The sequence below is a fragment of the Motacilla alba genome, chromosome 5, assembly GCF_015832195.1.
Source record: "Motacilla alba alba isolate MOTALB_02 chromosome 5, Motacilla_alba_V1.0_pri, whole genome shotgun sequence".
Classification (NCBI taxonomy): domain Eukaryota; kingdom Metazoa; phylum Chordata; class Aves; order Passeriformes; family Motacillidae; genus Motacilla; species Motacilla alba.
Window position 1 is genome coordinate 18472702 of NC_052020.1, and position 56349 is coordinate 18529050.

The 56349-nt window shown below is 40.9% G+C and overlaps 1 long non-coding RNA gene across 4 annotated transcripts; it reads right to left on the reverse strand.

The window, feature by feature from the left end:
- Positions 1 to 8324: 8324 nt before the first annotated feature.
- LOC119702063 lies at positions 8325 to 46011 on the reverse strand. Of its 4 annotated transcripts, none has more exons than XR_005257237.1 (7): positions 45953 to 46011; positions 44367 to 44481; positions 40442 to 40557; positions 39866 to 39973; positions 39376 to 39490; positions 27753 to 27877; positions 8325 to 9622 (listed from the first exon to the last, which is right to left on the reverse strand). It is a non-coding gene; the product is annotated as an uncharacterized LOC119702063 (long non-coding RNA). The 4 variants fall into 4 exon arrangements; XR_005257239.1 differs by having other exon boundaries at positions 40442 to 40768; XR_005257238.1 differs by lacking the exon at positions 44367 to 44481 and having other exon boundaries at positions 45953 to 45997.
- Positions 46012 to 56349: the final 10338 nt, after the last annotated feature.

Consider the following 56349-nt stretch of genomic DNA (forward strand, 5'->3'; position numbering starts at 1 on the left):
TAGGTGAGCGATGTCCTTACAAGGCAGCGCAAGGGCAGAGCCCCGGTGAGCGTCAGCAAGAGCTTCCAGTCCTGGCCCCTTCTGTGTGGGAGCCCCAGCACGGAGCCAAGATAGCCCCCCATGGGAAGGACCAGCCAGCCCCCTCTGCTCCAGCAAATAGTGGGATTTGAGGGAAATAAGTACACTCAATACATCTCAGTAAAAGTGACTACATTCTTTTAAAGATGCAAAATCATGAAAGTAATTAAAATGTTAAGTATCAGTCCTAGGGCAGAATGGCAGTCAGTTTGAAAGTGACTAGTTTTCGAATTTGTAATGAACTTGCCACTTTCAAGAGCTTGGATATCAGATGCTTTGTTTGATTTTAGTATGATAGCAGCTGGAAGACTGCTCTGTCCCAAAAGGAGGTCTTGGACTGTTTGACTACAGTGGTGTCAGTATGGAGTCTCTCCTTCAAACTGCCGAGAGCTGGGATTCCTACATTTGTCCCATGTGGGCACAGCCACCCAGCCATGCAATCCTTCCTGCTGCAATTTCCAAGATGTGTGGCTCAAAGCTTACAAATACACAAATGGGATCAAATCCAGAAGCATGGACACTACAGGCTAAATCTTTCCCTTACAAAAAAGATCATGCAGTGTCAACAAAAAAGAAACCCCCACTTCTGGTCAGAATTTTCCCTTCTAGAATTGTAGGCCTAATTATGCAATTTTAAGGTATTTTATGTTTCCTTTCAGAAGGAAACATAAAGCCTAGAAAAAAAGCAAGGTGAGGAGAAGAAAAAGCAGAGGCATTTAGATCTATTAATATCAGCAGGGAGAGAAAGAAAACAAAAGAATAAATCATCAGCTATACCCATCAAGAGCACTCATACCTACATATGTCTGGCTAGGATAGGAACAGTGGATAGGAATGTAAGGTGGACAGTTACAAGAAGGTAATTGGGTGGGAAAAATCATGTGTGTTTTTCATTAGGCACAAAGGCAACCTAAAATGTCTTGTTAGGCATTTGTTTATTTATTTATTTATTTATTTATTGGATCTTGCAGATGCCTTTTACTGTCAAGATATTTGTATAAAAAGAAAAGAACAAAAAAAAACCCCAAATCTTTGTTCATTCTACCAGTACCTGTATACGTATCTTAGTCTCCAGTCCTTGTTTTCATCTACACATGGAATCAGGAGAGTATCAGTCAGCTGAGAACCTGTGTTGACGTTAATTATTTTTTTTCTCCAAATAATTGTGTGAGCTGTCATGTATTAGGAAGCATCAAGACAGAGTGCTCACTTTAACATGATTAAGCCCCCTGCAGATAACCTTAGTAAAGACATGAAAACTATTGCCTTACGTAAAGCTGTGATGATTGCAACTTCGCTAAACCTGACTTGGCTCTGTTTAGCTGGCAAGTGTAAACATCACAGATAATCCTGCGGGTAATTCCCACTGGTCCTGACACTGGCATCTAGGTCAGGCTGTATTCACCCATTAACCCACAGAAGCCAGGTTGGTACTTCTATAAGAAGAACCTAATCAGAACATTTTGTGCCTTTTATTGTGGCAGTAGGCACTGCTGAAATGCTCTATCTTCTCTGCTGTGTTTCTTCAGCTAAGAAGGTGATAAGATACAAGGTGATTCTGACACCCATGACTGCAACTGCAATTTTCTGCATGCCTGCAGCATGGCTTGTATTTCTGTAGCAACTTTGCACTGCTCAGCAAAGTTAACTCAGTTTTTTCCCTTTAATCAGCCTATTTTTAATTTCTAAAAAATTATGAATATCATCAGCACAGACCACGTGCATTGTGCTGTAAGACTCATTGTAATTAATTCTGATCCTTGTAATCCAAAGAAATCAATGTAATCAATGACAGATCATGATAATCAGCATTTTGTCAGACTGAAATAATATCAGTTTACCATGAAGGTTATGCAGTTCTTGACCTAAATAAATTTGGTTATCTTACCCCAGGCCTTCAAGACTTTCTGGTTTCTGTACATGCAGCATGACTTCTTTGAAGCAGCTTTTCCTACTCAGTGTACTTACCTTTCATTATTTTTACTTTTGTCTATTTTTAAGATGTGGCAAAGTATTATACCCTAAACCTGGATCTGGTCTGGAAGTGTGGCTGTCTCCAGTGCAATTTTGTGTTTCTCTGTTTTGGTGTATTTTTTAAAAAAATAGTTTCTCAAGTTGCTTATGTCAAGCAGTTTAATATTGGTAACAGAATTAATCTGCTCATTGGAACTGAATTATTCAAGATCCTCAGAGCACAAATTTATTGGGTACAGTCTCAGTTTCTTGAGCAGATATTTTTCCAATTTGCTTGCTAGTGAAAACACCACTGCAGTTTCATTTTAAACAGGGCCAAGACTACTTGGGTGTTTTTTTTTTTTTTTTCTTCCTTTCATGTTATTCCCATGGCATTTAAAAGTGACAATGTCCATAGTTAGAATGTGAGCACAGGCAAGTCAATGTTCCACAGTCACTGATATCCTGAGTGGCAACACAAGGTGGTAGAAAATGAAATGAAGAACAGCTCAAAAATGTAACTTTGTGCATAAAAAGATAGGTGTATGCATGTTTGTATGGCAGGAGCCAAGGGTGAGGGCAAAGCAGGCCGGACAGGACCCTCCCTGACAAGGGCATCTTCTCATGGCATCTGAGCAAGATGAGCAGGACAGTTCCTCTGACAGCAAACTGGGCTGGCTGTCATTAGATGAGTCTTCAGCAATGGGGCAAGTCCAAGGCTGTCAAGGTGGAAAACAGCCAGATGTAAGTCAGCTGCAGGAAGGCATTGAGAATGAGACTGGGGGCTTAAAAGCCACTCCCACGCTAAGCAGGGAGCCCCACTGGGACCCTGCAGAGCAGATTCTCCCAACAGCTCCTTTAAAAACCAGACACTGCATCCTTTTCTAAGGAGGCCCAGAGGTCTGGCAGCCAAAAGCCTGGGAGAGGGAGAGGGAGAATATCCTCAAGGCCCTGACAATGCACACACATGCATGAGTGTGGTCTCACTAAATGGCCACATTTACCTTGCATGAGATTATACAGGAAAAGTATTAATGTATTTGTTCTCCAAATAATTGTGCAAATTGGAAGAACTGTCAACTCCCTGGAGGGCAGAGAGGCCCTGCTGAGACCTTGACAAATTAGAGGTCAGTCAGTCTCCAACTATGTGAAGTCTAACAAGGGCAAGTGCTGGATTCTGCACCTGGGACAGGGCAATCCTGGTGGTGTATGGATTAGGAAATGAGAGGCTGTAGAGCAGTGCCACAGGAAAGGGACCTGCGGGTCTTGTTTATGGGAATTAAATCTGAGTCAGCAGGGCCCTGGCAGCCAGGAGAGCCAACCCTGTCCTGGGGGACATCAGGGACAGCCGGCCAAGGGAGGGGACTGTCCCCTCTGTTCTGCACTGGGGCGGCCTCACCTCGAGTGCTGGGGGCAGTTTTGGGTGCCACAGTATAAAAATGACATGAAACTATTAAAGAGTGTCCAAAGGAGGGCGATTAGGATGGTGAAGGACTTGAGATGAAGCCGTGTGAGGAGCGGCTGAGGTCACTTGGTCTGTTCAGCCTGGAGGAGACTGAGGGGAGACCTCACTGCAGTTACAACTTCCTCCTGAGGAGAAGAGGAGGGGCAGACACTGATCTCTTCACTCTCATGACCAGTGACAGGACTTGAGGAAACAGCATGAAGCTGAGTTGTGGGAAGTTTAGGTTAGATATTTGGAAAAGGTTTTTCACCCAGAGGGTGGCTGGGCACTGGAACAGACTCCCCAGTGAAGGGGTCACAGCACCAAACCTGACAGAATTCAAGATGTGTTTGCACAATGCTTTCAGGTACCTGGTGGGATTCTTGGGATGGCCTGCACAGGGCCAGGAGTTGAACTCAACGATCCTGATGAGTCTCTTTCAACTCTGTGCTTCTATGAAAGAGGCTTCTATGAAAGTCTTTACAAAATCCAGTATCCAGAAGGGATAAAAAATATTGCAAAATCTTGCAAAACTGTGTAGTGCACATTACTGGCCAGTGAAAATCATTTAGTGATTTCATATACCACAAATACTGCCCATGCCTTGCCACATCCTCCTTCTCTTACATGTTCCAGACCAATCATGCCTCCCATGCCCTCACTGGTATGAATCAACCATCTCATCCACTGTTGTTACACTGAGTAACACCAAGCTCTGCCAGCACACTAATGTCTCAGACTTTGAGCTGGCTTTCTCTTTTTCCATTCTAAAATACTTTCTCATGAAGATGCAGTGACAATTCAAGAGATATTTAAGCAGATCAGAGTGTCTTGCCCTGCTTTTTTTATCCAGAACTAACCTCACTTGACTGAGTGGTCAACAGGGTTATCAGACTACCCTGAGATAGATCTGGCACAGAATATGTGGTGTGCATCTGTGATTGCAACAACAGAAAGATGTTTTGGGAAAATAAATACACTCCTCCTAACCAAGATCCTTTTTAGAACACTTTTAGTTTATTCATTTTCTTGAGTGAGATAGACACTTTGTTTTTAAGGAATGGCAAAATGATCACTCAAAATGTTTCACAACTTTTGATGGGAGTTTAAATCCAAGTAAAACAATGCACAGTGCTCGGTCAAACTAAACAGGCTTTACAGTTTGTCTGCAAAGTGCAGGTGCCATTTAACCACTAAGCAACACATTATTGCTTTAAAAATTAAATCCTCTCTAGTAACTCTCCATGGCCACGGTTACGTCCCCAGTCTCTGCTATTACTGTGTGGAACAGCTGAGATAGTCTCACCTATTGTAACAATACCTCCAAAGAGATGACCAGGGAACCAAGTGGACACAAGCACTAATCAATGTCCATTGGGAAGTGGGCAAGTATAGGTCTAATACACTATTGACCAAAATACTGAGCAGGTTTTAAGTTTTTTTAGGAAAGTTTAAATTTTTAATTAACCGTGAGTAGACCCCATTGGGATTTCCTAAAAGTGCCTGAGAATCTTTGGCAGAAGAGTGCAAAAGAAGTTAAGTGACATCTGCGTATTCAGTGTTCCAAGCAATCCACTGTCTCTCCGTGTTATTTTTAATACATATTGACCAGTAAGACCAGAATGAAAGCACCAGGAAGAAGAGAGAGCCTCGCTGGGCAAGTTCATAGGGGATCCTCCACGCAGAAAAATGGGCCAAGAGGCCATTTGGTGGGAACACCTGCAGCAAGTGACAGAACTGCACTGCATGCAGATTTTTAGATCTCACAGTTTTCTTTTCTCCCCTTCTGATGTTTCACTTCTTATCTGTTGCTTTGCGTATTTATGGCTGCTGACTTTGTCCTTCACAGTGACATTAGGGGAGGAATACAGATGAGCTGACACCACCCTGGATGTGAGAAGATGGATGACATCCAGGGTCCAAAGGGTACTACATACAAGCCTCACAGCATGTGCCTAAGGTTATGTTAACAGTAGCAAAATGGAGCCTAACCAAGCTTTGAAAAGAAAGTATGTAGGTGGAAGTTTTCTAAGGTAAGGGAACAAGTCAAAAATGCAATACTAAAGGTTACTGTATTAGAAAGGTTACTGTATTAAAGCTTACTATATTAGAAAAAGCCACAGTGACTGTTGCAACCTGATGGTGGTTGTGTTTGAGATACTCCCTGAACTCTGCAAAACTTTGAGAAAGAAAACTCTGTGGCCTGAAAATACACATCATCATTTCTAGCAAAGACTAGAGGTGTATTTAGAGATTATTTTAAAAGTTATTTAGAGGTTTGGTTTTCAGATTGGTGGATCTAGCAGATACTTTTGGAAAGATACTGTTATGTCCACTCCTAAAATATTTAAAATAATCTACTGTCAGTAGAAAATCTTTAATGCAGACTAACAGTCACTCTGATAGCATAGTTTTCCTTAACAGTTTCAAATTCCAGCCAAACTGAAGGGGTTTGCATTGCAGAATTTTTTTTGCTCATTGGGCCACAGATACTGTATGTGCTATTTTCTGCTGCAGTCTCCTGAATGGAAGCAGAACTTTTTGTTACTCACCTAGGTCTGCAAGGACAATAATATTAATTATTTCTGACTATTCGCTTGATTTCTAGTGTACCAATTACGTGCCTTACAGTAGTTCTCAGACTGGTTTCAGAAGCAGATTGAACTGCTGTTTAGAGACAAAACTTTAAATGAAGGAAGTGAGTTCAATTCCTTGCTACTCTAATTTACAGTCAAAGAGTATCAGCTGACTTCCTCCTGTAGTTCAAGTTAAGCAGAGGACATGGGAAGGCTGCACAAAACCTCATCTGTGCAGGTGGGGAGTAAGGAGGAGAAAAGTCCTTTTGTTTCACCTGGATTTGCCATTGTCTCTCAGACAATGACAAATGCACAGGATAATACTACGTGCTGAGTGGATTAAAAGATTTGAAGTGAACTAAAAGATCGTTCCTCTTTCGTCATAGTTTTTAATGAAATGAAGCCTCCAAGCCTTGCAGCACTAGGACTGCTGTTGGTTACATAGTGTTGCTGTGTCACTGTAGCCCAGTGTTTCCCTTCAAACCTCAGAATTCATCTCTGTCTGCCTGACTGAAGCACATCCACTCATCTTCCTTACTAAATTTCTTTAGTGTGGAGTACAGCAGTGTGGAGGACACACTCTTCCATCCTGCCTGGAGCTTTCTATTTTTTTTTTTTTTTGCTCTACATTTCAGGATACCTCCCAGAAAATACAGGAAATTTGAATTACACCAACTCTGTCCCCATCCAGCTTCTCTTGGCATCTAGCCTCTGTGCCAGAGCTATTTCCAAACTAAGCCAGATAAAAAATCTGGTATCGAACACCATGGTCACAGCAATCAAAATAAGATCCACAGTGCTACTGTTTATGAAGACTGTTCCTCAAACACTCTTTCAGGAAAGGTAAAAATATTCTAACTTTAGTCCTGAAAGAGGGCTCATTTTCATTATAATGCTCATCCTAAAGTAAAAACTCTGTGCTGTGTTTCTCTCAGATCACACCAGTAATTTCTATAAATAATAATAAGCTGCAATATGAACTCAATTCCTTAGACTTTGTTTCAGATGTATAATGCATAACCAACAGATCTTAAGGCCCTGTAGATTTGCAGTGTATGCAAGTCTCATCTTCAGTCAAAGCTGAGTGTACACATATGATTAAAATCCACCTTTGTACCTTTTCTGTTGAATTTCCTTATCTTTTTATATTTGTAGCCACAATAAAGCATAATTTATTCGTGATGTGTTTCCTTTAGCTTCTATAGTACTTTCAACTCAAGCAAAGCAGAGTGCTGAAGGGGTAAGAAGAGGGAAAAATCCTTCAGAAATTGGGGCAGGGCATTAGAAAGCCTTCCTCCCCTTCTATTGTGTTCTGTTGCCTTTGATGTCCTTGATGACATGTTGAAACCTCTTACATCCTTACCAGGAAGAAATGTGTGGTTTCCAAACCAAGATCTTGGTTTCCGCTCGTGAATATTTAAATTAAAAGCCGAAATCTTCCTTATATCTGCCATGAAATATCTGACATCAAGCAAGATGGTTTTTTTTTTTCTCATTTTTCCCCTCATCAGAAACTGACAGTAACACCAGCAAAGTCAATGGCTAGTTTTACCACCAAGGCCTCATTAGAGAGCAAAATTGTTTAAAGGCGAAGAATTGGTTCGAGAGTTACTTTGGGTGTTGAGATTTTTTGCTCTACAGTTGTCTCTTTTGCTGTTTTTTGTTTATTAGCCCTGCTTGAGCAATTCCCAGAGTAAACAATTTGCCATATTGGTCTTCCTTCCTCACTTAATAGGCAAAATGTATTGCCTTTATATTTTTGTAATTTGATATTTCTGGAGAACATTGATGTATCTACATATATGAAAAGCAAAGCAAGTCTGGAAGAAGGTGTTTTGTACTGGGTGCAGAAGCAGTGAATTTTGTGGTACACTTCACCTAAATACGTGTAGGTGAAAGATTGGCTCTGTGAATGAACAGCTAAGAAGTGCACCTTAACATTTTTCAGTTTCTGGAGAAATTTAATTATTTAGTCACATTTAATGACCGCATGTTTATCAAACCATCCCAAGGAGTAAAAAAAATTGTTACAGAAAGCAAAATGTTTGACTAACCTATTTACCTAAATTAAGTTCAGGTCGCAGTAAGCTGGGCAGCAGAAAGTAAACCAAGTGCACAAGTCCTTTCCTTTTGGGTGGTCTGTGGAGTGACCCGAAGCATCCAGTGGACTTTGTTCATGTTTGTGACTGAACAGCTCTAGTCCGTGTAATTCTGCTCAGTTTCGTGGTCATACACAAAGCACAAATTCTTCCTGCATACATCCAAAACACATATTGTAACCACAGAAAGAGCTGAGAACAGATAAGTAAAAGTGACTGGAAGCACAGACCATGAACTTGTTTCACAAACAAATTTTTCAGGACCTAAACAGTTTCAATGTGCCCGACTCTGTGGGCTGTTTAGGAACCTGAGGGCAGATCAGCTTCCCAGGTAATCCATGTCTGCCAGGCTACTGGTCAAAATACTATCAGCCAGGGAGTGACTATTGCAAGTGCACTGTTCTCCCTGCTGGAGTTTCACACTCTCTTTGTGTGTGAGAACAAGCCTGGTTTGCATTTGTGCCTGGTAAGCCAATGAATTTAGCAATCACACAGATGAGCTGCTGGATGACTAGAATAACAACTGCAGTTTAGGGTCAGGGGAGAATGGCTAAGATTGAAAAAGGCATGGGTATGTGGAATTAATAGAAGTAAAGGCTGAGAAGTTTGTTGTCTTCTGTATAGAAGATAATATAAAAGAAAATCAACTGGTCAGAGCAGGGACGGCAGTTGCATCTCTCCTTCAAACACTGTACTTTTTTACTGATTTAAAATGAAGAATATTGGAGAAAATCAATATTGTGAAACATCACTGGCTGCAAGGAAAGAGTGCTTTCTACCAAAGCTTATGAAAATAGTGGAGGGCTATTCCTCAGGATATCTTATGCAGGCCTAGTATTTGTCACAAAGAGAGAATGATTCTGCCAGTGACTGATTTTATGTGGTTTCTAGGAAGAAAATATGATTTGAATAATGAATTTCATGCAGACAGATTTTTCTTTTAGAAATAATTGCATGAAAATTACTTTGGAAATGATGCATGGGGGAAAGATACGTGCTCTAAAAGAAAGGTATTTTAAAAAGGCCATAATATCATGTCCCTAAATGTACTTATCTTCATGAGTCCTGAATTTAATTCAGGATTTCAAAGCGATCCTCACTTTGAAAACTTGGTGAGGTACTGCACTGTGTCATATTAGGTCTTTAGAGTGCAAGTACCAATGAATATGTTATTGAACAAGCACTCTGTGCATCATGTTCAGTAGAAAATAGGTCATAGTGCCGTCATGTGGCTGCTGCTAAAAGAAATGATAAACAAAGGCCTTGGAAAATGTATGCTTCAGGGTTTAATGCAACATAACTACCAAGAAGAGGCACTCATAAAACATAGACTGCGTATTTTTCTCATTGTGAAACTTTTCTTCTTGCCTTTCCAGCAGCTGCTTTCAAGCCAGATGACCCATTGACCTTACATTGTCTGACCTTTACCTTTTCCTGGACTCTTCTATATTTGAGGAGGTATTTCAGCTCATCTGTTGGGAGAGAAGAAGGAAATGATGGATTCATTTTTTCATCCTATCACTTTTGTGACTGATCTTTTGTTATTTCATCATTTTCTCGGTAGCCTAGGACTGGAGGTCAATAGTCTTCTTAAATCCCAGCATGAGATGTGTTTAAAAAGTTTTGGATTACTGCACTTAAGAAATTAGCTAAACTTAGAGTTACTCTGCTTTCATACTTTTTCAGAGTGTACTTCTACAAAGCCCCTTGAAAGCGAAAGGTGTTTGCTTGTTGGTTCATTTTTATCTTGGTAAAAAGTCCTGCACAATGCTGGCTTCTCACAGATATCTACAATTCTCAGCCCTCTCCTGGGATTTGAGTTGGATATGACTTCCAGAGATAGAAGTGTGCAGTTTTGCTGGATGTCTTGTGATAGTGTACAAACAGCATGAATATTGATGCAAATATGATTGGGCTTTTGGAGATATCAGCTAACTTCCCTCACCCCCTTTCATCACTAGCCTTCTGAGGAGGGGATTCTGGCTATCTGCATCACTACTTTTCAGAAGCAACATTAATGATCACAATAACAATGACAGTAACAATAACAATGCTGCAACAGAGATGAGGTTGCAAAATCTCAATTTTTTTCACAGGGTGCACACCTTCATAATCATTCTCTGATAACTGGTGATGACATTGATAACACTGTCAGCCCTGTGAGCCCACGACTGACCTCTCACATTGTACCTGCAGTCCTCCAGTGAAGATGTCACCTGCCACTGTCATGGGATTCCAGCACTGCGTGAAGGGTCATTACCCACCAAAGATGCCCTGGCCTGGAGTCTCATGTGTAGGATTGGCCTTACTCCTTACCAGGCATGTTAAGTAATGGATATTACAGCATGTGGGGCTGCACATGGGCTATGCATATGTCACTGTGCCTGTAGGGTAAATATCAGATGTAAGACCTGACTTTACTGGGAAAATTTAGACATGTTCTCCATTCCTGCCCCTCCCTCACACAGATTCTTGCAGCAGTCAAGAGACAGTAGAGACCTTTGAATCATCCCTTAAAAACAAGTGGTGAGGACAAATAGAGGGAGTCTTTCTCAAACAGCTTGTCCTTTCAAAAGAAGGCCACAGGCACGAAAACACTTGGCACCCTTGCCCAAAATGGACTCTTGAACTGGACAAGATACATGCTTTGAAGTTTAGCAACTTATTTATTTCTCTCTCTGTAAATACTGGTGCTAGGACACTATCACCTATGCTGGTGTTTACATTTCAGCCTGCTGACAGAAAAGGTGGACAAGTGTGGCTCAATCACATCTTGTTCAGCAAAATCTCACCAAACACAAGTCAGTCATGGTGGAAGCGGCTTAACAACAGAGCAAGTTGTTCACACAAATTAAAAGAAAAAGACAATGAAGCTACATGCTTGGCTGGGAAAATCCCTAGAGAAAGCATCACAGTGGTGCCACAGCTCTCAGGGGCAGTCCCAGGGTGGCACAGGTTTTCCTCATGGCCCCAGACCCTGGGCTGCAGTGGTTAATGAGGCCACTGGTGTTTTCATGTACATGGGGAGTTTATGATTTATGCCTCAGAAGGAGGAAGCACAGTTTATTCAGGGGGCTAAAGGGGGAAACCTCCCACTTTAGAAAGGGAGAGTACATAATGCCAAGGTGTTGTTTTTTAGGCCAAGGAACTGAGTTTAGTGAAAATTTACCAACATCCAGGCACTTGCCCCAGTCTGCCATCATGGCAGAGGTTTTCTTACCTCATGGTGGCTCTCTGATACTTAATCTACTAAATCTGATCCCAGGTCCTTCTGTGGGCAGTGGCAACACATCCTTTTGCAGGCAGCTGGAACACGCCCCACAGGCATTGCAATGACTCAGTGGGGCTAAGAGAGGAGCCCACAACACTTATCTTACACTTAAAAATTAATTCTTTGACACCTAAAATGAAGTGAGATGGATTCCTTCTCAACTAAGTTGGTCCAGTAATATTTATTTATGGCCAGATACTGCCTCCCTGCCTGCTCTCCCTGATGACTGCAGTGCAGTTAACTCCATTTCTTCCAATGTGAATGAAGTGTTTTGCTGTGGGGGTTAGAGCTACAGATTTGGTCTTCTGACATTGTGTCTATATAGCAACTGAAATAATGAAACATTTAATTAGAAAAGGAAGTGATTCATAACATCAGCTTTACAGCAAAGTATTTTACCATAATGAAGCAAGAAAGTTACAGTGACTCATTTTATCTTCAGTTAAATGACAGGGCATCTCAAGAAATATCTGCAATTTGAGGGAGTCTCCTTTGAAATCCAGCCCAGTACACTTAATTCTCTTAGCTAGAGACACAGTATGGGAATGCCTGGGAGCCTAGGGTGAACTTCCCACATGACACTCCATGAAAGATACTGACTTGCTGGGTGAAGAAACTCCACTGTAGAAAGATTTCCACCCACGCTGCAAGATTGCTAATTCAGCCTGCTGAGAGCCTGTTTCCAACAGCTGATTATGTTGGCCATGCCAAGTAGCACATTCAAGCACATCTATGCTCCTCTAGGCTGCAGGCCATAGTGCACACACAGCCTAAAGAATCACAGCACTTCATCAAAATCGTTAATTGTGCTCACTGCACCTGCATCCTCGTGACATTTAAATAATAATAGTCCTGTCCCTAGTCTTGTCTGACTCTTGGGGCAGGCCCTTTCCACTTGTAGTGATGGGCTCTTGTCAAGGACAGAACCAAAATCAGTTGCAGATCTTCCATCTTCCCAAGAGAAGTCCATTCTGTGAGGTGCTGAGTCCCTGGCTGCAGTCCAGGAAAGCATTCAAATAATTTACATCTGCGTTTTGTGTCAGTGTTCCTGTGCTTGGAGATGAACCTGTAGTTTGATGGCTGCTGCAGAGGAGAACAAGTCCTTAACATGCTGGGTGATGTGTAACGAGAGCTGCATTAAACCAAAACATGGTATTTGAACGTCTCACTTTTAAGATTTTCAGGCCTTCCATCTGAGTGACATCCATGCTCAAACAACTGCTTTCAGCAGTGATTTTTATACTGAAGCCTCCGTTTAGGCTCTGCAACATTAGAGAGTGGAACCTGGCCTTCAACTTACAAGACCACTGGGCCCTAACAGGACCACAGGTCCCTAACTGGTCACTAACAGGAGTGACAAATAAGACAGAATTCAAAGAATGTGCAATTTTGGTGCATGTCTGGTATTTTAAATACCTTTCTCTCTGCTGGGTGCCACCACCAGTTAATTTTCAGAAGTAATTTTCACCAATATACCGGGATAAGAAGCAAAACAGGGTGAAGTACAGAAAAAGTTGCTGTGAGACATGCAGACTCAGCTCCAAAGGCAAAAAATTGTGCAAGAATTCCCTGTAACTGATGACTTATTAAACTAAGGTGTGTTTATGAACTACAGGAACTGGGTAGTTATCTACTTCCTGGAAGTTCTTAAGTGTTGCCTGGAACATTTAATTCACTTTAACTGAACAAAGTCAACTATAACACAGAAAAATCCCACAGGTTACAAACAAAGCTTGGCAAGCTTTAAAAGAGGGAAGAGCAAGACTGGCATGCACCATAAAACCACTAGAGCCAGTCTCAAGCTGTTGTAATTTACTTGCTGCGTGTCTGGGATGTCTTCCCAAGCAGCCCCATCTCCTGGTGCTTTCTATTCAGCAACGTTGTTCTAGGAAATGCTGAGTGTTGCTCACCTTCTCTTTAGCCTTGCAGCCTGTTAACTACACCGCTGCCACTGTGGCTAAGCACTCTCCTTCCAAAGGAAATAAACCATCACAGTATTTTACACTCCACAGAACCCATCTCCAAAATTAAAAACTTTCAAGCACAGCTTCCATACAAAAAGTGCCAGGACAGAAAGCTGCTGCTGGCTTCTACCTTGCCCCTGTTGCTCATCCACAAACCCACTAGATGGGGATAAGCAGCTGCCTAGCAAACTAAGTGCCCCATGGCACAATATAGCCTACCACAATTGCAGCTCCAAAACTGAGTGTGACTGTTCACACACAAAAGGTATCTGGAAAGAAAGCAGCTGCAGGCCTTCAATTTTGCATTGCAGCCCACAAACTACACAGCCTGTGCTTTCTTTTCCACCTCAATATACCATGCTATTATTTACTTTCAGCAGATTACAACACAAAACCTGAAAACATCAGGGGTTTTTTTCTACCAAAAAAACCCCAGCAAATGCCAGGAGAGAAAGTTGTTGCTAGCCTTCCTCTCTCTGTAGAGCCTATAAACTGCACTTCAGTCTCTGGGGCTGTATGTCCTTTCCATGCCTTGTACAGCTGCCTGTGATGTTCTTGCTGAACATAATAGCTGCTCGTGTATGAATGGAAATCCTGGGTTTGGCAGGTGTTTGCAGGATCACTAGTGGCTCTGTTGTGATGGTGTGGGAGCAGGAAGCAGGGTTCTGCAGCTTTTGATGATGGCATTGGTGGCTGAGTAGATGGCAGGGGAGAAGCAGGGCACTGGTGTGAACTGGAGGAGTTATGCTGATGCCATGTATTGAGGAGAAGGAGTAAAACCAGCAAGGTGTGTTGTGGTGTGTTGCAGAGGGGATGAGCCAGAAGATGAGAAAATGTCAGTTCCCTCCTTTTCACCCTGTATAACATTGGGGCAGGGATAGATAAAGAGGATATGATTTATTATGCAAGTGAAATGCTCACATAGCTGGGAAATCCTACACAGTTGCAGATCCCACAGGAAAAGCTCGATCCTGTCAATGAATGAACCAGACCTCGGAGGAACCTGAGAATGACATCCCGGATGTGATACTGAATGCTGCTTAGAGTGTCAATCTGAACATAATATATTCCCAGTAAAGAAGGCAAGGCCCCTTCTGAAGAGCATAGGCTGGTGCAGGATTTCAGAGCAATAATCCAAATAAATAATGGGCAAGTACTTACTTGACTTTGGATTTAGAAGATGTTTTCTTTTGCATTCTGGTGGATGAGCAGAAATCCAGCAATGGGAAGAGAGATGCAGCTAGGCTGGACAGTAGTACCACAGAGATCAAGAAACAGCTCTACTCTGTTTGGTAATGTATTTGCAAAAGCACTGGAACAATGGTTAGGTAGCAATAACAACATAACTCCATGCCAATATGTGAATGAAAGAAATTTGACTGGCAGAAATAGTGAGACATTCAAAAAAGAAAAATAATTTCTGCAGTTTGGTGGATAACTCTGTGTTGGGAGGAATGGGTTAAAGGTGAGGAATATTGTCAATAGCTCAAGAGACTGTGCAGCTGGGAATAATCCTTGATAAAGGAGAGTGAACAGCAGGCCAGTGAGGCTGTAGCATGGACAAGTTCAACAGAGCTTGTATGTGCCTGTGCCTGGCTGTTGCTTTGGGGATACCCCAGTTAGCAGGATGACAGAAACATATTTACTCTTTTTAAGTGTTTGAACCGTGGGTTTGTGGGATTATTGTTGGCTGCTGTGAACTCTAAATCATGAACTATAAATTGGCAAATTCTCACAATCCCTAGAAAATCAATCTGCCATGCAAATAATCCTAAAACCCCTGTTGGAGTGCTAAAAGGGGGAATAGCTCCAGGGGAATACTGGCAAATAGATTTCTCTGAGTTACCTAAATGTAGATGTTCCTGGGATCTGCCAGTTCTGGTTGATATTTTCTCAGGATGTGCAGAAGCCTTCCATTGCTGCACCAGCTGAGCCAAGGAGGTTTTTAAAAATTTTAATAAAAGAAATAATTCTTAGATTTGGAATTCCAGAAAGTTTATCTTCAGACAGTGGACCACACTTCATTGAAGAGGTAGTTCAGGGATTGTCTAATTTCCTTTGGTTTAAGGGGCATTTGCACACCCCTTGGAAAAAACTAATGATAAAGTAGAAAGGTTGAATCAGACTATCAAGACAAATGGTCAAATTTTAGGTGGATGTATTATCTGTTGCTTTACTGAGAATCCAGATTACTCCATGTGCTAGAGAGGGAGTAAACCCCTTTGAAATTCTGTATGGCAGATTCCACCCAATTAATACTGTGGTGACAAAAGGTGATCAAATCCATGTGAAAGACCATGATATGTCGAGAAATTATCTATTATCTCTCTCTCTCTCTCATGGGTTATGTCCTTTTTGCACGATACCTCAACCAGCAGACTCTTCCTTCCTTTGGATGTGGCTGTCCACAGCTTTCAATCAGGAGACACTCTATATCCAGACCTGGAAGGATGAACTGCTGGTGGGAAAGAAAATCTTTATCTTCAATGTTGATGCTGCAGCTTATGAGCTGCAATGGGAAACTGAAGACCACCAACATCTTTCTATCCTGGCTCCTTTTGTGTGGGAACATTTGTCCGACTTTTTCATTTTTGGAGCTGCGTTTGTGCTCAGTGAAGTAGCGTCAGGGTACACTTAGATTGTTAGGCAGATGCATACCACCATCTAGTGGTGTTTGGAACGGCATCGGGGGAAGGTAAAAAGCCAGCTCTTGCTCATCTGCACTTTTCCATTTCACCCTCTAAACTGTACCACCAAGTCTGAGGCTATGCACTCTCCTTCCCAAAAAATCTCATACTTCCACTCCAGGAAAAGCCCAGCTCACAATGGAAGAAGTCCAGCAACTGCTCTCACACAAAAAGTGCCAGGACAGAAAGCTGATTTTTGCCTTTTTTCCACACGGAGTCTATAAGCTGCACTAGCAACTCTGAGGATATGTGCTTTCCTTCCCACCTAAATCACATTATTTACTCTCAGCAGACTCCAGCTCAAAAACTGAAAACATCCAGAGACTGCTCGCATACAGAAGTTTCCAGGACAGAAAGATGTTGCTGGCACCTTTTCCTTGTAGACTGTCAACTGCACCACCAATACTGGGGCCATGCACTTTCCTTGCCAACAAAATCATCACCCATGATCACTCTGGAGAGAGACCATCTCCAAACCAGAAAATGTTCAGCAATGGCTCCCACACAAAAGGCTGAAGGACAGAAGGCTGTTGCTGGACTTCACTCTGCCCTGCAGCCCATAAATTGCACCACAAACAGTGTGATTATGTGCTCTCCTTCCCACCTAAATCTACTGCTAGGAAACTTCCCTGTCTGACCACCCAGCAGCCACTCTGGCAGTCACACTCCCAGCTCCAGATACTTTAATTTCTGGGACTGAGGCCCTTCAAAAATGGTGGCTCCAGTGATCCCTGGGTGCCCCTCCTGACTCCCCACACTCACACAGTCTGACCAGGTTTCCTTACTGGATCAACCCCCAGTTTCCATAGCAGAGCCCCAGATATCTGGGTCAAGCATTTGCTCTGGGCAGGGTGGAGCACACCGAGTGTGGCCTGATGTGGGGGGGAAGGGCTGTGGGGGTATTACAAGTGAAAGTGGAAGGTCAGCAACAGCTCTGTCCTGTCACCTTTACTGTGGGAGCAGCCACTGAACATTTACAGTTTTAGAGTTGGGCTCCAGAATGAGACTGTATGAGGGTGGGAAGGGGGGCATATAGTCCCAGTGTTGGTGGGACACTTCAGATAAATAACTCCAAAAATAGTAGAAATTTAGTTGCCCAGCCAACAAACGTAGCTCTAGGCTTGAAAACTTCCAGTGACTGATCCTACACAAAATTTGCCTGGACTGAAAACTGTTACTTTGCCTTCACCTTCCCTTGCAGCTTATAAACTGCATGACCAGCTCTGGGACTCTATGCTTTCCTTCCCACCTAAATGTACTGTCAAACTATTTACTCTTGTCAGAGCCCAGCTCCAAAATGGATAGCTCCCAGGCACTGCTACCACACAAAATTTGTCAGGAGAGACTGATTTTGCTGGTCTTTACATTCCTGCTGTCCCTGTTCCACAGCACCACTAGATGGGGCGATGAACTTGCCTAGGAAACGAAATATACCCTGGCACCAAATCAAACCAAACACAGCTCCAAAATGGAAAATGTCCAGCCACTGCTCCCCACAAAAAAAAAGTTCCAGGACAGAGAGCCTTTGCTGGCTCTAGGTCTGTGCAGATCTGAGGGATGAAGAGTGAACAGAAGTGTACATGGGGTCCCTGGGTCGCAAGGAAGGGCACTCAGAGCACCATGGGGTACACAGGATGGCATTTGGTTATCAAATCCACACAGAAAGGGACACAAAAGGGAAGAGATTGACACATTACAGTGTCATTCCCTCCCGCCCCCCCATTCCCCTTACTTCTCTGAGTTTTGTAACGTTTGGTTGGTAGAGATGAAGCCAGGACGTGGTGCAGATATGCAGTCAGTGAGAGCCACGCTGGCCATTGCACACTGACCCTGTGTAATATGGTACCAACCTAAAATGCTATCACAGCAGCACCTGATTTGATAGTTCCAGTTCTTAAAGCAAATGCTTTCTGTAAAACACAACTGCTATTGCAGGCATGGCCACAGTCTTCTGATTTTCAAGAATGAGACTTCCAGGGCTAAACAACAAAGGAACTCAACAATGAACTGAGGTCATGTGGAATAAAATGCTTCAAAGAAGTCCACTGGAAAGCAAGATCAGAGCCCTGAAAGCCACCTGTGGTTAGCCTAGAATTGTTGATGGATTTACAGTTGTTGCTTTAGTTTGTAGTGTATAAAAACCAGGGCCATAAAAACTACCAAACAGCTCTCATGCTTTCAAAAAACACAATTGAATTTTCATATATCATGTTTCATTCTAACCAATTTATTTATTGTGAAGTTTAGGTAGGGAGCAGCTGAGAGCACTTAGTGCACATGAATTGTTTCTGCTGTATGTAAAACTGCATGTCATAGACTGCTTTGAAGATTTAAAACTATGGTTGCATAGATGTGGGCAAAAGTTCTAGAGAAACTTTGCCACAAATAATAATTTGCATTTCAAAATTATTCTACTTCAGCAAATTCTTATATCTTCTCCAGAACTGCTTCTTCCAAATGCAAAGGTTACTTGAATCCACCTTCAAAAGGGTTAGAAGAAGAAAATTCAAACTTATATGCATGAGAAGTTGTAGAAAGTGAACTTGGATTTCAGTGAATATTTTCCCTGAAAATTCTTTGTAATAAACATTATAATCATTCTGTCATGTAACAAAATTGATATGTGAGCAATTGCAACTCCCCAATACAGCACAAAGAAGAGTGATAAATAATTGCAGTGAATGCTTTTTTTGGCTCAAAAACTAAATATGCCAAATATATATGGATTGATACATTTGCATAGATGAGATTAATAGGCAAAGAAGGTAGCTCCTTGATAAAAAATTCAGAATAGAGTCTTTTTTGTTTGTTAGTTAGGTTTACTGGACAGATTGAATCCAGACAAATAGAGAGGATGGAATTGTTCATTTTGGATGACATACTGAATCCTAGCATATCTGAAAAATGCAATTTAGGGTACAATGGATCAAAACAGCTTTTTCTTATGAAATTAAAGATAATTTTCTGTGTTATTTCAAAGTATAGGAACATAACTGGGAAATGTACCTAAAGAATTGCTTTTAAGAAGCAGTGAAATGGGGCAGATTTTAATGCTTCCCAGTGTAGTACCTCATGACCTATAGAAAAAACATGAAGAAAATAACCACTCACCCAATCATTCCCCCCAAACCCCAAGTTTTCAGGATAGTTATGAAAGTTATGTCAGGACTTCCACTCTTTCATAATTTTCCTGACATAACTTTCATAACTATCCTGGAAACTTGAGAGCTGGGGGGACTATGTCATAACTATGTTATGGTTTTTTAAAAACTTTTGGGATATTTTTCTTACCCTTTGCATTGTGCCTGGATGTCTCTGCTCTTATGATTCATGTGTTTTGTTTCTTTGCCCTGTGATCCCTTGGCACTTCATTTTTGCCATCCTCTATACCAGTTTCTCTCCCTTTCTTTACAGTTAGGTTAGTTCTTTCTCTTCAGTTCCTTGTGCCTTGAAAATTACTCCTGCAGTCTTCCCTCCCTCCTTTCCCTAAGTAAAAATCATCTCTAATGCTGGAAATCAGATCTTCACAGGGCTGGAACTTGCCTCCATTATTAGGCCAGTATCACCTTTTAAAGGAGTAATTACATTCAGAAAATATAAGTAAATGCCTGCATATACAAATCTGCATTCGAGCAACTTAACTCATGTTGTGAGCGTGGCATTCAAAACTGGGAAAAACTGGGATTAAGCCTGCTTGTGCAGCCATGGTTTGGTCCACTGATTATGCTGCAGTGAGGTTTGGCATTGCTGGACCACTGTCTTTCCTCACAGGCCTTGTGTTATTCATGAGGTGGATATTCATGAGCTGTTGTAGTTTGTTTCCTGACAAGTGTCCAATCTTTCTACAGACTATAAAAAGTTAATTTTCTTAATGAGATTTTCTTCACAGCTCTGTATTCTTTAATTCCCTTAATAACTTCCTTATCTCCTACATTTAATAATTGCCTTCAGAATGGCCTCTCTGACATGATCTATGAAGACTGTGTGGAAGAAAGTGATGACGGTCAGTCCCACAGCAGAGCAGTGCCAACCTAAACACAGGGTTGTTTTGCTCTTGTGACAGTCTCTAGTCCTGCTCACCTTTCCCATCCTATTGACAGCAGTCACTGCACAGCCCTGTTGCACTTTGATAAAACTTATCCATGTATTTTCTTACTGCTTTGCCTCTGGTCTGCCCAGTCTGTCAGTGATCCTGTTTCAGCTGCAGCCTGCCCCTCCCTGTTCACCGTGCACCCAGGTCACCCTCTACTGCTCTTGCTGCCTTGCCAGCCTCCACTCCCCACTGGGCAGTTCAAAGGTGGGTAGTGGACCAGGGAGGGATGGATAAATTCCAGCACATTGTGACTAAGCAGGTGCTCACCACTGGGAGCTGCTGGCAGTGCCAGCTCCCACGAGATCCTCCAGGACTGGCATGCCTACGCCTTTCATCCTTTTTCAGCAGTCATAAAACTCCAGTTTGGTCAAATACTCCCCTAAGCCAGAGAAGGCTTGAGCTGCTGAGGGATTTGAGCAGCTAAAATGCTCCTCAGAGTCTCACTGCTAGGGCATAGGGAAATGACCTGAAATTTCCTGCTTAGTGGAAACTCTTTGTTCGTATCACCACAATGGAGCTGGGTAGAACTGCCAAAGCCTGGCGTGCACACTAATTGATCTTTGGCAGGAGTGAATAGCAAGAAAGGGTATCTGCAGCAGCAACTGCACTTCTATTTCACTTAAAATGAACTAGCAATTGCTTAGTTTTTGAATCTCAGTTCATTTAAGCAAAAATAAATCTTCAGAGACAAGGTTGAAAATAGTAATTTAAAAGTGTTTTCATTCAAGTGCATCATTAGGCATACTACTAATGAGGTGGATTATCAGTGCAGTGTGCACAATAACACCATCAAACAAAACTTCTCCTATACTCTTTTAGAAGCAGACCAACCTTCACTACTTTGAGTTACAGGAATAACAATGCGTTGTGTGTTTCTATATCCTGTCCGAATTCAAACCTCCCTTGGAGCATTCAGGTTGACCACTTTGAGTAGAAAACCAAAGGAGAGAGCAGATCTTGTGTCCCTTTGGAAATCTGACTGGATTGCAAAGATGAGCCTGGACTGTGTGTGATTGTGAGGCCAAAGCTTGCAGTGAGATTGTTGTCTGCCTGCCCTTTTCCTGCATGCTCCTCTTGTAGTATCTAAGTGGTCTCTGTATTTTGCCTTTTTTCAATGCTCAGGAATGTGGATTCCACTTTTTTTTGTTAAACTCACACAAAAATGCAATGCTTTATGTTTTGACTTTGATTTCTGGAACGCTAACCACACATCCTGCTATTCTCTAAGATGAAATACAAGTATTCTCCACAAAGGCCTGCAGCATCCACAAACTGTTCCTGGGTCATGTTGCAAGCCATTGATATTAAAGTGGGAAAAGGAAAAGCATTTGACATCTAGTTAGTACTGGTCACAGTAAAACTGCAACCACTCACAGACATTGTGCTCACTCCAGTATTCTGAGAGGCTGGATGTCCAGAAAGAATTAGAATCTGTAACATATTTGACAAGAAAGAAAAACTGCAATGGAAAATTCACATACAAACATATTTCAAGCAAAACGAATCCCTTTCCTTTCTCCTGATTGCAGTCTTCCTTCTTTATTCCTGCAGAGCACATCAAACCCTGCATTTGGCCTTTTTCTGCTTTCTATTGTACAGCCTTTTGTACTTCATTTCATGTGAGATATTTCAAGAGAAAGTGTTTCACCTGGAAATAAGAACTTCCTCTTAAAACTGCAATAAACATTTTTTTAAAAGGTCAAAGAAGAGAATTTGTGAGAATTTAGAACTCGGTAATAAAAGCAGTGATGTGTTCCTGGACTGAAATAACTTGACTCTTAGATGGGAAAGTACTCAGTTAAAACCATCTAGCTACACTTTATGGCAGATAGATAACTTATATTAATCTATACAAATTTTCCTACAATTCCAGCAAGTTCTTTCACTCATTTCATCTAAAATAATGTTAATGTAATCATAGGGAATATTTTTTTTGCTAGATTAGAAAATGAAAAATATATCCTAAAAGTATTTAGCCAACTAAATTCCAAAATTTTTAACAGCTTCTCTCTTCAGCAATGCAGTTACCAGGAAAATGGGTAGAAATATGTATATATTTGCAATGAACATTTTCCTCCCCTAGAAAAACATGTTTTAACTGTTACTGGTACAAAATCTAGACCTGGTATGATATAAATACTGCAGCTAACAAACAGAATTTGTGACACAAGTACGATTTTTTTTCTTCCTTGACTCAAAACACAGACTTTGTTGTATTTTTAACTTTTTAAGGATGACTAGTAATTTCTCTCAGTTTTAATTCTTAAGCAGTTACAGGAATCCAAGACTTAAGAAATTATTGATTTAGGATCTTTAAGGATTCTAAATTAATTTTGAATATATTACCTGTAATATTTATTACATTACTTTCGAGGGGCAGTTGCAGAACAGTAAATAGCAAAAGAAAGGCCATCAAGGATGTGACTGAAAGTAGTCTAAAGAAATCTGAAAATGTAGTTATTTTCACATCTCACAGCATCCTAGACTTGACCTGTATTTCAGTTGCTTAGTCCAGTCATCCATTATTCACTACATAAGTTTCAACTGAATCCAGAAAATTTGATTTTAGGCATTGCTTATATGAAATTGTAATTTAAAATGGCTTATGATAGCACTGCAAGTCTACTGAAGAGTGTCTGTCTAGACAGCGAGTTCAGAGTGCAAAATGATGCAAATAGGCTGGAGGAGTTTCCAGAATAAAATTAATTCAAAGGGCTTGAAATTGTGACAGAATAACTGTAATATGGAACTTGCATCCTACATGGCTTCTGTAAAGTAATTAATACTTCTAATTACTTTAATTACAACTCCTAAATGTTTACAGAGGAATTTGTGGTTTCTTTCATGAATCATTCCCATGCTATAAATATCTTCATATGTATGCACATACAGAATTAATGTAATATACTGCATGCTGTGTTTCAAACCCTGAGATGCTACTGTGACATTGTAGCAAAGCCAAGAGGTGGGCAGAAGCTCTGGGTCTGACTTTTGAGACCCATCCCTTGAGGATATTTGAATCTCAGATTTCATTCACCTCGTTATTTAAAAGGAAAATCAGATGAGCTTGACATTGGATCAGCTTTATAAGCCCTGCAGACTGAACACACCTGGCCAGGTCCGGGTCTGAAGGCTTCTGTGGGGCAGAATGGCAGTGCTGGGAGTGCAGACTCACCGGCCTTCTGCCAGGGGAAAAAAAGCCAAAAAGCTTTAAAATTAAGCTTTAGCTCTAGAGGAACTTTAGAGGCTGCTCAAGAAAAGCAGAAGGCTGAATTGATCCCTTTCTGAATCAGGCGTACTTTTTTTCTAATCCTCTGCCAACAGCCTCCAGCCTCCCTTAGGAAAACTAGAATATCATGACATCCTCAACTAGATAGATTTAGAGGAGATGAGCATCCCTGTTGGGCTGGGCATGAATCCAGCCCTGTGTTTCAGGGGCTACTGTGAACTACTGCCACAGGCCAGTCCAAACCCTTTCCCTTATCTGTGTTTCCATGGGCCAAGTGAAAAGTTCATGACATTGCTTTTCTATCTACAACAGTGTTGGATTGCTCCTTGTTCTTCTATCTAAAGGTAAAAAAAAGCAGTATTTATTCTGCCAGTCCACAGGTACAGTGAATAACCTTGAAATACTTTTGTTCATTGGGCTTGAAACTTTGATCTGATTTTGATAAATATCTTCTCTGGCAATATTTGTACTGTCATATAAATGAGATGACATGTTTCATTCCTGAAACAGCAGTCATCTGGTCCAGTTTCTGTCTTTGCTTTGGTTTTGGAAAGACTCAGATCATTCTTTTCAAATATTTCACAGCCCCTTGTAGTATTGTTGTGTTTGATGGGCATTTTAAAGGTGCTGACACTGAGAACTCACCTTCACATGTGCTCATACCTTTTATATCTCATATCAAGGAGCTTTGTTGTCTTGTAAACGATGATCAATACCTTGATGAAGGTATTATGCCACTGAGGAAGGAAAGATCAGCCAAAGGATCTATGAAATACTTCAGGGTTTTTTTTAGAAAAAAAAAGGGACAGGTAGAATTTCATACTACCATACAAAAACTAAGAGCCAGTACACCCCCTTGTGATGTAATTGTTCTTAAAAGTACAGCTTGATGTGTGTGGGGAAAGACACCTGGCAGGATGATGGTGAATAGCTGAGGATGGAGGAAAAAAACATAGAATTCAGAACTTTCTTGTTCCAGCCTTTTAAGCTGATTTTCCTCTTTTCAACAAGCGCTGGAAAACAAAGAGAAGAAATTTAAAAGTACACAATATTTTTGGTGTCACAAACTTTATCGTACTCTACTTTGCATTAGGAAAAAATGCTCCCAAATATAAATGCTGATATATTCTGATTGCCAGAAAAGAAAAGCATTAAAATGACCAACGTGGGAATGGAAAGGCAAACTTAACCCGTGTTTCATCCCATGGGAACATGGAGGGTGGCTGCAGTGGCCCAGATGGCAGTCCTTCTAAAGCCAGGGTACTGTCTCTGATGAGGTGTGCCAGAACTATTTTACATTTTTGCAGAAAATATATCAGAAACTGGCTTGGGGCTCATACATTTAAATAGCAGTGTGCTTTCTAGAAGAGAAACTGTGCTCAGCAATAGCCTGTAAATCAGTGGTCCTCATCTGTTCCTTTCTAGGCAGTCTTGCTACCACAGTTTCATCTCTTTTAATTAAGCTTCTACTCTGTTTCTACCAAGCACAAAACAGGTTTTCAAAAGGCATCAGGATCACAGTCCTTAAGCCTATTACTGTCACCAGAGAAAAGTGTAGGTCAAATGTTATTATGCTGACCTACATTCTTCTCTGACTTCACAGCAAAGTACTTTTGTGTTCAAGGGCTGCCTGTGCAATGCTGGGGGCACTGCTGTAGTGGCTTTATCTGTGTGTGCTCAACATGTACTTCTAGGCTGCTATGGAAGAAATGACAAAGGAATTCCCAGGTTGGTTTAAATTTGGTTCTGGAGAGAAATTACTGTAACTGTGAAGGGCTCCTGGAAAGCCAAAAAGGATCAGGAACTGAGCAATAGAAAACATGTGGAGGAAGAAGCATTCCTTGGTCAGAGAAGGCTCATTATTTCCTCAGCTCATCTTTGCTTAGCAAGAGGCATCTGACCTGATTGTTGAGTACAGCTGCATCCCTTCAGAGCGCAGGAAGCTCACACTCAGCCACACAGGGAATTCAATTTAGCACATTCTCTGGGGTGTAGATGGTGCACCACTGTTCACCTGGATAAAGTCAGAGCTGTGCAGCTGCTGCATCACAGACCTGGCACTGATAAAAAGTAACAGTCTGCAGTAAAGTTAGAAACTGCTAAAATGCCTCAGCTGGGCTGCTTTGCCTTTGGCAATTGCTGATATCACAAGTTCCCTAGGGATTATTTCAATTTCAGGGTTGTGGGGTTCGTGTTTGGGTTTTTTTTGTATGTTTGTTTAAAAAAGTGGAAGAAGAGTAAATAACAGGCAAATTTTTAATAAAAATCAAGGCAATTAATCTGAGTGACCCAAAATTAACTTCAAGTGAATCACATCACGTATTTAAAATGCATGTTTAAATTTTAGAACAGAATATTTTCTGTGATTTCTTTAATTTCAAATGAAATTTAGAATTGTATTCTAGGATGGAATGAAAACTAATATTAAAACAACACAATTTCAAAAAACTCAATTCCTGCAGGGCTTTAAATATAACCATTTGCTTGAAGCAAGGATATTTATATTCTACCTCATATGTCAAACTTAGTGATATAGAAACAAAACATTACATGATTAGTGGTCTTGGATTAGCATCACCAGAAGCCATGTGGAAATTACTGTTATCACTCAAACTGTGTCTTGGCAGGCAAGGTCTTCTCCAGCAGACCAGCAGTGTTGTCACGTAAAATAACAAAAGTAGCTTTGGAAGAGAAAAATGTTGCATGCACCCATAATTTTTTCCCAGTTCTGACCGAAAGTTTGGCTCATTAACATGAGTGGGTTGTACCACCTCCCTTTTCAGAATGATCCAGCCTGAGTGCAGAGAAGAGTATCAAGACCATTTAGGAATTTGAACCAGCTGTTTAGAAGGTAAAAGATTTCTAACAAGCAGTGCTTACTTTAGCTTCTGAACATGGATCTGACCTGACACCAGAACATTTGGAATAAGCTCTTTCAAACAGAGTTGGGACTCCCCACAGGAGATGCAAAGCTTGGTGAAGTATAGGGTTTGCAATGCACAGAGCATTGCTCTCTTAACACCAGTAGTTCCGTGTTGGGGAGCTCTTGCATTATTACAGATGCCTTTCTCTGGTGCCTCTCAGAATCCTTGTTCTTGCCAGCTAATTGTGTATTCACCTGGTCACTGCTTTCATTACCAAGCTGCAGAGCCTTTTAGGAACTAAATCTCACACTTGTACTCAATATCTGGAGTGGTGTGTTGTGTGGGGCTGCCAACTCAGTGGGCAGAAATAAGCAGCTGAAAACTGACTGCCATCTTGGAGAGAACAGAATATCTGCACAGATCATTGGAGGGACACAATTTAAGAATAATTGCAAAGACCACCTGCTCAAAGTATCTCATTCACTCTTTATACCTACATTCCAATATGTAGGATTTCCCACAAATAAATGTCTGGAATGAAATCCACAATCTGTGAACCATGAAAAGTAGATGTCCTCAAGCTGGAAAAGTATCTGGGAAGATGGATGAATTGTTACAAGCAAAGGGTGTGGAAAAAAACTCCAAAGCCACTGGACTTTAACAAAAATAACACAGAACTAGGCACGTGCTTGATTTTGTAGTTATTGTGAGGACAACTTATTTCTCTAAGCTGGGAAACTGTCTCTGAAGTGGAATGGCAACCACAGTCCCTGCTGAGGACTAGATTTGAGATCACACGTGTGGGGTACAGCTGCCAGCTTCAAATCCTCTTAGCAGGTTTGACCACATGCCTTACAGGCAGCAAAAGCTATTTGGGAAGGAAAAATCCTGTTTTACCCATATGCAAAGATATTATTAATTACCATTAACTTCTGGAACATCCTATATAGAGCTCTGGATGTTCCAGAAATTAATGGTAATCATTGGTATTACTAGAAAAGATAATATATTTTCATGCATTTTATGCAAACAGGATATTGGTTTGGGTCACATTGAATAGTATCTCACCATTAACTGGTGCTGTTTATGTATGCATACATCTGCTTAAATACATTTAGGAGACACAGAAAGTGGAAGAGTCAGGCATTGTTTTTTTAAACAACAGGAGAGCTTTACAGCTCTGTTTTACTCCACCTGGTACTGTGTTCACAAAATCTATAAATTAGTTTTCACATTACAAACAATCTCTTCTGATTTAGTGATACAGGCTGAGATTGTTAATTTATTAAAAGGTGTTGAGGCTTATGTTTGTGTCCACGATTAATTAATTGAAGCAAAGTCAGTTGTTTACCATTGAAAAAACTGGTGATGCAGAAATGAGAATGGCAGGGAGTACATCAGTTGAGTGCCTGATAAAATCATCACAGCAAAACCATTTTGGCAGCCTACAGCTCTTTTATAAACAATGACTTCAGTAAAAGAAATTGAACTTACTTTTAGGCAGGTGATTAATCCTGATGCAGCACTTTAGTCCAGAAGTAGGTCTTGGGAGCAAGAGGGAGCAGGAGGCTTCAACAGCAGCCCAGCCCAGCACTTCAGGAACAAAGCCACCTGCAGGACTGTGATACATGGAACAAATTAGAGATAGGCTGGTTTGGTTTTTCAAGTTCTTATACACACCCCTTTTGATGACAGCGATAATATATAGCACAGCATAGCTTAGAGACAGGGGGAGAAACACTCTTAAGTACAGAAAGTTTACCTTTATCCTGTATTTGTTTTTTCCTCTTTGTCTAAACCCTCTTTGTTGATTTATGCAAATGTGGCTTACAGACCACCTAAGCAAACCTGCTGTTTAAGCACTTAACTAAGGAGAGTCTCACTCCTTTTGTGACCTTAGCATGTAAGAAGGGCTATCAAGTTTTGTTTAGAGCTCTCAAAGCCCAGGAAGTGTTGTTCTCACTGTTTGCATCTGGCAAAGACCAAGATGCAGAAAAGTAACTGGATTAAAGTCACACAGCAAACCACTATGGGTGTTAGAAAATGAACATGAAGGTAAGAAAATGAACACCTGAGGTCAGGTCACATCTCTGCCTCTTAGACCCACAAAAGCCCGCAAGAGATTTGAATAGGATTCATGGATAGGATGCTTGGCATGATTAGAAGCAACAGTTCAGCAACACTGGAGGTAGTGAGAATGAATTGGTAAATGAAAACTGTCACAGCATGTGCTGCAATCAAGAGGGGCACAATAGACAGAGCATCATCATACAATTGCAGAAGGCTTTAAGCATTCAGCATACAGAGTAGCACCATGCCAAATCAGAAGGCTTCAGGCATCTGCCCATACACACCACATTTCAGAGGGCTGCAAGCATCTGCCCTTCTTGTTCTTTAGCCCAGCCTTTTATCCCCCTCATGTTCATGCACTGCACCTGTGTGCCCTCTGCTCCCTTTGGTGGTTGGTCAGCGCCCCTGGGCACTCCATGGCTCATTGCTGTCAATGCTGCTCACCTGGTTGCCACAGTTGTACCCACTGGGGATGAGGCTCAGCCACAGCTCCACCCCAATTACCACAAACTGGGACCTACAGAAAACCACACATCTACCGTAATATGATACTTCCAAAAAATATAAAATAGGAATAGTTTTGATTTTTGTGCTCCAGAGCTCTATCTTAATTAGCAGTCTCTTGAGGAAGCCTGCATAAACAGCAAGAGCAAAAAATTTTGGCAGGTATCACTACAATTGGAGGCATTTCTTGTCTCCATTATGCGCTGACAGGTGCCTCAGGAGCTTCACCATGCTACCATCACGTGCACCTTGTGCTAGTGGTGTGACGTGGCTGTAGGGAGAAGCAGCTCTGATGCAAGGTGATGTTGCACGGTGTGAATACAAGGAGAGGTGACTCAGAGGGAGTGCCACATTTTACCTCCCCAGCACAAAGGGGCCATGCCGAGAAACACTGCTAATGGAGCTGGGCGAAGGCCACCCGGGCGCAGCGTCCCAGCCAGCCACTTCAGAACAGCACATTGTCCCAGGAGAATTACCTCTTGTTACACAAGGTGATGGCTGACAAACATGACTAAAGCCTACAGGCTCCATTTGGGCAAAGCTTTAGCCTTAGAGGACTTGCCTGCCTTCTCCCACTGTACTCTCCTTGCTCTCCTTCAACTGACTGATCTCTCTACCCTGTGCTTCTTTTTAAATTTCCTTTTCTGCTTACCTTACTTCTGTCTTTCTCTCTTCACATTTCTTTCAAAATGGTAAAATGCAGGGATTTGCTTCTACCTGAAGGGGAAATGCACATATACTGTGGCACTTCCATTGCAGAAAGATCTTTCCAGAAACTCAGTTTGCAGTCTGTGAGACCAAAACCATAAGGTTGTGCAACAGCTTATCACCTTGTCCAAAGCAACCGTCTGATTTCTTCTAATGTGGCTTTTGCACTGATAAAGCAGCATATAAACTGTGGGATAATCCAGACAGGAAATTGTTCATAACCTCGTAAACATCAATAGCTGTAGAAACAAGGAGTTTCTGCACAGTACAGAAGGGATCTCAAAGGCTGTATGAACAAAATTTATAGGTATAGGTATAACCCTAAGAAATGAGGCATGAAAAAGAGATTTTCTCTCCTTTCTCTGCTGCTCCATGCAGATATTTAAATAAAATCCTCATTTCTTAAGGATGTGGGAAAAGACTTCTTTTTTGATACAGTCTTACAGATGTTCTTCTGCACTTGGGAATTCTCAAGTCAGCCCCAGTCCATGCTGTGTACTGGGTTTTGCATTGAAGTACCTGAGTCTTAGTGCTCAGCTTATGAACAAAGGGGCAGGTTTAAATAAATTTGACTAAACTCTTGAGATTAGCAGGAAGAAGTTATCATTGAATTAGTCCATGATACTGTCTTCCACAGTTTTTAATAAAATTATCAATCACAGGGCTTCTCAGACTGCTTGGAGAAGTATTGCTGGGGTGCCCAAATGGATGCTGAAGAATTCCACAGTGAGATGTCTCTGATTCAGATGCATTTCTGATTTTGATTGGAAAAAGTGGACTTTGTTCACAGTCTATTAAACTGGCTTCATCTGATATTTCCTAGTTTATAACCTGTTATTATTTTTTATCGCTCACCATTGTAAGAGTGACCTGAGACTTTGACTTACATGATGTAGAAAGTGTGGGAATGGTAATACCATAAATACTAATCTAGTTTCTTTTCTTTCATTGACAGAAGAAGAGAAACCTGATTAACCCAGTTGACTTCATTCAGGACTTACCAACAACAAACAATTCAAGGTCAATCATAGCAGAGAATGTCATGAACACACTGCATCACATCTTCACCCCTATACATGTAAATCCTCTAAATAAGAATCCTGCCACACTCAGCATTTATCAGGATTGTGCTGACTTTTGTAGCAACTACTCCCACAAGTTTTCTACCCCCTGAAAAGGTACAGATTTTCCACTTTTTTTTTCAATTTTCCTTTTCTTTTTCTTTTTCTTGTGGTGTAATCCCACACAGAAACAGTGCCACTGACTAGAGACAGGGGAGTCCATAAGTGAAGCGAAACCAGGAACATGTATAAACAAGGCTGCATTATAGAACAAGTTCCCAGGTCTCCTCTGAGATACCATTCCCTTGCATCCTAAAGATTTTCTACACCAGAAGAAAGGGTGTAGGAAGGGTGGGGCTGGAGAATGATGGAACCACTGGCATTCTCCTTGGCTTTATGTGGAGCGATCACTGTATGTTAAAGATTCACATGCTGCACATTTCCTGCTCTCAGAAATTCTTGTGAGAAGACAGTGTTGGAATGTTTTTAGTATTAAAATTAAAACTGGTGACAGAAAAAAACACTGAGAAAAAACAAAGCCTGACTAGAGCCTTGGTAGTGAAGAATAGACAGCATTTGAATTTTTGAGTTTGGCAACAGCTGCTTACACTTGTAGCTGGAGATGGACCAGAAAGGAAACTTTGGTTCTCCAGCCAGTCCAACAGCACAGTTTTGACTTTTCTACAGAAAAGGATGCTTTGCTGGATTCACTTTGACACCAAAAGACTTTGTACACTTTTTAACTCAAGAAATTCGATTTACTAGATTATGGGATATCTCATGTTCTCTCTTGCCTTCTGCTTGGCAGAAAGGAAGCAGGGCCACGGACTTTGCACAGGCACTGGTCTCTTAACCCAAAATCCAGTTCACTGGGATGTGAAAGCGTTCTACTTTTAGATCCCACTCTTCTTCTAACTACATTAGCCACCTCCCAGTTTTAGATGCCATGAGTAGACAGCTGCTCCAACAAACAAAAGTATCCCTGCTAAGGAGTATCAGGTGGAGTGACAGCCATTTTTCTCATGTCACCAGAAATGAGGGTCAAAATGCTTTGCACAACCTTCTCTTATTTTTTAAAGGGGAAGAAAAATCAAGGGTGTGTCTTTGACCTTTGAAATATGATGGGAATTCCCCTAGAGATTCAGGTCAAGGGAGTTAGGAAACAATACGATTGATCAATCTGAGACAGCTCAAGGGTTAGAAAACAGTAGGGGAGATCAACCTAGTGCTGTAAAAATGATTATAATTTAAAAATATCTTTCATCTCTTCATTTACAAGGCCCATAAAAAAGGCAAAATAAAAGTGTCTATTCCTCTCAGATGGCAAATATTCAAGAAGATGTTTATCTACACCGGAGATCATCAAATTATTTAGGCTGGAAAAGACCTCTAAAATCATCAAGTCCAACCATTAACCCAGCACTGCCATGTTCAGCATTAAACCATGTCCCTAAACACCACATCTACAGCTCCTATAAATACCTCCAGGGATGGTGATGCAAACACATACCTGGACAGCCTGTTCCAATTTTTGACAGCCAGTGAAGAAAATCTCAGTGAAGAAATTTTTCCTAATACACAATCTAAACTTCCCTTATTACAACTCGAGGTCATTTCCTCTCATCCTGTCACTTGTTTCTCAGAAGAAGATACTGACAACCTCACTAAAACCTCTGCGTGGAAGTAAGGATTTTGAGTAAAAGCAAGTAAAGCAAGGGTCCAAAGTTAAAGAATCTCATATTCATTCCAGCCTGAGGACCATCATCTGTATGCATTTGGTGCTACTCATCATTTGATGCCCTCTAAAAATGTTTTCACTTTCACGTTTAAAAAGTGTGGAGCAATATGAAAGGCTGATTTAGAGATGTGTACACACAACAGGTTTCTTGGTTTAACAAATCTGTCTGTGTCTTAGAAAAATACATTTCATCATTCTTAAGTTGAGGCCAAAGTTTTGTTCCTACTCACCAGAGCCTAGAAGGGCATAATGCATGAAAATGGGGTTTTAGGTAAGACTGAACAAAGCTATATCTTCCTTGCAGATTCTGTAGCTTTATATACTTGAGTTGCCCTTGTTGTAAAGCACATGCTCCCATCCTTGGAAGTGTTCAAGGCTAGGTTGGATGGGGTCCTGAGCAACCTGGTCTGAGGAGCAGTTTGCCCTGTGGCAGGTTTGGCTGAAGTCCTCTGTGCTAGGCAAGTTTTGGAGACATTGTTGGATTTGCATGCCTCCAGCAGGGTCCATGAGAAAGGATAAGTCTGGGTCCTAGTGAGGATAGGCAGAATGCTTGGAAATATTTTGGTGGTTGGAAAATAAAACCAGCAGAAATTGTGGTGCTTATCACTGCTGATTCCAGTTTTATCCCCTCCCTTCATCTAATCTGGATTACCTCCTAACTCCTGAGCAAAGATCCTTTTTTTTCCGTCTGTTGCCAGAAAGCTCGGTGTCATGTAAACTGACCTGAGATCAAAAATTCTGCTGGTAACAGCAGGCTCAGAGCCAGAGGCTGTAGGCATCTGTGTGATTTTCCTGCTTCTACCCCCATTATTCCCTGAAACTGGCAGGATAGAAGAGAACACCATTTGCACTCCAGATCCTTTAACCTGGCTGTGAGGTACCTCTTGATTGACCTCAGACTTCTTGTTGGGACTTCATCAGTGCCCACTGGAAAAGACAGTAGTGGATAATATCCAGACTGGATATTATATGGATAAATATTCAGCCTGCAACAGGCTGGAGATTTTCTTGGTACTACTTGGTATGTCAGTTCATGGTCAGTCAGGCCCAGTGACAAAACATGCAAAGCTAAAATGAGCTACCATGAATGTGATCAGCCTCATGCAGAGTTCATGCACATCCTCCCTGAACACACACACACACACACACACACACACACACACACACACACTCCCCCCACACACACCCACACACCCCAAACCGTGAGAAGCTGCTGGAAAATCTGTAACAAAACTCCCAGATGCACCATCACTGACAGCCTCAGGTTTAAACAATATAGCTCTCAAGCAAGAAACTTGAGATTAAAATATAAACATGAGTGAGAAATGGTGCCAAGCTTGGGGGGATTAAGGGAGTCAGTGAAAGATGAGACTTCAAAAAGTGTTTGAACCTGTTTCAAAATCCTTGAAACTCAAAAGCACAGAAAAGTAACCTCTTAGTTGCTACACGAACCTGAGTGTGCCATTGTCACTGCCTGCAAAGGCAGCTCATATGTTTTAGTGGCCAGAAAAGCAAATATGTCTCAATCACAGACCTGTGAACTGTTCCAGTTAAATAAACTCCTCCCTCTCTGTCCATGGATGAGAAACACAAGGTCTTTCTTACAAGCACAAAATCTTTCTTAGGCTTTTCTCTTGATACTAATCGAACCTCAGGAAATAGGTGAATCTAACTTCATGACTTGAGGCACAAGAAACAGAGTGAAAATACTCAGGACAGCTTTAGTTGGGAAACTCAGTTATGAGAATTGATAAATCCTGCAGGACTGCGTGATCACCAAGGGACTTGCAAATGAATGGAACTAAGCAAGTAACCAGTCAGATTTCTAAAAGGTTTTTGTCACTTTCCCTGGTACAAGATAGAAGGGCAAAATATTCACTGATCCTGACTGAAATTCATCTGGAGGACACAACAGGAAAAGAGCAATGGTTCTGCCTGCATTAGGCTGTCTAGATGGTGGATGTCTACATAAGTAGGCCTCTTTGCATTGGAAGATTTTCTTCTTCCTAAAGCAGTACACCATTAACACTGCACACTCGCTCCTTGGAAGAAAGTGCTGCTTCAAAAGCTCTTTCAAACTGTGCAGGAAGCTCAGAGGGATGCGTGTTTTGTTCGGAACACAGAGAAGGACAACTCGAAGTACAGCCCAGGAACCCTGAGAGCAGCCAGCAACCAGGACACTGGTGCCTGACTTCTTGTCTTGCCACGCATTTCTTTGTAGAAATGCACACTTGACATTTTGCTTTGGTTTAATCCTGAAAATTGGGGTAGCAGTAATTTGTTCTGTAAAGAAGCATAGTGGGAGTCTATGACTATTTGGAAAGGTCACTTAACGGTGTTTTTCTGTTTAATTTTGTTGAGTTTCTCCATGAAATGACCTTGAAAGCTACCAGTGCAGCAGTCAGTTGAAACTAACCCTTAGCTAGACAGCTTCCAGAAAGAAATGAACATTTCTGTGTCTGCTGTTCCTCAGGAATGTTGAGCAGTACAGAAATCTTAATGCTGCCTTTGTTGTTGGCTCAAACAATGCTTTTGACATTTTAGGAATAGAGCATGAAGGATTAACGTGCACATTGTTATGCATGAAGAACAATTTTCAACCCCTCACACATCCCAAAGAACATCTGCATGGTCTGGGCAGGGAAGAGGCACTGGGGAAGGGGCATTTGGCTTTCCTTTTGCATTCACAAAGGATTCACATCTGAACTTCCTCATTTGTGTCACGTTCTGAAAGGATCAGAATGCAAGAGTATATTACAAGAGCTCTGCAAAAACTCGACAGAAGATAGAATGACAGCTAGGGTAGGATAAATTATGCTTGTAAAAAGAAAGCTAAATATCATCATTTTACTCTTGAGGATTGGGCTATAGTGGTTTAAGGCTATGTGAGAACATGGAATTGGAGGTTTAACTTCCTTTAAGATACACATAACAACTTCACACACTTAACTAATTCATGTCCACTTTCCTGAATAGACAGATGACTGACAGAGGTCAGCCAGATGACAGACAGAGGTCAGCCAGAAAGCCAAGGAGTGGAACTGGGAGCTAGCAAGTACAATGTTATTTTCTGCAACAATTGCTATGTTTTTCTTTTTTTATGAACTCAGCTAGGATTACACATGCTATACCAATCCTATTACCATGCATTAAGTTTCTGTGATGCTGGCTTGCAGATCTCTCCCAAACCAACTTTCAGTGAAGTTTAGGAGGCATGCCCTCACTGCACATTGAATTCCTTTTACAATGCTGAAATACTGTCTGGTCTTAACATGCTCAGGCTGTACCAAGGCCAAGTCAGATAGTAATCAGTTGTCATGCTTGGAGAACATTTGCTCTAATATGTGTCTGTACATTTCTGTAAGGGAAGAGCTGCCAGGGAGGTGCCCTGGGAGGGCAGAGGCAGGGAGCAACGGGGAGCTGCCATCCTGCATGCCTGCCAAACCCCTAGAAAATAAGGGAAGTTTGTACATTTTTACTGTAGGGGTCTGCAATGGTATTTTCAAACCTTCAGTTTTCCCTTTGGGATAACCAAGAGTCTGCATTACAACAGCATCAGCTGTCACATAGATTAGACAGCATATGAGAGTGGGATACAGTTGTTATCAGATAGTGCTTCTGCAATGTTCGACAGTGTAGGATTTACAGCCACAAGGACCACTCGTCCTTCTTGCTTCAGTTTTTAGTCCCCAGTTAATAGTATTCTTTGCATTTTTTTCCCTGTAAAACTGCGAATATTACCTTTTGGAAGGAATCTCTAGCATTTAATGGACTTTCAATGGGCATTTTAGTTTTCAAATAAGAACAATCCCTTTATTTTTAAATTGTGCCTAGGAAGTCTTCAGTACCTAGTGTGACTGCAGTCCTCCTCCATTTAGACACATGATGAGGTACATTTTAGAGTGTCATTGCCATTAAGATAAATCAACTCCTTTAAGACACATGCATTATTAAGTATAGAAAGGTAGGTATCATCTAAGTGATTCATCTGTCATTTCAATGTTTTTCTTGAAATAAATACAGTAACCATCCATGACCTAGAATTTTCAGAGGGGAATATGTTTGTAAACCTCAACAGAAAGCAGATTTGAATACCTCAATTTGCTTAAAAGTCCTGTTTATAACTGCCTATAGAAAAAGGATAAAATATGAAGAATTATCGATGACAAAGGCTTCTTTCTGCTCATTCAGGATGTTGCTGTGTTCTAGAGCTCCAAGGGTTTGAATACCCTTCCACTAAAATTCAGTCATCTATCTATCTATCTATCTATCTATCTATCTATCTATCTATCTATCTATCTATCTATCTATCTATCATCTATCTATCCATTTGCCAATGCATGCCACTACTTCACAAAATGGAACTTTGATCTGAAACATGTCATGCATCCTGATCAATTAAGCTACAAATGGCTTTAATTGACTATCTGCAGTAGCTTTACATGAAACCTGTAGACTCATTTTGCAACCATCCCTCTTATTAGCTCATTACAGAAAAAAAAGCCCAAACAACAAACAGAAGAATAAGAGTGTGGTCAAGAAAGAATTATATGTCTTGTGGCAATGAGAAACCTCAAACTCAATTTGGATAAAGAATTTTTAATAAAGAATACAATAAGCAAGCAGTCTGTGTTCATTGAGATCATAACATAATTACATATAAATCTGGAAGCCTGAAGTTTTAAATCAATATGTCCTTATCTTAAACTTATGAAGCTTTCGTGTTTAACTGCAGAGTAGGAAAAGGTAGCTCCTTGTTTAAATTCTATTTCCATTTAAAAATAAAAATAATAAAAGAAGAGAATGTCTCTTGGAGGACACACACACATGTCTTGAACCCACAATTATCTGCAAAAAAGCAAGATGACTACATTAAACATACCCAGGTAGGCATGAGTCTCAGACTGAAACAGGGAGCAGGCTGGACGGATCAAATACTTTCAGCAAGTGAGTCAAATTCTTACTTCTCTTAGCATTGGCTCCAGGTCTGAGTTCACTATTACCTCTGTTACCTCTGGAAATTTCTCCTTGGAATATGCAGTTGCTGCTTGGCAGATGCAGTATAAGCTACATGGGCAAGTGTAGGAGGCATGTATCCTGCTTTCCCAAGCAGGTCAGTGTGTCATTGAGGAATGCAGCTCATGGGTTAACCACCCTCTTTATGACTCCTTGGTGAGACGAAAGATCCAAGTTCCTATGAAGAGGTTAGGAGTTTTTTTTTAGATACTCATTGCATTTTTTTCTAAGTACTTGAATGCATTGCTGGTGAGGAATCTGCCAGGGCAGCATTTTTTCCACCAGAAAATTACTTTTTGTCAAAATTTGCAATATTTTGTGAAAATATATCAACTTCAAAAGAATATTACATTAAATTACATTCTTGGTCAAAACAGACAGTGACAAATTCTACCTGGCTCTAATATGTGAAGCTAAGTGGTAACAACAGGATGGGCAAACAACTTCTTAGAGCAGAAGATGTCCAAAATTATAATCCAGGTAAGAGAATACTTCATTGAACTGTGATTTTCCACTTAAAAAAAATAACAAAAAAAAAAAAGTAAGTCTTGTTTTTCTTGTTTTTTTAGTGAAGGAATACAAATGTGCAAAGGCAACATCCCTAAACCAAATTAGAGGGTGGATTTTAAAGGAATGCATATGTCTGTTGTTAGAACTGTGAAAACACAAAAGTGCTTATTTCCTTGTGCAATTGTTACTATTGTGTAAGTGGTTCCCAGCACGGTAAACAGCAAAGGTAAGACAGTGAGACTTGGTCAGGTTCCATACTGCACATCGTGCTCACACATAAATCCACAAAAAGACGAAGGAAGGGGGACATGTTCAGAGTTACAGTGTTCATCTTCCCAAGTAGCTGTTACACAGCCCTGCTTTCTTGGGAAGGGCCAAGCACCTGCCTGCGGATGGGAAGTGGTGAATGAACTCCTTGTTTGATTTTGCTTGCGTGTGCAGCTTTTGCTTTACCTATTAAACTGAGTTTTATTGCAGTTGATGAGTTTTCTCACTTTTCCCACCAAGAGGGAGTAAGCAAGTGGCTTTAAAGAGTACAAGACAGCTAAATGCTGTTAAAATCAAAGTGAGGAAAAGAAACTGACCCCAACTGAGGAAACAGTTTAAGAAATTTGGTACAGCCTGATTCTAATGTAATTTGCAAAGCTGCTGGTTCTGAAGTTTCTTTTCAGGTGACCCTTGGATCTTCACTATTGTAGGAACTTTAAATGGTGTTTGCTGAATATTAAACTCTGAAACTACTGCTAGATATTTTCTCTTTTTCCAAATTACAGAATCAGTGGAATTGACTTGATTTCTAACTCATTCCCTTAATTCTAATGAATGCTGCACTTAATTCTTCTGAATTGTATATACCAAATAGCGGCTTGATATCCTTTTGCTGCTATGTTGAATACTCTTACAGAAATATTCTGCAATTGCTAGACTGAGACTTTTGCCATTCATTGCAAAAAAAAAAGAGGGTGAGCTAATGGGTCACATGTGCATCTTTTCTGTTTGCCTTCTTGGACCTTTTTTAGCTATTGACCAGTTTTAATTTTATTTGATACTTGAGTAGGAGTCCCAAAAACAGCACAGGTTCAGTGGAAATGGTCAGGTGAGAAAAGAGGAGACTTTAAAAAAAAAAAAAACCCAAACAAACATGTCATACCTGGATCTGATTCTGCTTAAAAATTCAGATCAAAACAGTCTTAAAACTTCAAGCTTCCCCAGACTCAGACCCTCGTTTTTATGTTATGTGATGAGCTGCACAGATTACATACATTGAGACAGATCTGATATTCCGTGAAGAGTAAATGAGGGGTTCCCAGAGCTGTACAAAGTGAGTTAGAGCGATAGTAATTCCTTTGTTCTTTGCCAGGTCATGAAGAAAAGATCAGGAGAATCCCTGCTTTTAATTTTGAGCTGTTTTCCACCAGATGGTGCTCCTTCCCTTGTCCTGAGGTTGCTCTTTCTATCGAGTAATATCTGTCCGTATGGTATCAGACCCTCTGCATCTGTCTCTACCCACCTTGTACACCTGGATGCATTGCTCTGTCTCCCTCTGGCCAACACTGCTTTCCCAGCTCTGACCTGCAGCTGTGCTTCACGGGCTGTTTGGGGTTTGTTTGGTTCTTCAAAGCCTCCTGCATTGTGAAAGGGTGATATTGCAGCTGAGCCCAATCGCGTTGCGTCAGTACAACCCAATGCTTTGTTACCACCATTCACATTCACCTTTGTGGCACCGTCTGAGACAAGCAAAGCACGAAATGGGTGCAATTCCACAGACTGGCATGACTGTTACAGGCCACGATGGGTCAATCAAGCGTGGGATTATGACCCGTGATGGAATGTGTTGGCTGTTTGGAAATCACGGATTGGTTTATCCAGACTAGGTCTGTATCAGTGTAAACAAGTGGATGACAATACCAAATTAAAAACAAAGGCTGAGTCAAGCAGGAAACAGCACTGATTCTACAGTGTCTGCAACCTGTGTTTTCCAGTGCATTTGCTGCTCTTACCTTGACACTGCTCCCTGTGGAGGGTCTGATCTCACACCAGCCAGAGCCAAGGCACTTCGGCTCACCCTGAGCGGATCACCAAAGTACTCTTGTAACTTCCACTTTTATCTAGGACCAGGAAGACAGCCATAAAAGGATGTTGTAAAAGCTTCTTTATCTCTACTAAAAGTATGAAAAGTTTAGACCATGTCCCATTATTTTTTCTCTGCTATTTTAGATGTATGGATCGACACTACACAGAACAGTAAAGGCACTGACCCACAAGTAACGCTCCTGGGACCTGAAAAGCCTCCAGCCACTGGATGCTTCGTGGGCACAGCAGAGCCAGCTGCAGCCCCATTCTTCATCTGTCAGTGTCTTCAACCTGCTCACAGCCCTCCACAGCCCTCCCCTCTGCCTTTTTCATGGACCTGCTATTAAGAAAACTCCTGAAATAACTGAACATTTACTTTGCTGTAAGGCTTTCCCTTAATTTCTTTTTCCCTCTCAGTATATTTATCCTACTCTCCGTCCCCACCCTACCTCCCACTCCCCCATGATGGTGCATTATTGGTCTTGTGGAGGAGATACACTTACCAGATGTGTCAGGAAGGGATGGGTGGGGGTTCCAACATCTGACATAAACAGATGCTGAGCAGGAGGAATTCGTTGTCTGCAGGGCTTTTGTCCTTTGCTCTTCCTGTGTTACTGGGCTAGGAAGGAGGCAGGTAAGAGACTGTTGTGACAGAGCTACTCCTTTTCTCAGGAAGTTCTTGAAGTGTTTTATGAGACTCAGAACTATCACTGCCCCATTCACCTCTTCCTGAACTGAGACAGACATTTGCCCAGGCTGCACAATGAGTCACTGCTGAGTGAGTATGACTTGGCTTTAGCCTGCGATTCCATAATAGCATTTTAGGGACTCTGTAGCAACAGATGATTTAAAAGAGAATAAAAATGAGCAAAGAAAACCACAGTGAAACCAGATGACTATAACAAACCTAAGCACTGTAACTGCTATGTCCTATTCTCTCTTGTTGGATGTTGCTAGTTCACCTAAGTCCTTACATCCATAGATCAAGAGCCAGCTTAAAAACAGTTAGGACTTCTGCTAAAAGCTGAACTAAAATGCCATTCTACTTCTTTCTCTTCTTTTCCCTGCTGTTTAGTGGGAAAATAGAGTTTTCAACTGTGAAAATTTTACTTTTTTTTTTTTTTAAGATTAATGTTTTTTCATCACCTGATTGTCTTATTGACATGCAATTGTAGATATTTAATTTTAACAGCAAAAAGCATTATACTTGACTCATTGTCAAGCAATGGAGTCCTAGAAACAGCTTCTTCACAATCTGCCCATGAGCAGGCATGGTGGCTGATTGCACAGACCCTGAGACTCATCCTAAGCTTAATTTTCCTTGATGTCTTGGTGATGCATGTCAGATCATGTCATCTGTTGTGAGGTTTGTATGTCCCACATTTTCAAATGCCTGGATGTTCTAACCTTCATGGTCAGATCCACTTTTAAGCTAACAGGAGCAAAGATACACTCCCACAGTTATGATTAGTGACACAGCTATTGCACGTCTTTGTGCCAAATATTTCACACATTAATGGCAGTAAATGTTATAGCTCAAGATCAGTGTGTTAGTACAGACTGGAAAGCCTATTTCACTTTGATCTTTTTCTACCTAGATGTTTGCTTCCTTTCAGAAAGAATTCATTGGAGTGTTCTAATCTTCACTGTTGAGCTGCCTTGAAAGTATGATGCATTTATAGGAGAAGGAAAATTACTGGAAGAATTTATAATCTCGTCTGGTTCACTACCCAAGAGTAAAAAAACAACAACCCTTTAGAGTATTTGTGGCTAAAGGTATTCCTTCTTTCCCATTCAGAATGGCTTGATTCACTTGTCTTTGGGAATGATTTTTGCTAGAGGACAAACTGAGCATTGAATGGTTGGTGTGAAAATTGATTCAGAAACAGCCAGAATTCTGATGAGTATGGGACAATAGGACTGCAGGAAATACTTGTTTGTGATGCAAGAATGCAAATTGTGCAGTGTGTGTGCAGAAGAGTTAATCCAACAAAAAGGGGTTTTATCTCAAGGTGCAGTTTAAGACTGTGATGTCCTTCCTTGAACATTTTAATTGCAGGTGGAGAGAGATAAGCTAGCACTCAAAGTGACAGCAAGCTAATACAATGCTTTGTATTGAGAGCAAAGGAATGAATAGCTTTCTTATTACCAATTTCAGGCATGGGCAGGCAGAAGAAAAGGCAATGTTAAGATCTGGAACAGGTCTAGAGATCCTGCTTCCTCCCTGCACCAGCCAAATGGGGACAATGGAAGCATAACTCCATTGCTGGGCTGGAGCAATTTGGACTCTTGATGCTTGCTGATAATTAATGGGCTAAAAGTTACAGAGAGAGACAGTTTTTGATGTTTCATAGAGTCACACAATATAATGAAGATAGCCTTGCACTGACAAAGGGAGTGGCAGGTTAACCTAACACCTTGGCTCTATCTCAACACTGAAATTAGCAGGCTACAGAAGTTAGTGCTGGAGTGGGGTGAAGCAGAGCCCTCTGAGGAAGGTGAGGACTCTGCCTCCAAAAGATTACCAAGGAACAGCTGTGATTCAGAGCTGGTGATGAAAAAACATGTGTTTTCCAGAAAGCCTCCAGCTATGCAGCTCAGATGGGCAGTGCTCCTGGCATGGAGCCATGGCATCGATTGCTGGTGTCCTTGAAGCTGATGGCACACATCTTCTAACTTTGCCCCCTACATTTAGCTTTGGGTGTTAGGAGGCTCTTTTCTTGCTCTTGGTTTTTTTCCTTAATTTTTTTTATAGACACTACAGTAAACAATCTGTTTGTTCAGCAAAAAAGAGCTCAATGTCTAGACCAAGTTCATGTTCATCATTAAAATCCTCACAAAAGACTTCCAAAGGCAATGTAGAAGGCACTCTGCAGCACTGGCAGTGACAGCAGCCAATGGGACAATAAAGTTCCTATGGGTGAAGCATCTTTTAGAGGGTGTGAGCATTTCCTGGGGAGCTACATCTAGCCGAAGGTCTCTCAACCACATCCCTTTTTCTCTTGAGGACATGAGAAGAGCACACCAAAACTGCACTGTACAGGTCCTACACATTAGTGAAGCAATGATGAGTTTCTCCTTGTCTTTCTCAAGGGAACTTTGAAGTCATTCAAAGAGCTTTGGGAATGTATATTTTAATAACAACCCAGGACCATACTTGCTGGGCTTTGCATTTGGCTTTGCCATTTTGTTTACTATAGAGTTTGTGAAATAGGGACAAGCCATAAACATCCACCCAGCCACACTTCTGCAATGACATGCTCTGACATGCACGAGTATTTTCGGTGGAAGTGTTCCTGCAGCCTTCTTCTTTGTGGGTTTTCAAGTCATCCAGTTAGGGAGAAAAACAACCATAACATGTTACTGAGGTCACAGATGAATAAGACATTATGAATAGTCATGCTGGAAACAAAAGCTTCGGTGAATACTTGGTGAGAACTGTGGGGGTTGACAAAAGTTTGCAGAGCAATTCAAATTAATGAAGCACATGGAAAAATGTTACCTTGTGGATAATTTCCAGGCAAAAAGAATTTTTGAATAAACTGTTCGATGTTGGGATTTCACTCGCCTTTATTTTCATCTGAGTTGTGAATCATCCGATCATTGGCTTGAAGGTAAATCATTAAGTAAAAAAATTTAGGGGGCGGGGGGGAGAGCAGGGGGTGGCAATCAATGTGTCAGGTTTACCCTATGTCCCAGAGCAGTGAATAATTGCTGTTACTGTAGCAACTGATGGCTTAATGCCTAAGCTTAAACTTCTCCCCAGCAGTGTCAGACCTTCTGAGTGGGTCATAAATAAATGTGAATATATATATATATATATATATATATATATATATATATATAATTTTTGCATCAGAAACATTGCCAACAGATAAAATACCTTTCTTTCTTATGCCATTTTAAAAGAGAGCATATACTAACATGCCCACATAATAATAACTTGCCCATTTGTGACAAAAGTTTTTCTCCATATCACATCTTACTGCCAACAGTAACAGTCAACAACTTCCCTCATGAACTGTTGTGATTTTATCTGGAAGTTTCAATTAGATGCGTGCTTGTAAACTTTTCTCAACTATAGATTGTGAACATTTATACATTTATTCTCCCAGCAGCTTTGTAAAATGATGCAGTGCTTTACAGCTCTAGACCTGAAAGATAAATATCATATAACCTGTCTTCAATGTTGCAGAAAGTCTACAGTAGAAAAACATTCCAGATTTCCTAAGATCAACTCCGAGCCTTACATACATAATTTTCCAAGCTAAACATCAACTCTGTGGTCATGGGTCCAGACATAACTGTCCCTAATATATTAAATAGCAGAAAACATGCTGGCACAAAAAGACAGGGTGAAGTTGAGTGTTAGAACATTTACTTTTCTCTATCTTACATAATCTTAGCATGTTAATCTGCTTTTCCTACCTCTGAGGTAGATTTTATAGATTTTTCTCAAGTGATGCAACATGCTTTGAGTTCACTTCAGTCATTCAGTCACTTATTTCCCCTTTCTTCCACAAAATAAGAGAAGGTTTGCCACCTGTCAGGAAATTTCCAGTGAAAGGACAAAATTGGGAGCAGCAATCAGCTGAAAGTAAGAATGTGCTCACTACATGAAAGTGCATGCTTAGCAATTAAAATTTTCTAAAACAACATTGTAGTTGTTTTTTTTGTGCTTTATGTACAGTATTAAAAATAAAATAGTCTACCACATGTAATTTATGAAAGCAGCCAATAATGAGTTCATTATTGCATAGCAAGACAATGTTGCAGTCGTGGTTACAGGCCTAGCCAAAGTCTTTGATCTTCTGGTTCATTAATGTATAAATGAAAAGACCTTAGCTAATTATCTCAGTAACTGGTCTCACTCAGGTCCCAGTCAGTTCTTATTCAAGGCTTACTCTTTCATTTTCTGTCCTCTATGCAGGGAGTGAGTCACCTGAGTCATGATTTATTGTCCTTTCGTACAGGAGATTTGTTATTTTCATACCTATGTCCAAGAGACTCATCTGTCTATAAAATTTGCAGTAGAAACAATTTGAAAAATGCCAGGTGATGTAGCTATTTGCAGTGACACCACTGGGTATTAGTAAAGAGGAGCTGATTTTAAATAGGCAAATGCAGCACCCAAGAGTTGAGCCAGCCCCAGGGCTGAACTGAGTATCATCAGAGCATCGCTGCACTCTTTGGGCTCCTTCCTCTGCTCCCAGGCAACCAGGCTGTGAAACCCATGACTGGGAATGAGAGTCCATGTTAACACGGCATTTAAAAAATCCAGTGAAGGTGAATTTTTGACTCTGCCAGCCTGGATACTAACAGTGTACTCTGTCAGAACTGAACAGCCAATAATTCTTTCTATCAGCTCTCAGCTGTCTACACAAAAACATGGTATAGTTTAAAGCCTTTGTTCACTTTCAAATATTGCAAATGGCCACTTCTATTCAGACAGATTTCAGTCAAAATTAAATGTGCATGTGTGTATATATATATGTATATATATACATATATATATTATATGTATTTTTATAAAATAGAAATTCATTCTGAATTTTAAATTATTGAAATCTGATCTTGATAGTGATTCTAAAATGTGGTCTTCATTTTATACACAGGTTTTCAACTTGCATCTCAAAGAATAGCAATAGTTACCAAATGGTGCTTCATAGACCATTGCCAGGCTCTCTCCCCTTCTTCCCCCATCCTTTTCATTATTTTAATAATGACAGTTCAGTGACAGCAAATAGAAACATTATGTTCCTGCCTTAGAAGTTGCATACCAAATTATTTTACACCAGGATTCTTTGACACATTCTGTATTTCTTATTATTATAAACAAATCACATTCCATGAAGAATTATGTCATTAGAAACTCACATCAAATTCATATGCTACAGTATTTATATGATGAATGTTTGGAATAGTAAGATGGCTGATATTCCTTTGAGTTCTAGTATAATTTCTTTTTTGTTGTATGTTTCAATGAAACAATGTATGAACATATCATGGCTTACCTGCCTCCACTGCCACTCATTTTCCAGGGATGAGACCTGGTGCTGGGAATGGAATCTGTTTTATGCAACTATGCTATGTGCAGAAAAATGCTGAAGGTAATATTTAACAATGGTTGGACTCACATATAATTAGCCACTATTTTCAGGGGAATTTGCTTCTGTTATTTTTTTACTGCACACAATTGCACACAAACAGATGGCTGCTTTCTTTCAACTCGTATTCTTATGGACAACGGATCTTATGGTGCCTTGGTGCCTCTACCCACCAGTATTATTGGAGATGTGAAAAGAGATATGGGGTACAGTTTAGAAGATGAAGTGACATGGTGAGAGGCCTATGACAGTGGATTACAACTGGAGTATATTTATCGACATGATCAGGGCAAAACTGAGCCAGATAAACTTCTGTCCAGAATGTGATAAATCTCTGAAGAGTCTGTAAAGGAAGAGATATGAGCACAATTCTGAGGAATGTTTAAAACTAGTCTACATGATAGACTTATTACAATGATAATTATAACAGTAGTTTCAATTCATGAAATACACTTGATTGACCAAGAAACTGCTTTAAAGGGGCAAAATACCCCACAGCCTATAACAACCGGGTTTGATCACTTATCTGGCTTTGGTTTGAACAGGAGGCTAAACTAGACACATTCTGAGGTCCCTGAGAGCCTGGAGTGTCCTATGAAAACACAGAGTGGTTAAGGTCAGAAAGGACCACTGCAGGCCATCTATAAATATAGAAAGCAAATAAAACATACAATCAAATGTATGGTGGAGAACAAAGATATGGAAAGTGACTGTACCATTTCCTATGAAGTTGAAATTTCTCCTTGTATTTTCCTCCTTTTTTCCACCTCTTCCCTTTTCTTCTCCACTCCATTCCTTCTTTTGTAAATGTTGGGAATACTAACTTATTTTCCTGTGTTTCCTGTGTTGTGATCTGAGAACATGCTTCTTGTGCTCTTTCTGTCCAATGCTCAGATCTACAGATCTTGTGCCTGTCCCCCATTATAGATTAGACCATCAAAACCTTTAACTAAATTATGTACTTGGCAGAAAGAACAGAATATCCAATCTGTTTCAGTAGCAATGGTGCAATCTCCTAGTACAGAAATTGACTGAAAGTCTGTGTCTATTCTTTCCTCCAGTTTGGCAGCCCCAGTAGGTTTTTCCCTCAGGTGTGCTCTGGAGAGGCATTTCTGCAGTGCGTGTATGTGTGTGGGGGTGCATGATAAAGCCACCTGTCTCCTTAATCAGTGGGGCACTGCTTCCCACCACTGGGGTGATTGCAAGAGGCATTGCTGCCTCTTAATATATCTGCATGTAAGTAGAAGCATCTCCTGCAGGGCATGAGACCAGTGATGAAGTTTCCTGGAGATCACAACTCCAGCTCCAAGGCTTTCAGTGTCTTAGGGAGCAGCTCAAGGAGAGACTCACTCCTTTGAAATTCAGGGCTGTTTTGCTGTGGGTCACTGAGCCCAGTATTCAAGCCACAGAATAAATCCTATTAAAGTCACTACAATTCTTCTCATTCTTTCCTCCCACAGATGCAGAATGCCAGCTGCTAAAAGGCATTTCAGAAAGGGCATGGGAGAAACCCAGGAGAAGGTTTGTCTTTCTAAATAAATCAAGTTATTAATTCTGACTAATGCAATGTTGTGTAGTAACCCTATACAGGGGTGATGAGGTGCCAGCTTCATGTCAGTGTGCCTCACTGCAGTGCCTGTGATACTGTTTCCAGTACTACACTTTCCAGATTGAAGTCTGGTTTGTAAGAGGCAGATGAAGCTCCTCAGTTCAAATACCCACAGAACTGAATTACATTGGCCCCCTGTCCTGGAAAAAGTGATGTACATGTGCTATAATCTGGGAACAACATGCCAGATGTAAGGATAAGAAAGGTGAAATCTTTGCTGAGTAAAAGGCATCTGGAAAATATTAGGAGTATCAGACATGAACTGGCCACCTCAAATACTAATGCTGCAGGTCTCCAAGGATAAAGGCTGAACTTCTGTCCCCCTCAAGTTTAATTAGCATGATAAGTGCTAGTGCAATAGCCTGGTACACAGTCTGGTATATCCAAGATCTCCCTTTATGGCATCTCTAATAAACTCTGCAGTCTTCATCTCTAAACGTAACCACTGGAACTTGGAATGCCTCATGAACAGGAATGTGTTCATCGTTATAGTGTCACATCTTTACAGTGTTTCAAGAACGGTAGCCTCCTTAGCATTGTGACTGAGAAACCTGGAGAGGCAAATTGCTGAAAGATTCTGAAAGAACCCAGGGGAATAACTCAGGCCTCTGAAGTCCCCTCTCTCTCCAGCTTAGAAGAAGTCTCTCTCCACAGTGCAAGTTTTGGAGCGGGAACCAGCTGACTTCCAATGGGGTCAGTGTTAAATATTTGCTTATTCTATCCCCCATCTTCCTTAGAACGGTATTTCCCTTGGTCACACATGCATCAGACATGCATATTCCCTAGCAGATAGTGTGCTAACTAACTCCCCTTCCAACTAAAGGATGCGAAGAAAACTCTTTGGAAATATGAGGATATAGCACATGCACCCAGTAAAAGATTTTATTTTAAATGTTATTAAAGTAAGAGCATAGTAAGGAAAGGGTGCATTGTCTCAATTTCATTATACAAACAAATAAAAGTCCTTGCAGTTCCATGGAATTTAACACAGTTAATCATAAACTTGATATTTGCATCTCACAGGCAGTGAACATTGTGTAGTTACTGGAACTGGGATAAACTGGTTTCAAAAGATTTGCCTGCTACAGCTATGTTCAAGGGTTAACCCTCACTCCCCTGCTCAGATGTTGGCAAAGGAAATCCTCTCATAATCACAAAGATTGGAAGTTAGCCTATGAATTGTTCACATCTCTATCTTGCAGGTAGCTGCTTGCTTTGAGATGCCCTCAAAAGATCTGTTGTGGTATGACTCCTAAGGCTAACTTGAACCATGAAGGGTTGGGTTTTTATTGTCCTTTGTACCTACACAGTTCTTAGACCTCCCTCCATTCATTTCTGTGAAGCTATTCCAACTTCACCTAATGGCAGATATATCCATTGCCTGGCTGTAAATGCTGAAATCTTGGAGTCTTCTTTAATACCCTTTCCCAAATTCATGAATGTACTCTTTTAAATTCACTCAGCTCACATTTATACACCAAGACAGAAATGTGCGTAAGAAGTTTCTCAGTTTATCCCCTCCTCAGTCCTTCAGTCATACAAAGCTCACTCACATGCATGAAAATGCACTCATCCAGAATCCTGCTCTTCAATGTCATGAAGAGTGAGAAGCTCACACTGAAGATTGTATTCATGCTGTCCTGGGTCTTTGCTGGGCATATTCCTATTTGAGCAATCCAGGGGAGAAGGAGTGCTACCATAGATCCCTCCTAACGAATCAAATCAGCAATCTCTCAGTCAGTTGCTCTGCATCTCAATTTGTCTGTCTCTGTATTCTCAGTTAGGACATGTGTTGTGCCATCCTGTCCTTACACTGCTTTTGATATAAATCTGGACATAGGTAATTGTATCCAGGGTTGTCCTTGACTCCTCATCTCTGTTTCAGTTTCCTATGCTGTATGGATTACAGGGGTAACTGCCTTGCAAGTAGCTGATTACACTGAGAACAGTTCCCATTTTTCATGTAACTGGCCCTGCCATTCCTTTTCAATCTGATTTTATTGGCTCCTGATGTGTTCTTCTAGCATCTTGTTGTCCTTATTTTTTTAATTTTCTGCTTTCCCATCACATAACATGCTCCTTGCATGCTCCTTGTAGGTGTCTCCTAGAGATTAGAGATTTACAACCCAAATTAGCTAATCTAGAGATTAGCTCAATCCAAATTCTCTTCTCTGAACAGTTTTTAAGTTTGGGAATGTTCCAACCATTTAGATTTTAAATGACTCCATGGGGCTCTTAGGGAACCCAACACTCTTAAACCGGGAAAAGTTTAATTTGGTAAAACATACTGCATCATAAGAGTCAGCATTCTGTGTCTGGGAGCCATTTACCCACTTGCAGGTTTCCTAAAATGTTTGATATATTCTGTGTATGGTGAAATACAGTCACTACTTACAGCGCTTATTCCTACTTTCTTTACAATTGTACTACAATGTCAAAGTATCTACATGACACAAGACCTCTTCTAAGTTCTATAGCTGTGCTCCAGTTCCTATCTCTGTGGTCCTAGCACAAACTTATAATTTCTATATTCACCAAATTTTGGGAGTGAGAGGTGCAACACCCAGGAAGGGTTGTGCCTCTCCTGATTCCTTGTGTTTGTAGCATGTCCTGGTTTATTAATGGAACAGCAGAAGTATTTGAGGTCTACTAAAAGTTTATCTCATGATATCTGCACTCCTTTCTGTTTTAATCTTTGTGCATTACTTTGTGTTTGCCTTCTTTATGTTCTCATAATTTTGCTTTGGTTCTGGCAGCTTCAAAGTGTTTGCTAAGAGATTCAAACCACAACAGATAGAAAAGATCCATTAGGTCATTTTGCCCCGCTTGTTGTTTAACACCCTCTATTGCATAGTTATGATGTTTTCCTCTGAGACAGCATTGCACAGTCAGTATTGCCTCATAATAAATCTTTTGGAGTCCTGAAAAGGCAGTATACACAGCTATATAAAGATACTATTAGATATACATTGTCAAAATATCACAGAAATACAGGGGACTGTGTGCTTATATGGGCAAAAGATAGTCTTATAAATAGTTTCTTACCGATTGATACTGTGGACTCCTTACATATTTTTAACATTTTTTCTTCAAATCAGAAACTAAGCATAACTGATGCTGCCCTGCATTTAATGGCCTCCTCATTGCTACACATCTCTTTATTTGTCACAGATATTATTTATTAATATTAGTCTTTGTCTCCCTATTTCTCATACAAGTTCATTCCCAATGGTTTGCCCAACAATGGTGCATTGAGTTGGTTTGACCTGCACACTGAGGAGACTAAAACAAATAAATAATTAATTATAAGCCTATATTATCTCTAGGATTTGCATTACTTTCTTTCAGTGTTTGTATAAGCAATTTGTGTTTGCCCTGACAGTTCATAGTGGCCATTTATTATTCTTATCTTTTCCATAGAAAACTTAACATGTTATTTATATCGGTTTTTTTCTTTCTACCCTATCCCCATTCTATTTCTCAGTGCAGATGTCTATGGCTTTTTTTCTTATGAATATCTCTCAGAGCATAGACAGTTTTGCAGTGATTCTTGCAAAGTTTCTTACATAACTTTTTTTCTGCAAGTCCTTCAATTCACGAATGCACAGTTGATTTACCTTTTCTGCACCTTTAGACTGACATGATGAGAAAAACCACTGCAATGTTTTCAAGAAAAAAATCCAATTCTTGAACTGTGTGGCAAGGAGGCCAAAGGGTCAAGGTGGCGGGGGTCCTCTCCAGGAACAGGAGAAGTGGTGCTTAAATGGTATTTTCTGGTTGGCAGATGGATTTCTGGGAAAGGAACTTGAGGGTGTTTGTTTTATCCCTTTGTTTATCAGGTTATCCAGTACCCCTTTTGAGGCATATCTGGATTTTCAGGATTCATCTTTCTCCTGGGGAGAACACACAGACCCAAGGAACTTTGTTACTCAATGATTTTCAGTTTATCAGATCAATTAACAGAAAGTTGGGGTCTGTTTGATGACTATTATGTGTGTGAAGAAACTGTAGAAATACTAAAATATGTAGCTGTACTGGTTTAAAGTTTGAATCTTCGCAAAAGGGTCTGCAAAACTCATACTCTGCTGTGACCATTGCCAACCTTCTTATCATTACTTTCTTTACTCATAATTTGTCTAGACAGTGATTGGCAGAACTGTAATGGATTTTTCTTGAGATTGATTATGTTTGGAAAAATTCAGACAAAATGCTTAGGCTGTTTTCTAGACTCAGTCCAATATTTGGTAATATTAAAAAAAAAACCCACATTTTTTCCTTCTTTTCTGTGTGAAAAGGAGTTGGATTTACAGAACTGCTAAGTACTAAAATCTGAAATGAGAATGAATGGTAGATGTGCTTTCAGTACTTTACATAACTATAGAATACTAAGTGTTTTAAATACATGGTGCTCAGGCAGCTGAAAATGGATACCTTGAATTAATAAACACCTTTGTCTTGATCTTTTTAGGATTCTCCATTAAAATAGGGACAATAGATTATTACTTTCTCATCCCGCTAGGGATTCATAAAGATCAATAAATGTTTTTGTGCTAATACTGTAATGTTAGTGCCAACGCATTAGTACAGTGTAATACACTAATCTACATATATTAAATGTTTATTTACATTATAAGTACATGTGTAACTATAATACCTAAAATACCATGAGGATGAACAGCATAAGAAAACTCATGAGGAAATGAACAGAAGTTTTCAGCACAAGTTTGATTCATGTGCAGCAAATACAGCTCAGGGCCACTCCCTGTATGCATAGCATTGGGTAGCTTCCCTTTGAATGAGTACCCCTAGTCTGTGCCCTAAGTACTGTGCCTCCCAACCTGTCCCAAGGTTAATAATCTTCTCTTAGTTCTGTTCCCTGTGTACAGTTCCTAGGTTTTGAATAAGTGCCATGCAGAGATGGCTGTTTTGGCATTGAGGAGCCTGTGGGTTGATCCCATGAACGAGGCCTTTAGCTCCCCTCTACAGACCTCTGCCAGGTGTACTGATAGTAGCTGCTGGATCAAATGGAGGACTCATCAGAAAATTTGCTTTTTCATGTTGGTGGATGCACAAGAATAGCCTTTTTTATCTGCTAAGAAAGCCTTGTGAAACCAGGAAGTGGAGAACACTTATTCCAAAAGAAAGCTGAGGGAGCTAGGCTCTGCCTCATGAATCCATCATGTGGATTATAATTTGAGGGGAGAGCAGTGGATGTTGTCTTCTTGGGCTTCAGCAAGGCTCTCAACACTGTCTCCCACAACATCCTCATAGGCAAACTCAGGAATTGTGAGCTGGATTAATGGACAGTGAGGTGGGTTGAGAACTGGCTGAGTGGCAGATCCCTGAGGATCATGGTCAGCAGCACAGGGTCTGGTTGGAGCCCTGTCACTTGGGTGTCCCCCAGGGTTCAATACTGGGCCCAGTCTGGTTTACCTAATTCATCAATGACTTGGAGGAAGGGGCAGAGGCCTCCTCAGCAAATTCCCTGCAGACACAGAGCCAGGAGGAGTGGCCCATACCCCAGAGAGCTTCAGAAGGGCCTCAGCAGGCTGGAGAGATGGGCAGAGAGGGACCTCTGGAAATTCAGCAAAGGCAGGGACAGGTCCTGCTCCTGGGGAGGAACTACCCCCTGCACCAGCACAGGCTGGGGGCTGAGCTCCTGGAAAGAGACTCTGTGGAGAAGGACCTGGGGGTCCTGGTGGAAAACAAGCTGTCCATGGCCAGCTGTGGCCAAGAAGGCCAATGGGATCCTGGGGTGCATTAGAACAGCACTGCCAGCAGGTCGAGGGAAATGATCCTGCCCCTCTACTCAGCCCTGGAGAGGTACATCTGGAGTGCTGTGTCCAATTCTGGGCTCCTCAGGACTAGAGAGACTTGGAGCTTCTGGAGCAGGTCCAGCAGAGGGCTACAGAAATTATGAAGGAACTGGAGCATCTCACTTAGCAGGAAAGGCTGAGTCAGTCTGGCCTGTTCAGCCTCGAGAAGAGATGAATGAGAGGGGACCTTATCAATGCCTACAGGTATGTGACAGGAGGGTGTCAGAGGATGGAGCCAGGCCTTTCTCGTGGTGCCAAGCAATAGGACAAGAGACAATGGGCAGAAACTGATGCACAGAAGTTCCACCTGAACATGAGGAAGAATTTCTTTACTGTGTGGTGACCGAGCACTGGAACAGGGAACAGGCTCCCCAGAGAGGGTGTGGAGTCTCCCTCACTGGAGATATTCAGGATCTATCTGGAAACAATCCTGTGCCATGTGCTCTGGGATGGCTCTGAAGGTTGAACCAGAAGATCCACTGTGAGCCCTTCCAATCTTGCCCATTTCATGATTCTGTGATTTGTCAATAAGTTTTAAACTGGCTAACTTTGACTGGATTTTAATTGGAATGGTAAATAGTACAGTAGTGATTTGACAGCCTGTTGTAATCAATCTGTGCTTCAAGCATAAATGTTCCTGAGCTGTCCAAAGAAAAGGCAGTAATATGAATACAAACTATAAATACAAAATACAACACTTTCCTTAGCCTTTTTGAATTTGTCACAAAAACATATTTGTCAGAAAAACAAGTTTGACAATTACTCAAAATATTGTTGCAAAGCAAATGCCCGTGATGGAAAATTTCAATTTAGCCAAAGAACTAAAGGCTAAAATTTAGTAAACTGTGAAGAAAAAATTACAAGGTCTTGCAAGCCTAAATAATGTGCAACCTTAGTAATAGGTGGCATTTGCCTATAACATAGAACACAGCCTGCAAATAGTATCTGTCCTATTTCTTCTGGCTTCTCTAGCGATGCTTTACAGAAAGTGTATTTTTTTCCAAAGTTTATGAATCAAATCTGATTTTATTACAGCAGAATGAAGGCAGGAATCTTATACTCTGTATTCTCAAATTGCTTGGCATGTCTAACCTACATATCAGCTTTATACCCATCTTTTGATATTCCACTGGAATTTAACAAATGAAGCAGAGATTAATATTCATGAAAAAATAGAAATTTCCATACATTTGTTGTCTGTTTTCATCAGGTGTCAGACATTATAGTGAGAGACGCCAATTTAAGAATCTAGACAGATTTAGGTAATTTCCTTGATGCTTGATGGCTATAATTAAATTAATTCTGGGAATCTGCACTGGCACTTCTGCCATACTGTGATTGTGGCCTCCAAGTTCGTAGTTATAAAGTTTTTAATGTTTTCTCTGCCACCTAGAACTGTGTGGGGACCAAATTCATGTTAATTTTGTGGCTGCAGTGCTAAAGAAGGATATGCAGAGGGAAAAGCCTGACTGTCTCCGAAAGCCACCCATAATCCTCTCTGTGCTGAACCACATGTAAGTGTCAATAAGCATACTTGGGAGCATGGGGGCAGCATAGTTGGCCAGGCAGGGCAGTAAATTCAGGGAGCCACCACCCTGTGTGGCACCCTGCCTTTGAAAATAGCACAGTAATAAATAATGCATGCTGGTGTGCCGACCAAGCTAGCTTCACCCTGTCCAGACCTGTTGGTACAATGTGCTTTTTTGTCTGTCTGGAAGTATTCTGCGTCTTAGCGACCAAAGCTGTCTCTGCCCTTAGGAGCTGAAACAGAAAAGGCCAACAGTCACACAAACAGAAAGTGACATTCCAGTCTCCGTACCATATTGGAACCATTTATCTTCTGCTTTTGCTGATGTCCTTTCTAGCAACAGAAAAATTCTGCTTTCCCTGTCTATGTTGAGATCCAGTGGTCACATCCTCTGGTGGTGCTTCTGCAGCATATAGATGAATTTCAGTGTGATTCTTTAATCTCCCATGTTTTGCTCAGTGGCACAATATAAGACTTGGGTTTCTTCCTAAAGGTACGCTTTCTGGGAAGGAAAGTGCTCTTTACTGCTTGCTAGTTCTTTGCTTCTTAGCTTTTCCTGCTCTGGACTGATTATTCATGCTGATATCATGTTAAGGCATTATTTTGATGATGAAAGCTATAAATACTCACCAAGACATGATCTGGTATGCAAATACTTGGACTCAGTGACATGAATGCTTAGAGAAATCTTGTAAGTGCTAGGCCTATCAAAATAGTTGCCTAGCTGTCTGCAGGGACAACTTCAATCCTTGGTGTTCTAACTGCAGGACAATGAAGCTCTCTACAGTGGGTATTTACAGTCTTCCTTCTTCCTCAGGGACAACTTTCTTTGATAGGTGAGACTCAGTGGAAGCCATGGAACCTGACCTAACCTGGGTGAGAAATAACTGGATCTTCCCAAGCAACACTTGTACACAGGCGCACATTATCTACGTGAACAAAAGGAACTTAGTTTTTAATTGGTGTTAGTGTGGATGATAGGAACAAAGGTGACATTCCTTGAGTCTGAGATCCATTATTTATCTTGAAATCAGGTTCAGCATAAATAGTATTTGTGAAATATTTCCCCTACATTGACAATGAGCCTTGATTAATAATTAATAGTATCTCTGGATGTTGAAGGACAATTCATTTCCTGTGCTTGGTAAATCTAGCACTGAGAACTCCTGTCAGCATCTGTCAGGGGAAGATTTATGATGAGACTTGGGACCAAAAATGAGCAAAGACTAGAAAATTCACTTCACACAGACCACTGAACAGTCACTGAATAATAATATTTAACATTTTTTGGTTTATGCATACAAATTAATGAAACCTCAGAACCTGCACACATTTTAGTGCATTTTTAACT